At 37.3% G+C, this 72,089-nt stretch overlaps 2 protein-coding genes across 5 annotated transcripts; both read right to left on the bottom strand.

Moving 5' to 3' along the window:
- Nucleotides 1-606: 606 nt before the first annotated feature.
- LOC134648430 (actin-related protein 10) lies at nt 607-8,442 on the bottom strand. The gene is made up of 8 exons (XM_063502953.1): nt 8,220-8,442; nt 7,874-8,026; nt 6,624-6,732; nt 6,013-6,121; nt 5,458-5,601; nt 4,673-4,884; nt 1,923-2,050; nt 607-838 (listed from the first exon to the last, which is right to left on the bottom strand). Exons 1-8 carry the CDS (start codon nt 8,294-8,296, stop codon nt 613-615), a joined length of 1,158 nt encoding a protein of 385 aa, XP_063359023.1. The 5' UTR covers nt 8,297-8,442; the 3' UTR covers nt 607-612.
- A 2,589-nt stretch (nt 8,443-11,031) lies between these two features.
- Nucleotides 11,032-51,682, bottom strand: LOC134647959 (uncharacterized). Of its 4 annotated transcripts, none has more exons than XM_063502363.1 (7): nt 51,553-51,682; nt 16,756-17,024; nt 15,064-15,168; nt 14,603-14,842; nt 14,104-14,309; nt 13,689-13,770; nt 11,032-12,047 (listed from the first exon to the last, which is right to left on the bottom strand). In XM_063502363.1, the coding sequence occupies exons 2-7, from the start codon at nt 16,933-16,935 to the stop codon at nt 11,796-11,798; spliced, it is 1,065 nt and encodes a 354-aa protein (XP_063358433.1). In that variant the 5' UTR covers nt 16,936-17,024; nt 51,553-51,682; the 3' UTR covers nt 11,032-11,795. The 4 variants fall into 4 exon arrangements, with proteins under 4 accessions (XP_063358433.1, XP_063358442.1, XP_063358452.1 ...); XM_063502372.1 differs by having other exon boundaries at nt 51,507-51,644; XM_063502382.1 differs by lacking the exon at nt 51,553-51,682 and adding an exon at nt 24,887-25,007.
- Nucleotides 51,683-72,089: the final 20,407 nt, after the last annotated feature.

The following is a 72,089-nucleotide window of genomic DNA, read 5'->3' on the forward strand; positions in this document are numbered from 1 at the left end:
CTAGTTACCACCAAGTTGTTACCAGTGGTAACTACTGGGAATTTTTTTCCCACCTTTTACCACTGGTAACTACTGGGAAAAATTATTCCCAGTAGTTACCACCAACTCGGTTTAGTGGTAACTACTGGGAATTTTTATTCCCAGTAGTTACCACCAAAACTTTGTTAAAGTTAAATACTAATAAAAACAGTATAAATATCGAGTGATTTAATAAATAATTGTTAGTCGATTAGTGTTTTAGTAAACTGCCTTAAAAGTGACCAAAAATATAGTTAAACAGTTTAACCGGTACTAGTACAAAAACTATAATATATTTAAGAATAAATTTAATAATCCATTTAGATTATTTTTTAAGTGATTTTATTAGGTAATTCAAAATCACTCTGTATTTATACTCTTACTATTTATACTGTTTTTATTAGTATTTAACTCTAACAAAATTTTGGTGGTAACTACTGGGAATAAAAATTCCCAGTAGTTACCACTAAACCGAGTTGGTGGTAACTACTGGGAATAATTTTTCCCAGTAGTTACCAGTGGTAAAAGGTGGGAAAAAAATTCCCAGTAGTTACCACTGGTAACAACTTGGTGGTAACTAGTGGGAATAACCCGTTAGATCTGGTGGTGTTCCCTGGCGGGATGGTGCGGCGGCGTGTTGTCGAGCAGGCACACCCAGTCGCGCAGGCGGCGCTCGCGCAGGAACGCCTCGCGCGGCGCCGCGCGCGCCGCCTCGCCCGCGCCCGCGCCCGCCAGCAGCAGCGCGCCGCCCAGCCACGACACGCAGTTCCAGTGCGAGGGCGCGTTGTGGAACTTTACAGACGTCAGGTGAAGGCGTTCGCTGGAAAATGTTAGGGGTTAGACATTTACCCCACTCTATCGACCGATCTGCAACCGTGCGTAATCATCATAGAGAAAAAAAGCGGCCAAGTGCGAGTCGGACTCGCCCATGAAGGGTTCCGTATTTAGGCGATTTATGACGTATTAAAAAAAAACTACTAACTAGATCTCGTTCAAACCAATTTTCGGTGGAAGTTTACATGGTAATGTACATCATATATTTTTTTTAGTTTTATCATTCTGTTATTTTAGAAGTTACAGGGGGGGGGGACACACATTTTACCACTTTGGAAGTGTCTCTCGCGCAAACTATTCAGTTTAGAAAAAAATGATATTAGAAACCTCAATATTATTTTTGAAGACCTATCCATAGATACCCCACACGTATGGGTTTGATGAAAAAAAAAATTTTTGAGTTTCAGTTCGAAGTATGGGGAACCCCAAAATTTATTGTTTTTTTTCCATTTTTGTCTGAAAATCTTAATGCGGTTCACAGAATACATCTACTTACCAAGTTTCAACAGTATAGTTCTTATAGTTTCGGAGAAAAGTGGCTGTGACATACGGACGGACAGACAGACGGACAGACAGACAGACAGACATGACGAATCTATAAGGGTTCCGTTTTTTGCCATTTGGCTACGGAACCCTAAAAATACATAGAGTGCTCACTCCATACATTAGTTTTAGTACCAAAAAGACTATTAGCATAGCATCGAGTAGCGGAACTATCAGTACTGCTACTTGACAATAGATGTAGCACCGACCGGAAAGACTTATGCTGTTGAAATAAGACTTTCCGGTCGGTGCTACATCTATTGTCAAGTAGCAGTACTGATAGTTCCGCTACTCGATGCTAGATGTAGACACTGAAATTAATAGTCTGAACTGAACGTAGTTTAGCGTAAAAGATCCATCCTCAAAAATTTGTCATTTAAATGAACGACTTTTCCGTTTGACAGAAAGTTCAAATTTGACTAACAGATTTTTGTGGATTGGATCTTTTACCCTAAACTACGTCCATTACTGATGTATGGAGTGAGCACTCTATGTATTTTTTTCTCTATGGTAATCATAGACAATACCTGTAGACGGGGTCGGTGAGCGCGTGCTGCAGCTCGGCCTTGAGCCGCGCGCGCAGGCCTGGCAGCGCGGCGCCGCCGCCGCACACCAGGACGTTGTCCGCCAGGGCGCGCCGCACGTCGATGGGACACTGGAAATACGGTAGCGGATTAAATGGTTTTTTTAAATAACAACAAAAATCGGAACAATATAAATCGGAATCAGTATTGTAGGAAATATAGTTGAATTACTTTTGATTTAAAATCTATAGATACAAAACAATTGCAACCCTGTTCCGATTCAAAATAACTAGTTCCAATTCCACTGAAATAGTGAGTACTGGGTTGGGGCGAGTAAGTTTACTCTGCTGTACAATTGATCACACAGTTATTATCATCAGATCATTCTTAAACCTCATTGCAATTTCTCACAACTTGCCCACCATCTCATGTGGTGAAGGCAGCGCCGATACAACCACGCATCCAAGGCACAGAAACAAGCTCCTTCATTCGTACCTGCATAATGGCACTATAGGAACTAGTTATCTCGATGGAACAGTATGGCATCGCCTGAAGGTAGGAAGTGCACAATCTCAGTATGGGTTGAACGGACAACACGCACTGTAAAGCTGGGTTTATACTTGCACGATGCACTGCAGAGGACAGATTTGGCAGAGGACTGTACTCGCTGTCTCGAAGGAACAGTATGACATCACCGGCATATAGGTAGCGAATGTTAGCTTCGGTTAGTGGGGCACCATCTGTAAAGCTAGGCTTATACCTGCATGGGGGGGGGGGGGATCAAGCGTTTCTGATCCCCCTGCATAGAGAGGGTGCCCTGGCAATAAGCCGGGGCTGCCGGAGGGCGCCGTGGTGGAATGACATCGATCCCAGTGCGCCCTCACGAACGGCAAAGAGGGTGAAACGCCGGAGTGGGTTTAGTGGGTAGGGCCAAATTCTCCCCCCCCCCCTCTCGCCAAGAGAGGGATAAGGCGCTTCTTATCCGCCGTTGCGAGTCCCACGCACCGTGCGTAAATGCATTCCCACTCCGTCAAAAATAAGTTTTTGGCAAATATTTCATTTTTGGTACAAGCTTTTATCGCTGACTGTACTTTTCTTACGACAGACAACTAATACTCATCGAGACAATTCTAAAAACCCCTAACACAATTAGGTTGCGTTGTTTCATCACAGAGTTCCTATGGCCACCTCCTGTCTCCATCATCAGATCAGCTCGATGGTACCATAATATTGCATTGTCATCCGATTTATACATGCATGCAAAATTTCAGCTCAATCGGAAACCGGGAAGTGGATCAAATTTAACTTGCAAGATTTGATTACAGACCGACAAACAGACAACGGTCAGGTGAAAGTAAATAAAAGCTTGTAAAAAAAAAAGCGGCCAAGTGCGAGTCGGACTCGCCCATGAAGGGTTCCGTATTTAGGCGATTTATGACGTATAAAAAAAAACTACTTACTAGATCTCGTTCAAACCAATTTTCGGTGGAAGTTTACATGGTAATGTACATCATATATTTTTTTTAGTTTTATCATTCTCTTATTTTAGAAGTTACGGGGGGGGGGGGGGACACACATTTTACCACTTTGGAAGTGTCTCTCGCGCAAACTATTCAGTTTAGAAAAAAATGATATTAGAAACCTCAATATCATACAGGTCTGTACCTGCATGATGCACTGCAGCAACAGGTCGGGCAGCGAGGTGTACTCGCTGTCGCGCAGTAACAGTATGACGCCGGCATATATGTAGAGAACGTTAGCCGAAATTAGTGGGGCACCAACTGCAAAGCTGGGTCTGTACCTGCATGATGCACTGCAGCAGCAGGTCGGACAGCGAGCTGTACTCGCTGTCTCGAAGTAACAGTATGACGCCGGCATATATGTAGAGAACGTTAGCCGAAATTAGTGGGGCACCAACTGCAAAGCTGGGTCTGTACCTGCATGATGCACTGCAGCAACAGGTCGGGCAGCGAGCTGTACTCGCTGTCGCGCAGTAACAGTATGACGCCGGCATATATGTAGAGAACGTTAGCCGAAATTAGTGGGGCACCAACTGCAAAGCTGGGTCTGTACCTGCATGATGCACTGCAGCAGCAGGTCGGACAGCGAGCTGTACTCGCTGTCGCGCAGTAACAGTATGACGCCGGCATATATGTAGAGAACGTTAGCCGAAATTAGTGGGGCACCAACTGCAAAGCTGGGTCTGTACCTGCATGATGCACTGCAGCAGCAGGTCGGACAGCGAGCTGTACTCGCTGTCTCGAAGTAACAGTATGACGCCGGCATATATGTAGAGAACGTTAGCCGAAATTAGTGGGGCACCAACTGCAAAGCTGGGTCTGTACCTGCATGATGCACTGCAGCAACAGGTCGGACAGCGAGCTGTACTCGCTGTCGCGCAGTAACAGTATGACGCCGGCATATATGTAGAGAACGTTAGCCGAAATTAGTGGGGCACCAACTGCAAAGCTGGGTCTGTACCTGCATGATGCACTGCAGCAGCAGGTCGGACAGCGAGCTGTACTCGCTGTCGCGCAGTAACAGTATGACGCCGGCATATATGTAGAGAACGTTAGCCGAAATTAGTGGGGCACCAACTGCAAAGCTGGGTCTGTACCTGCATGATGCACTGCAGCAACAGGTCGGGCAGCGAGCTGTACTCGCTGTCGCGCAGTAACAGTATGACGCCGGCATATATGTAGAGAACGTTAGCCGAAATTAGTGGGGCACCAACTGCAAAGCTGGGTCTGTACCTGCATGATGCACTGCAGCAACAGGTCGGGCAGCGAGCTGTACTCGCTGTCGCGCAGGAACAGCGGCTCGGCGCTCAGCTCGCGCGCGCGCCCGGTCACGGTGACGGCGGCGCCGGACGGCAGCGGGTAGCGCACGCTCTTGGCTGGGGTTGGTGGGGAATCGGAAGCCCACTGCAGAGCCCGATCGCGCGTCGTGACTAGGCAGGTTTTCACTGAAAGCATGACAAATATTTCATCATAATCTAGTGATTATGATTTTAAATCTCTGGCCGAAGGGTGTCGTGTTTCGGAGGTTCCGGGGCAAACTGCCGAATCCGACACAGGAGCAGCCGATGCAACGGAGCCACGCCGTTTTATCGACTAAATAGCTAGTGTTTAGTTTTAAGTTTATAAAATACATATGTATGTTAGTCTGTAAGGTATTTGTAATATGGGCCTTGTTGCCTGAATTAAATTTCCAAATAAATAAAAAAAAAAAAAAAAAATTAAATATAAGGTGTAGTAGACCTTATAAAACAAAGTCCCCCGCCGCGTCTGTCTGTAGGATGTATGTATGTTCGCGATAAACTCAAAAACGACTGAACGAATTTTCGTGCGGTTTTCAGTGTTCACCTAGGTATCAATAGTGTTTCTTGAGGAAGGTTTAGGTGTATAATTTGTTAAGGTTTTGTGTAACACGTGAGAAGCCGGAGCGGGTCGCTATTCTATGGCTAAATTCGGTTTCCAGACCAGTTTGATGGTACCATAGTACATTGTCACTGAAGTTGTAGGAAACTTATGCTCACCTGCAATATCTTCGAGCACTGTCGGATCCAGGTTTAATTCTGTCTTGTTATCCTCGTCGAGGATGCGCGCGAGCTCGGCCCGCACCGCTAAAGCACCCAACGGAGCTGCTTGCAGTGCTTTTAACACCACCGACCCATGTACCACTAGAAAATCAATAATAAAATAAGCTTTTCTGGAAGAACATATAAAACCCGCGTTTTGGTATCCTTTTACTTAGGGCTGACTAAAGAGAACATGTTTATTTAAAAGATATCAATCCTGAAAATTTGACAATTAATTTATGTGTGATTATCTTTTTGCACAAAAAGTTACATTATCGCTCATATTAAGAAACTCTTGTATTTAGATTTGATTCTTTTATTTATGCACTAGGTACCTACTTCATATATCATTCATGTATCATTCCACTTTGAACTAGCTATTACGTATGCCATGTAGGTCTCCACAGACCGAGCTGCTTCGCGCAGTAATTTCCTCGCGAGGTAGCTAGTTCATGATTCGCCTTATACTCACAAATCAATGAACTGAGGAATATGTAAAATAGTACTACTAACCTGCACAGACCTCGGCCTCGCGCGCGCCGATCTCGACGACGAGCACTATGGGCGCACCCAGTGTCAACGCGCACAGGCGCGGACTATCGGCCCATGCGACGCCAGACACCTGCAGCGCAAAACAATTTACATTGGTACTTAAGTGTGTCAAGTGTGTGTAGGTAAGGTACTTTAGCTCTCTTTTAAATAACCCCTCTAATTAATAGATAACATTGACAAAAGTGAAACTTAAGGTTTGATTATTGTTAAAGATATTTTATAACAACTTCAAATGATTTTTAGGGTTCCGTACCCAAAGGGTAAAAACGGGACCCTATTACTAAGACTCCTCTGTCCATCAGTCTGTCTGTCACCAGGCTGTACCTCATGAACCTCAGACTTTTCATGAATGCCTATACTTAGAGAATGTTGGTAGAGCAGCAGGAGTGAAGCTTTAGCTTTCTGACTGCGTTTGAGCAAAATATGTATACAAGTATGAGAGTTCTTGGGCTATTGACAATCTTCCTAACCAATATTTGACCAGCCTTCACCACATTGACCTAACCTACTTACTATTAGTTCTACTACAAATTTGCTATAAATTTTGAAAAGCTATATGGTATGAAGTTTACCTCGTAGTGTGTGAAGAGCACCTTGGCAAGTGTCTCACGGAAAGCTGTGGGAGTCAGCAGTGACTCTACCACAACCACACGCCTCTCTTTAGGGTTGACCAACACATGTCTGTCGATGGATATTCATAATATACAATGTGTCCCAAAATTCAACGATAAGCTGGCACCAGAAGATGTTGGGACCTGCTCATGATTACTCGAGGAAAAATGAAAAAAAAAAAAAAGAAAAAAAAAAAATTGAAAAGTTGTAGTTGTTGTTGTGGTCGTTAAAAATACCACTAGGGGTGTCGATTTTCATTTTTTTTGTAATTCCATAATAAATTAAGATATTTTTTTTTTCTAGTCATGAGCAGGTCCATCTTCTAGTGCCAGCGCATCGTTGAATTTAGGGACACGTGGTATGTATATTATAAGTCATTTGTAGTTTTATTTTGTAAATCAATGTTCTTTCTAATTTTCATAAATTACATACAGGAATAACATTGTGCAAAATGCAAATTAAGAATAAAGACATTTTAGATTTGGAGAGGAATTGTGTGTTGTCTTTCTGTAAATCTCGGATTTTTATTTACACTCTGATCTGCAATTCACCCATGTCTCATATTTTGAAAAAAAAAAAAAAAAAAAAACAACAGTTTAGTTATTTACTCTTGCTTTAAAGACAGGGAAAACCGACCACATTAATGTTGGGAGTAGGGATAGGATATGGGTATTGTTGTATGGGATTGAAACAGGTATTTTTTCCTTCTTTGTTAATTATTAAATATCAAATTGGGTAATCTAATAATATGAAGTTGTTACCTAAAAACACAACTGAGTCCCACATATTATTTGGAGTATAAAATAAAATAATTAAAATATATAGTTATTTCGAAGTTTTTGCAAAACGCCAGTTTCTATCCCTGGTTGGAAGGAGGTAATGTCCAACACATAAGTATCTGCACTATAAAATACTAACAGTAAATAAATCTGTAACAACCCTAGGATATGTTAACCTTCTTCTGCTTTCATAGATTTGGTTACTGTTTATTGATGTTAAATATTGTAGGAACTATAAATACTTATTATAGTATGATTTATAGTATCAGATCTGCTTCCCATTTAAAAAAAAATTACTTGAGTCTGTTGACCAGTTCTGCATGGAATTTTTAATTACAAAGTGTGATTGTTATAATGACACTCCCGCACTTTGTTGTATCATAGTTGATGCCGAGTTAACTTAGACAGACTCTAAGTAAGTAATTCCTTACCTGAAGTAGAGTAGATGCAGCATGTGCACCAGGTTGTCATACAGCTCATCTTCATTGGCATAGTCATAGACTCTTTTGAACCGGCGCAGCTCAGGGCTCCAGAACTGTGAGCGTATGATGCAGCGAGGCGCTGCCTCGCCCGTGAAACCAAACCTAAGCACATGAGCATATAATGATATCAACTTTTTTATACACATATTATTATACCTATTATATTATATTGTTAAAAGTTTTTATTAGTTGCAAAGTTGAGTGTCCACGTTAGTGCTTACAGACGGTATCACTGGCAGAAAATTCTCCTTATAACAAACTGTTGGCGTATTTTTCTTGTTTAAGGGGTACTTACTTCGTATACTCGGAACTGAGATCGAGCACTACTGCTTGCTTCTCCTGGATGAGCGCGATGCCCTCATATAAAGCCATTTTATCTCTTGGCTTTAGTGCTGCTGTGGACTTATACTATAAACATGAATACATTATTTAGGCTTATTATATTGAAAATAAATTTTCGTCAAGCTTGACCAATCTCTCAACGAAACTTATTCTATTGTTATTGTCAAACATAAAACGTCAAAATGTGACATTATCATGACATTATTGATGACATCATGATATTGCAATGTTTGGTGGCTAATACTTTGAACTTCGTAATACAAAATTTCGATTATTTGTCTCTTTGTCGCTCTTGGGACCCTTAAAGCCTGGGAGCCTTAAAGAGGGAGAGATAAAACTGAAGTTTCCGATATGAGTGGTTAATATCCCTGCATTATCCCTGTGTTGCTACTTGTAATAACAATTCAAACTGTTCGGTTAACAGGATTAAACGCAGAAACATGAAACGTGAGTATTATATATCTTGGTCAACCAAATCTTGTCAGTAAAAAAAGGCGCGAAATTCAAATTTTCTATGAGACGATATTCCTTCGCACCTACATTTTTCAAATTTTCCGCCTTTTCTACTGACAAGATCTGGTTGACCAGCTATATATTCTTTGCATGAAACCGAAGGAAAATTCCGTACGTGTGTGGCCAGGGTTATACTATAGTTGGTCAAACCAAATTTGTCAGTAAATAAGAACAAAAAACACTATACTCATCCTTTTCTTTTGGGTGCTAGTACTAGAGTAAGACAGAGATAATATAATTCTCTCTGTCTATGTTTGAAATGAGATAGTCCCTAGACAAACTATAAATACGGCCATGGGGTTTTTGATGGGGTATGAGTGAGTCTTGGACTGCCCGCTCGTTATAAAAAAAAATGTAATGATGAGTGATGACATGAAACGATAAAATTTTAGATCACAACACAAATTTTATTTATTTTATTTTTCATAATACGTCTATAAAAATTTCAAGAGAATTTTGTAACTAATGTTTTTGGCAGAAGCACTAAATCTTTCAAGAGTTTTTTGGTAATTTTATTTTTGACATTTTTCTTATTTAACTTTACAAGTTTAAAAAATGCACTGGATATGGAAACAACACGAATATAAACTAATGTAAAGAGTTGAAAACATGCGAATAAATGACTATAGAACATTTTGAATAAAAAAACCTGGCTCAGCCAGCTAATGAATAGGTAATTATATAAAAATCGTAGCGCAGTAGCGCACTGTTGTTTCTCGCTGGCGGTTTTATTTAAAAACAATTCTATGCTCTTAAGTGTTTTATAAGTGCGTTATCGATGTTCTTATGCTTGGCATTGTAGAAAACGACTCAAAGTTTTGTGTTGTAGAATAAGCTAGATCAGTAGGTATAAGTATACCAATAATCATTGATTCATCAACAGTGTCCTGTCGTCGCACATGATACGAGTATCCCGGCCGCGCTTGCTGTCCGCGCGGCCGCTGCTGGTTCGGTGTCCGGCGCCGGTACCCGCACTGTGTCCGCGTGCACCGCGTCCCTCGTTGCTGGAAACACGGCCGGTGCTGCGAGCGAGTGAGGCAGCTGCGCGCCGCCGCTGCTGCATCGGCTGTGTCGCCAAACTGGTCGACTCCTTCCTTACTAATTACTCATAAGTAGGTATAAGTGATCTTGTTGTTGTTGCAAACGTTTAGAATTATTTTTATTATGTTTACTTCTACTTTGACTTTGTTTATCTAATAGCCGTCGCGTTTAAAGCGTTAGTAGGTAAATGGTCGGTATACGCCATGTGACTCCCCTGCAGCTGCAAGCGTCATCAGGCGGTCTGTATGCTTGTTTGTAAACGACTTGGTATACAAAACCAAGATTGCTAGTTGGTTGGTGTTTTTATAACATTCTAACAAATCTAACACAATAAAACATTGTGCGTAGATAACGTAGGTACACATTAATAAATTGAAAATGTACGAAAATAATCCATACATGTTGAAGATGAAAGTCATACTGCCGTATTCGAACTTCAAGATATTCACAAGAGACGACACGTACTAGATCCATTCTAGATACGTTGTAGTTTAGATTTTAACTAGTTCTCTTTTACCAATGTCACTTTTACGTTAGATAGTGTTAGATATCTATTAGATGTGAATTGGATCTCTAAGTCATATCTTGTGGAAATCTTTCAAGAGTATCTCCAGAATCGCGGAAATGTCAAATTTGACAGGTTAGATATTAAAAATATCGTTATCGCATCTTGGTGATGTCTAAAAGATATCTATTAGATGTCTATTTCAAAATCCGAATCGGGCCCATAATGTAAATACGATAAAAATCTTCTAAATGCACCTACATACCTAATAAATAGGTACTTAGTTCAGTCAGAATGACATGAATTTTAAATTGCTTATAGGCGTGTCCAGACGACAATTTTTCGCTAATCTGATTAAATTGTCTGATCAAATCAGGACCCTTTTTGAATTTTTCGACTCGCCTAGAAAATGTATTCACATTTTATGAAATTTACGATAAAGATCTGTTTTTAATGAAGAAAAACATTGATTTAGGAAGCTAATAAGTGTCTAGCCTAGTCTAGCCACACATTCTGATACAAAGCTACCTAATTGTCCTTAGAGACTACGGTTTTAAAATTATTTCATTATATTTTTTATACCTACCTAATAAAGGGACTAAAAACGAATAAAAATTTGCCTAAAGATTCCTCCATTTGTCACTCCTCGCCTAGATCTGATCTGAGGGTTTAGGAAAATTTCAATAATGTAAATAACAGAACTCGCTTTTGTAACTAACTAAATTTATTTTACACAAATTCCGCTATAATACATATTTACAAACATAAAAACGAATCGGACATTGTCACTTTAGGTAAAAAAAGCTTGAGCAGATCAGCGGCCCCGGGGGCCGGCGCACCGCGTCTATCTACTACACTTACAGTTAAGAGCCAGGAAACCAGCGCTCGCGCATACGCGGTGCAGCGTGCAGCGGAGTAATAAATATGAAGAGCGCCATCTTCCAGGACGGGTGTCCTTACGTTGGTGGCGCCAGTGGTTGCGGAAGCAATTAGGAACTTTTTCTTCAGAATTATGTACCACACTAAAAGTTTCTCTACTACTTAAGTAAATAACAATTTCATATATAATTATTATCATGAACCGTTGTCAGCTATCTCGAAAAGTGTTACCACATTTTTAATATTTTCAATCACAGCTTTTTCGAGATATGTAATAGATAAAAGAAATAAAGCATAACATTAATGTATACCTACATATTTACACTGCTATTACATGTCTCGAAAAATTAAAAGCTGCTAAAGTTATCTACATATTTATTGGGATTTGAGAAACATCGTCTCGAGGTTCGGTGGTTTCTTATTCTAGGGGGATCAAGGGTCGGGAGTGGCGCCGGCGCCGGAGTAAAGAGAGAGCGTGGCGCCGGCGCTGCACGGGCGCGGCGCTCGTTCCCTGGCGCGTCAGTCCCTGGCTCCCTGCGCGGCGTTCGCGCACTACACTAGTACACTAGCATTGTTCTACGAGTGAGGCGGTTAGATGATGGAGGTGATCAGTCGCGCCTTGAAGTTGACTATTCGCTCTGAGGTCTGTGCCAGTCTCAGGATGAGGTCCTGGATCAGGTTGGCGATGCCGCGGTTGGCGATGATGAACAACCGCGTGATGGGGCCGGGGACACCCTCGGTGAGGTTGTCACCCTTAGCGGCAGTATCGTCTCCTTCGGTGTCGGAGCCTCCCCCGACAGCTTCGCCACCGCCCGACGAGCCACCCGAGGACCCGGCTACCAGCTGTAAAATATAAACACGCAGATTAAGAATGGGCATGAACCGTATACTTGCGACACGCCGCTCGCCGTTCGCGCAATACGCCTTCGATATATTTACCAACTGCGGCATATATAATTAGCCGATGGCAGACACAATGTTATTGGCTATTCAAATTTTTAACGAGCAACGTGTTGCAAAGTTATGAAATGTTAGTCGTCCGAGCGGCGCTTCGGAAGCAGCGCGCTCGAGCGAGTAGGTATTAGCGGCCGTTGCGCAAGCGACACGTAATATCGATTGCGCTGGACTGTTAGAGAATGTGCATCGATTTCGTACAAAGTGCGTTAGGATATATTCTCTATGACACCAGAAACACGGAAAAGAAGATGTAGAACAGGAGAAAAGGAAAGGCGGAAGGTATAGAGGTATATGTAATGTGTTAATTAGTTGTTAATGAGTTATATCAACAGAACTACGTCAAGCGATCCATCCATGCGACTACACTACAGGCAACTGCGACATTCACGATAACAAGGTCAACGATGACAATCAGCGACCAGCAACTCAAACTACTCTGCTAGATAGAACTAGCCGACTACGAAGTGCTTTCTACTCTAGTATTACAGTCTGCTCACACATGAGCAAGCTATCTGAGTGCATTTTGTGTTTTTTGTATGTGTACTTGTGAAGGGTCCAGCGTGGCGGAGTGGGAGGCGGTGAGGCCGAGGTTGAGTGAATCGGTGCCAGCGAACAGGCGAAAAGCTGAGCCCGCCGCGCGCGCCATCGCCTCTGCTGGTCGCTGCAACAACCCTCAGCCCTCAACCTTCCGACTAACAGCTGTCCCGTGCCCGACTTACGCCGTCCGCGTGGATCGCCATAGCATACAATCGACTACATAGGCTATCTGATGTATTCCTTCCCTAATTTGAGTTGCGCTGAGTTTGTGACGAGAGTGTAAATGTAGAAACAGATATGGGTAGTAAGTACATGTGTAACTAGTGATTTAGAGTCAGTGGTAGTTACGGGGTTTGAAATTGTTAAGATAGAAATAGGTAGGTACTTATAGTAAAACCGTGTCCACCTTTAAACTTCACCTCCGTAAGTACATACTGGCCAAACAAAAATGCAACACTTAGGCAACCGTGCACACACACACACACACACACCAATCACATAGACATTTACATACATACACACAAACATACAGAAGACTTATAGGCTAATTTCTATTGAGTAATTTGATTTGATTGTTAATGTTTAATTTTAGTTTTACTTAAGTTTTCCCTTATTTTTGTACATTGTGTCCATTACTGAGTGCCACCTAGTCCATCCACTGGGCCTTACTGAAAATCAGCGTCGCGGAGTGTGCCATGTGGCTCATACCGTGACACCTAGCTGAGTGAGGACCATTTAGCGCAACCTCTCATTTTGTGTTCTCTGTTGTTAGTTTTTAAGTTTGTTATTGTGCTAATAAATGCTTTTTCTTTCTTTCTTTCTTTCTTTCTATAGTAATGAAAATCTTCCAAAGAATTTGGCAGTTTTACGAATTAGGTATCTGAAAGTTAAATAAGTTGAGAACGGAGTTTATGAAAGTTAGTTAAGATTTCAGATGACAGAGAAGAAATTAGAAATTATTGATTGTGATGGTGATTGTGCAGGACTCACCCTGACGATATCGAAGAGGAAGTTTCCAGAGCCGCCGGCGGCGCTGCTCGGGCCGCCCGACGAGCCACCGAAGCTCAGGAATCTAAAAAATTACACACGTAATGTCAATATCAAGTATTTATATGATAGGACATTGGTCGCGACTGCATCACCCGCCAGGTTATGCGAGAAATCGGACCGTGCGAAATGAAAATCACCGCAAAAACATAATGCTTTGCTCTCAAGTATGCTGCCTTTGTTTTGACTCCGCGTGGGAGCACAGTGCTAGTCGCCAATTTATAGTATAAAAGGCTATGATAGAAATGTTTAGTACCTATACTTTATCTTACTTTTAGATATATTGATTGCCTTTTGTCCGTCAGTTGCATTTTTTTAAAGGAGTCAACATGATTTCGTATGGTTATGAAAATGGTACCTCTTATTTCTGTTTTCTTCACTGTTGTCGGCATCATCGAGCGTGATTTCATCAATGGCAGCGTTATTGGTCTGAGCGGCAGTTTGTTGGTCTTCGTCAGAGCGCTGCTCGAGCGCCTGCTGCTGTTGTTCGCCGAATGCTACCCGGACCTCCGCTTGCTGGGACTCGGCGCCCGATAGTAAGTTCTGCTGCTGCTCCGGCACCTCCTGCAATGGATGCGATATTACATGCATGTTCGTGATGGGGGATGATGTGGGGATGCAATGGGTGACGATGACGATGACGATGAAGGCGCGCGGTCTGCGCGCGCCCGCACTGCCGTCCTGGGCAGGCTGGGGTTAGTGCGCGTGCTATGGAGATGCGTCGGGACCACGCCGCGCCCGATTAATACGACTTCATTCCCCACGCAGTCGCTTTTGAGCTATTAGTATGTTTAAGGGCGGGTAAATGTTCCGATATTAATCGGTCGCGGTTGCATGCCGTGGCCCTGCCCTCGTACCGGGCGGTAGACTAGCGCCCAGCGCCGACGTCGGCGCTCAGGCTCGTCAGGAGCAGCGGTAGTGGTTGTTGTTGTAGTCGTCGCTTCGTCGTCATCGTCGAGCTCGATGGAGCCACCGCCGCCTCCCTCCATGCCGCCGCCACCGCCGCCGTTACGATTGCCCAAGAAGGCGCGTAAAACCACAGGCCCGAACGTTTGCAGTACCACGCTAGTGATCTGCTGCACCTTCTGTTCGATAATCTAGAACACAACCCACTACGGTACTATACATAGTATCCTGAGAAGTGGGGCGCAATCTAGGTACGCCTGGAACATAAAGCCAGGAAGGTAAACATAAAAACACAGCAAAAAAAATCTTTTTATTTTTAGGGGATTCAGGGTAAATCAACGTGATTTTTTGCATATTAATTATCAGTTTGAACTGTAAGTGCCAGTTTTCTTCGGGAATATTAATAAGTTACCTGCGTTAGCGTTGGGAAGAGCTGCCGCAAGATACCGATGGTGCGCTTGTTACGTTCGCTGAGCTCTGCGGCTGGCGCGCCGAGGTTTAGCGTCGACAGCGTCTCCTGGAATACGACCATTGAAACGTTATTAGCAATAATTAAGGACTGTAGTTAAATCTTATACATTTAAATAAGCAATTCTTGTATATTTATTTATATATTTCGGGGATCTCGGAAACGACTCTAACTATTCCGATGAAATTTGCTATATGGGGGTTTTCGGGGGAGAAAAATCGATCTAGCTCATTTTTGAGTTTTTATATGCGTTCCGAGCAAAGCTCGGTTTTCCAAATATTTCTAAAAAGAAATACAACAACAAACACAATAACATTCATGTAATGTTCCAGGGACGGCGAAACAAAATGTGTTGCTTTGTCGATCAATAAAATGTGTAAAGTGCAAACACTCCTCGGAAGGAAGTGCGGTTAATTGCCGGTGTAATGAGCGCGTGAGGTGGCGTCATTAAACTCACTGTAGAAGATGAATGTGACAGCCTGACAGCTATTAAACAAACACGCGACGCGGAGCTACAAAGATAGTCTAAGATATGACTTATGAGAGATATTTAGTTGGTAATACCTAATTAGTATATAAATACTATTAAATATATAGGTACCTAGAGCTAGCTAACGATTTTGATAGCACACGCAGTGCAAAGTGTTGTTTTAAACGTGAAACTTGTATGAAATTATGACGTTTCTTGGTCTAACTCTATCTGAAGAGGCTTATGTATTCTATGTTTCCTTATAGACTACAAAGAGCAATTAATTATGAATCATATATTTAGAATTAAACTCAGGGACATCCACAGGTACCTACATATCCAGATATTTACTTATCTATCATAGATATTTACCTGTGGATGGTGCTCACTTGTCTTGTATATGATACAAATGTTATTTAATTTAGATTAACACATACAGTAGGTACATATTAACAGTATTAGAAAAAAAAAACAGCAGTTCGATGAGCTTGCACACATCATGTGGCTGTGCTGAAGAGCAAACGAGTGCGTTCAATAAATACCTTCGCTATAAGTAGTAATTAAGTACAGTCAAAACAGTTTATGATGATATCGAAGAGACCCATATTAAAGACTAATATTGAACCTAGATGGGATCTCAAAATTTCGTCATTGTATCGGGTTCAATCGTTATAAACAGTCTTACTGATATGCCAAAATGCTGAAAACTGTTTAAAAAATTAAGTTAATAAGCAGAGGGTTAATTGGATTTGATTTATGACCAAGCATGCAAGCTGCAACGCTGGCTCGATTGAATCACTATTATTATAATGGATTTTTGTAAAAAAAAAATACGCTTCTCACGGTGGTCGCTCATTACGAGTAATAATCGGCGTTCGTCGTCGCGGGCGGTTGCGCAGCGAGGACTCGGAGATCTATTCAAACTTACATTTTGATATCTAAACGCTGTAATTCTGTTATCATTCGCCCGTGCTACTCACTGAATGAACGAAATGCACACGTAAAATGATAACAACATGACATTATTTAGATGTCAAAATGTACGTTCGAATTGGCCTCGCGGTCCTAGGTCAACGTCTCCGTGTGTTTCTACCATTACATAGCGAGGATGTGGAAATGACATTTCTTTACTATTTTCAGGCAACTAGTGGCAAAATAGTACTAACCTGTGCACTGGCGGCGGGAGCAATAATCTCGATGATTTCGGGCGTATTGTCGTTGATGGCAGCTGCGGCGGCCGCTGGGTCGGGCCCTGGCGCTGGCGCTGGCGCGGGTTCGGGGGCGGGCGCGGCGCTGATGGACAGCAGCAGGGCGCAAGCACCCGCCAGGAATAGGGACGTTCTCATGGTCTTGTGTGGGTGGTGTGTGTGCTTGTGTGTTGATATCGTCACTCGTTGCGGTGCTTTGCTGATCAATTTTCCAGGTCCTTCAAAACCTGCAAATATAAACAATTTTATTAATATTGCTAAGACGTACGTTTAGTCCGTGTGTCTCTCGATAAATGTATTTTTGGGGCAACTTGTGTAATGTGACATAACATAAGCAATAAAAGTTACTTTCTCCTTGACCGACAAACACGGTTTAGTTCGAGAGAACTTGAATCTCGACGTGTAATGTGCTAATCAAGGAGTCTGAACAAAAACAATCGAAAACGATGAGAAAAAAATTTAGAAATGTTAAATTGATTTACCAGCTCGGTACCGCAAATGTGTGTGTGAGTGTGTACTGTGTGTAATGCGCCGTGTACAGGCAAGGCACGCATTAATGCTATAAAACTCTAGGTCTCAGTTTTGACATCGCACATCGCGCTCATCGTTTTAATCAGCTAACAAAACACGCACTGACCCGCATTTAGGTAATTGCTATACTAATGAAATTAGTCACTACAAACTGTCATTTCGAAACGTTGCTTACAGGTAAGTAGAAGGATTCAAACAAAATTATTTTACTAAAGTAGGTCTCAACTTAATGTGCATGAATTACCCATAAATGTCTGAAATTGCTCTGCGACCACGTTTAAGTTCGCAAGCTGCGATCATATCATATAGTTACGACACACGACAAAGATCATCCGTGGAGTGAGCCCGCACCGGCGGACCGCTTGCGCGGTTACCAGCCTGACCTTACACCGTCTACTATATTAAATGCAACTGTCGAATGGGCAAGGTGAACGGACCCGCACTACGTGTCGTATTGGCTTAAATGTGCGCCGCTCATTCTTGGTCACTGAACACGACAAATGATCGAAGGCCTTTTCAAGAACTATAATAATATACTTATAAATTTGAAACCTGCACAGTTTATATGGACTTTAACAGTGCATTGTTATTCAACAATAACACTGGCACTGATGCCGAAGGCTTATTAAGCAACTCTTTAATAAGTTATGATTATATGACTATGGAGTTAAGTTATAACACCATTTGTTAAATGCAGGTCGAGGTTCGCTTTGAGATATCACCGACTGCGTGCTAAGTGCTAGATTATGAATATTCATCACTAACAATAGTTTAGGGTGGACCGAGCACTGAAGCCAGCGACCGCGGGCGCAAAATGCACGCGATTCGTAGGATTGAATAATGCTTCTTACAATGTTCTTACATAATGCAATTCTACGTTTGTAAATGATATGCATGCCCAGTTAAATGTGCTTTTAAGTCATTATTTAGTTGCGTGTTTAAAAACAAGTAATTGTTTTAATTTTTCCTATTTAACACAAGGGCGTACATCATAGTGAGATAATCATATGGTTAAGGATTGGTGCATGACCATCTCCATAGCAGGTTTGCGTGCATATAGCAAGGTACCTTTAGGGTAGATCCGCGTTCGTATCCTTTGTAGGTATCTAGTACATCACTCTTCTAACATCCGCGTAACATGACTAGCATTTTTTAGTATTTATGAGCCCATCTTTACTCTGCAGTTTAACCTAATAGAATCTAATAGGTTAAATAATAGGTAGGGGACTCAGCTAAAACTAACCCACATACCTATTGATAACTTTAAAGCGTGATTTGGCAGTTAGAGTCTGTTCGGAAAGAGATGATTCGTGGAATGTATTGGGACCCATACTCGTACATTCCACGACTCTTCTCTTTCCGCACAGACTATTAGTATCCACTCAATGTATATAAAAAGATGAGCCTTCTACAAAATAAGTAATAGCTGCGTTCGCATAAATAATTTAAGTAGAGATACGAAATGAATTTTAAGTTGTCATTAACCAGACCAAGCATTACTAAGTATTGCTCCACGATTATGTTGCAATTGACTAAAAATTTCCCTAATGTGAATTTTAAACATTTAATTTTGCAATAGTTTTGGGTAAACGGGTGGTTTGTCCGGTTGATTAATGGAGATATTAATTTGGCCTCGTAACCCGCGCGGGTCTGGACCCGTCTAATAGCCGGTCCGGGTTATTTCGACATAATAACACGACATAACCGCTGTCGAGACATGGAAATAAGCTAGCGCGAATCTGTCGCACACATGCAGACACTCGGGTGATGAATGCACACGTTAGAGGTATTGGGAAACAAGATGAAAGCTCGCATTACCTACGCATATTCTGTATAAACATCATTGTTGGATGAGAATTATCCGTTTAGAAACAACGAGTTGCGGATCTTACGCCAGATTAGGTAACGCTTGATCTAGGAAGAGATTTGCAACGTGTTCTACTCTCGATGCTAAATTACCCTGGATATAATCTTTAAGTGGTGTTGCGTTAATTTGTCCCTGTTGAATTATTACTATTGATTGTTTATTAGGCATGGTAAATTACAGTGATATATTAATTCGTGATAGACGGTCACACTTGATAAAGTGGTCGAGATTATAGGTCATTTGTTACATCTGAGAATGCAGACTCTTAGTCGGGACTGAGATTGTATATTTACTTTTCCATCGATCGTTTATATACTATTGCAATTCTTATTATTATGGCGCAATAATGTGATCGATAAGTTCTAATTGCATGGCTGCCTTGATTCCTTTTACATATTACAAGAAGAGTTTAACGTGAGGCTTTTCGTTTTGCCTTTAGGGTTTGAAGGGCAAAGGGAGCAGCGCATGCAGGCTCGCGCGCCGGTCGGTGCTGCAGGCAAACTCGGCGCGTTACGCAAGCGACCTCTGCATGGCTCAGAACGTTATATGCTGCAACGCGGGCACATGTAAACAGGTAAATTTTAGAAGGTCAAGTATTAAAAATACGTACCTAGAATATCATTAACAGACATAGGAATCCCTGGGGCAAATTTTCTTGACAGGTAGGGATAGATGCTCGTTCTATATACTAGTGATCACTCAATGGTTTGCTTGTAAAAATATGTTTTTATTAAAAGTGTAAAAATTAATAAAACAATAACTCAATTCGCTTTGATTGATAATCAATCAATAAAGAGGTTGAGATAATATTGACTATTTCATAGTGCAATAAGTATTACGCCCTACCTTTATATAGGTAACCTAGCGATTATTTAAAATATGCTATGTGTAAATTTCATACTTGTCTTCAAAACAATAGTTACAAAAACACACAATGTTGGGGGCAATCACTAGTATTAGGGCATGCTCCCGGGAATTTTATAGTGTCAAAAGAACCGGTACTGAAGACCCGGTACCCGTACTTCCCGGTTCTCATCATATGACTATTTATTGCCATTTCAATAGTAGTAATGTTTTAGTACTTTAGCTCGAGACATTATATAACATTTAATAATGGTGCTATGAAACGGGGGACCCAAATAACCCGACAAAGTAACTTCGTGCAGGCAGGCGGTGCCGTCATAGTACTGAGTGCATCGACTACGTTACAGCCGTGTGGCTCGGCCCAGGCGGAGGCAAAGTGTGCCGGTTAATTTCGTAAAATAGATTGGAACGCCAATTAAGTGTTTGTTTATAATAAAATAAGTCATTTATTAATTCTTATGGAATTAGTTATATGAAAATAAGTCATTCATAAAGATTGTACGCTAACACAAACAATTTCTTAAAAGTAATCAAAAAAGAAGCCTTGAGAACCGGGAATCCCGGTTCCGGCCATGCCCAGAACCGGGAAATGAGATTCTTGGTCCGGGACCGGTACTGCATGCCCTAACTAGTATATAGAACGAGCATCGATAATTGAGTTTATCGATATAGGAAGTCCCTACCTGTCAAGAAAATTTGCCCCACGGATTCCTATGTCTGATCATTAAGCTAGTGCTAAAAATTATATTTTCGCATACTTATGTCAAAAAGTCTATAGATGACCTTTATTATTTTTTACATATATTTCATAAACAGTTTGCCAAAGCCGCAAAGTGAATGCTCATTGTTTTATGAACTTGTAACAAGGAATCAACTAATCATAGTTTCAAATTTATATTTACTATTTTACTTCTCATGTATTCGTGTTATGGTTATCGTACGCGACATTATATTGGCGAATCCAAAAGGTTCTTGTGCTATTACGATAGCTTTATGCTTAGTGGCAATCGACGTAAGTATACATAGTTATAATCATAACTCGGGAATTTAGTACTAGTAGGCAATTAACTTTTGCGTGCTGCTAATGAGTCGCCTTTTCTAGCCACACTAGTGCCGTACCGCGACCGCACTCGTTTCGACACCGTTAAGCACTTGGCACTTACGCTTCAACACTGTTTATGTTAAACAAAAGAGTCAACGGATGTGCCATTCGACGCACGCGCGTTGGCTAACCGTCTAAGTGTATCGCGGTGGCGTCACACCACATCAGTATCCATTATTCAACAATTTACACTCTACACAACAGTTGAATTATTATGATCCATCGGTTAATACTATTAACATCACGCATTACTTTGTATAAAACAAAGCCATTGTTTAAAATGTGTAATTACATTATTATAGAATTTACTACAACATTAAGATTTCAAAACATGATATTTCAGTTTCCGTCGAACTGCTGAAGCGTGGCAAGTTCGTTGGTAAAGATGCAGATAACATCACTGTAAATATGTTATACCAACTTAGGTAAATTTGAAACAATTCGTTTCTCTAAAAATCATTTGATACAAGCTTTTTTTGCTGTCTGTATATTTTGACAACAACAACAACAGGTATCTAAGTTAAATAAAAGATTAAAAAAATAATAATGAACTCATATGTCTAAAGTACCTACTCATTACCTACATCGTAAAAAGTAAATAAATTAAATTACAATTGAAATGCTGCCTATATTAGTAAATATTACTCATGTCAATATAGACATTATTAGTATCGTACGTATCCTCTATACTTTGAATGTGGTCGGACATAATGTCATGTATCCAGTCTAAAATTAATAAATATAATCGTATTTCTTTGTCGATCTCGTCTCATTATAAACATAATTATTAAATGATTGCCTATTAAATTGAATTACCTACATTCTTAATACTCTTTTGTTTTTGTTATTGTTGTTCGATGTCTCGTGAGTGATTAACGTATTAACCCTGCACGTGGCAATGTTCGATTATAAATAGCGTCCACAATTGCTAATCAACTATCAATAAGCCTCAATTAGCCCTAGTTAGTGGGCTGACTACTCTCCGCTAATCGTATGCCACAAAAACTAGTTTTTTCTGAAACAATTGAGATGATTGATCTATTGTGCTGTCGTTAAAACGTTAACGCAGTTATTAAGCAGATGTAACACTATTTTTTTTGTGAGGAATGAAAGTGTCTCTACTCTAAAAAAAATCCAAAAGAATAACATGATCACTTAATTCGTTCATATGACCACTTGACCAGACACGCATATTCTAATTATTATAACTTGATACCGATTGTAACATGTACTTTTTATAGTGTATAAATACTTATATGAACTAGTTAGGGTACCGATCCAGGTCAGAAGGATATGCGCAGCTGGGCGTGGGCAGGCTCATATTTTGCTTTGCCGATATAATCTTTGTGCCCGAACGTTCGTAATAGATTACTAAATTTCATTTTCTAATTTGTTGCTGGAGTATCAAGGTAAAACGAATGGAAATTACTTAAAAGTTTCCTTTATAGATAAGCAATGTCTGAAAGTTTATTGACTTGAGAATTGAGCAATACCCTTTTCAAATCGGATGAGTCAGGCGAGTAAGTGGACAACAACAACCTCTTTGGCCGTTTGCTTAAATGGAAATTATAAGTTTATTAATATACTCATTGGTCTGGGTTGGAAAGGCATCACCTTGAGCTGCGCCTGCACCGGTGGCGAAATAAGAAATTAGCTCCGATAACGTGTAGATTGTAGTACTAACTATATTTGGAAACGGAAAACCTAGCGAAATGTCAGTAGACGGTTAGAAAACGAATGTGAATGTGATTCTAAATTCTGTGGTTGGGAAATGATTACGAAACAAAACGCGAATTATTTTAAACTTGTTGTACACGCGACAACCGCATTCACCCCTATTGTTGTTCGGATTGCGATCTGTGGCACTGGGTTCTTCCTCGCGGTATCGTCCATTTCCTCTACCGCTATACACGTGTAATTAACTCGTAATTTTGACCATTATAACAAATAAGTATTATGTATTTTAACTTGCTTTAAGCATTTAGCTTAACTTAATATGCTCTCAGATGATACATACTCAGGAACAAATATCTGTGCTTAACACGTAAATAAATGCTCTTACCGGGATTAGAACCCGGAACCATCGGCTTCATAGGCCGGGTCACTACCGACTAAGCCAGATCGGTCTTCAAGGTTGTAATCAAAATTAAAAATAGCTTATGCATTTAAGATTAGTCGTGATTAAAAGATTAAGTAGCTCTCAAAATGTTAATTACGAACTCATTAAGTGTACTTTTCAAATAGTTAAGGTATTCATATCGTGTAGTGAGCGTAAACTTTGATTACTACAATCAGCTAACTACACGTTGGTAAGTGTGTAAACAAATGCCACTATTAATTTAACTGCGTATGTCGCCGTTTAATAAGTGGCAGCGGGTTGTAATGCCCGGGTACTGCACAGTTGCACACCACCCATCTATTAGGTAGACGTACGCCCACACCCAGCCGCCTCATGGACTAACAACGTATGGAGTTTATACCCAGTTAATGCCTTTTGAAGTTCTGTGTATGCACTTCCTCTAACACCTGCTGTTTCCTATGCATTAAACGTAAACAAATCTATCCACTCTATGATTTGTGGTCTATGACCATAACAACACACTATTGTCTACAATAGGCTTCCCTGTAGGGCATACCCACTGATTATATAATCATTTATAATGCCACCATCGATAAATCTTAAGGATCTATTGTTTGCAATAAACTTCCCTGTTACATTTAATGATTATATAACTCGTTAGATTTCGCCATTGCTATAAATACCGAGTTTGAGTTTTTACGGAGATAGTTACTAGTTCACTAAACTAAATATAAATATAAAACAATTGTTTATGTAAGTATACATTTCAAAAGAAAGTTAAATGTGATCTATTGTTTAGAATTTACTTTTCGTGATCTGCATTTCATTGCTCTGCCTGTTTTAGTTCCGATAATTCTTTTAATCTAGGCGTTATTTATAATTGTCTGTGAAAACTTTGTTAGCTTAATTGCTATGAAAATTCTGTCAATTTACGTTTAAATAAAAAAAATATATAAAACTGTTTTAGTTAAGAAAGGCTATAAACTAAGTATATATTAGAGAGTAATTTGTTATAAAACTTATAACGTTACCTACGGTTTACCTATACACATAATATTTGAAAACTTTCGCGTTTTGAACACTTATTAACTCATATTTATGGACGGGTCTATCGCGAAATTTATTTTATGATACTTGCCCAAACTTTTTCATACACTTTTCGTCAGGCTTCACAAATCTCCGTTTTGACATTTTGCTGGGACATCAGTTAGCCGCGACCACGACCAGTGAAACCTGTGTCGCTACGTCGGTAAAAAAAGGTAATAAAATAAATTTCGCGATAGACCCGTCTATAAATGTGAGTTACCTATCACTTATTTCAATTATTAGGCAATGAGTATTAGTCCTTGCGTAACGTCTGCTACGATCGCTTCGTCGCTACGACGTAGCCCTGCTACGATCGACGCTGGCGCAATACCAATTTGAAATGAGTAAGAATACTTGAATAGTAATTTATAATTCAATTACTCTCATTAGCAGATTGGATTGGGTTGACGCATCGTATCGCAATTATATAAATTTAAAGCATTAGAAAAGTACCTATTTATTTTATTCCATTCCTTTACGATAAAAGTACCTTTATTTGTCAGGCAGTTATTTACGTATTTTACCTTTATTAACATCAAATCAATGACTCGATACTTACATTTTCTATTAAATTGTTCAACTAGCGATCTTCTAATTTGTCTCTAGGAGTATCTACGGTAATTATATGCGCTAGAGATCCCGTCAGCGCGCGCACTGTCCGCGTGCGAATCGCGCGCTCTTATATATAACAAGTGCACTGCACGTGGTGTGACGTCGCCTGTGGTGCAAGTTTTAATGTGCAAGCACTCTTTGAAGATGCACTGGATCATGTTTGTCCATTTCACATGCGTGGTTTCTTAGATAGGATTTCAGACGAATGTGGAGGACCCGTCCGAAATCGCCTTTTAATACAAATGTAGTCCTCATTTTCCTCTCTGGATATTAACATTATTGAAATTATTTTGACAGAATCTGTTTTATATTAACAACACAACTATACCCCTACGTTTGATTATTTTTCCATTTTTTAATTATTATAAGAGTTAATAGGAGTATTTAATTTGTATGAAATCTGTTTTTATCACCAAATTTATACAATAATAAAAAATTCGAATAAACTCAAACGTTCCTACATAGCCCCTACATAGCTATGGTTAATATACATCAAATAACGTAAAAATATGTTCGATAATGTCAATATCCAGAGAGGAAAATCGGGACTATGTTTCGCGTTTGTATGGAGAAGCGGCCGTCCCTTTTCCTCTTAAAAACATATTTATGTAAGATATGTTACAGAACATTGCTTGCATATGTGTTTATGCAGTTTGCTCGATATTTAATGTAGCTATGTAATAACAAACTATTAAACGATGACATATATATAGGTACGATTATAATTTTATGACTATATTAAAGTGAGTACCGTACTTAAAAAAAACAAACAAACGATTACTGATTCTGTAAACTAGGGGAGTCCCATGCGAAAATTTATTTATGTCACCGTAAAATTGTAAACACTCGTCATATTATAATCTCGCTAGTTACATTATAAACTGACGGTAGGGAGATTATAATCTAACCTAACCTAACCTACGTTAGATTATAAACTAACGGGTTCACAATCTTACGGTGTCATTTATATGCATTGGCGTTCATAGATCGCAGGGTTACCAGCCACCGGGAAGCGTTCTGTAGTGCACGACCTAAGTTGTACATTACGTCTCATTGCATCACGAGTTCCGTGGTCTTATTAAACCCAAAGGGCTGTTTCGTAAATATTATCGAATATATCAGGTTATTTTTATTGTTTTGTAATAATAATAAAGCCCCACAGTAAGCTCAATAAGACTTGTGTTGTGGTACTTAGTATGCATTACATTTTCATTATTTTCTCTTAGAAAAGAGTTATTTTTGCACAATTCATCTCGTAACACTAATTATTGTCCTGTAGTGTTATTTATTTAATTTATTTATTTATGATTTTGACTGCATAAAATACATAGTATGAGATTTAGAGAGGCAGGTAATAAAACGATTTTAATATCACATAATCGCAGTGTAACAGTTTAGGTTACGTAAGAATAATGATTACCTCTATTTACAAACAACTGAACATAAAACGATAAATAAATAAAGAAAATAATAATGATTTCTGGTTTAGATAAAAGTCTAGTAAACTTAATTGATGAGTATTCAATCAGAATTTTTTATAATCATTATTATATAACCATTAGTCTGATGGAGTAATATGTTGTATACACATATACATATATTAGTAACTGTTACCTAATATAAGTTTAAATATGTCGTGAATTCTCGAATTTATACCGACTGTATTAAGATGCACTAAACAGAATTGCACACTTGACTTTTAAACCAATGTGCAATTGAGTGATTGATTATCGCGGTAAACTGCAGAGTTGCAGTGTTGAGCAACAGACTAGACGTACAGCAGGCAGTACAGTTCAGTGCTGCTAGCCAAAAATTTGCATTAAGTATTTATATTGCAAGTGTTTTATTACGACTAGCGGATATTCTTAACGGGATTTTTAATCATAACGGAAACAATAAAACATATTTTTTAACAAAAGAACGTCTATCTATTCAACATTGCATAAAACTAAGTAGACTCGTTTTTCGACAAGAAACGACGTTAAATAGTATGTAACATTTAGCCTTAATGAAGTTTAAACAAAACGATTCGCCGAACTTGAGACCAAAATTGCGCAAAAGGGACCTTCGACGGGTAATTAGTCACATCATAAACCATAGAGCTGTGACGAGAGAAGCCGGGAGTGGGGACAGGGCGGGACAGTGTCGCAAGGTGTCCTTTCACTGGACTGAGTCAGAGGAAAATACCCGGTAACTGAAGGCTTTAATGACCGGTTCCAATATCCGTGCACCGGTGCATTATGTAATACACAGCTCACTCTTATTCACGTTTCATAATTATAGTGATATATGCAATATCGAACGGGAGATGACAAAATTATTACAGAATCTTTAGAATCGTCCAATCATGATGATCATGCTTTTTTCGATTCGCAAGACTTACACGTTGTAAGAGGTACTTACTTTACATTTGACAAAACGACATGACTGAACATAAGATATAAAAAAAGATAAAAAAATAGTTTATTTAAGTAGGCATATTACAACTCAAATAAACAAAAGACAACTAATATGTCATCATAGTTATTTGGTCATTTTTCGTAGTTGTTTGGTCATTTTAGCGAGTCGTAACGCACCTGTCTTCACCTGCGCGGCCCATTGTCCTCGCTATAATTATCCATCAACTCTTTAAGTACGTAAACACTCTCGCAATTATATTCCGCGGAAGCCTGAGCGAATGCGTTGCGAAATACAAGTATCATATAGTCCTATTGTGATGTAAAACTGGCCTTATTTTAATCATACAATAAAATACAGAAGCATTAAATCTATACGAGCATGTTTTATGCTGTTGATGTAGGTAAAGGTTTTGACCCTTGAAGGGTATTTAGGGTAATGTAAAGTAGAACTCCTATAGCTGCCAGGAAGCGCGGTTAGAAAGGCGCATCGTACACGTAACAGTATAGTGTGGTCCCCCGGACGGGTTGCGCAATTAGCTGAGCCTTGCGAGTACAGCCTTCGGCGAGAGCGCAGGTCAGAGGTAAATGTTATAGGGACTTGTTCATGCGAAGGCCTAAAATCTTTCTTAGGGTAATGTGCTAATAATCTATTAAGCGAGTACTTAAAAAATTGTGAAGCAAGTAAATAGGGTGTGCTCTTAGTGAATATCCAGTTAAAATAGTAAAATTTACTATGTACCGATGGTCTTAGTGAATATACAGTTAAAATAGTAAAATCGACTATGTATTTACCGACGGTATTATCCACCTAAGAATAAGAGTGTCGCAAGCATATTTTCTGCGCAGTTAATAGCCAAGTATAAGATACGAGCGGCTACGAGTCTAGCGAAATATGGTTTTTAGTAATTTTATACATAATATGAATTTTAATATTATTATTAAATAATTTAAATACAAAACTACGGATACCTAAACTGACAAAACCTTCGAGCCTATCGAATTATCAACGTCACGCCAAGTCAAAAGTTTTCTTAATTTGTAATATATCTCTCTCACGTAGGTACCTATTGGGTCAAATACTCTGTATCAAAAAGTTGCCCCGGCGTAGTTTGAGTAGGTGTGCGCAAGGACGCAGCGCAGTAAAAGTAGTTTACTTTGGCTGTGAGTTTACATTACATACTTTAACGTAATTTTTAGGGTTCCGTACCCGAAGGGTAAAAACGGGACCCTATTACTAAGACTCCGCTGTCCATCCGTCCGTCCGTCCGTCTGTCACCAGGCTGTATCTCACGAACCGTGATAGCTAGACAGTTGAAATTTTCACAGATGATGTATTTCTGTTGCCGCTATAACAACAAATACTAAAAACAGAATAAAATAAAGATTTAAGTTGGGCTCTCATATAACAAACGTGATTTTTGACCGAAGTTAAGGGCCTACTGCAGCCGCGTCTGGCGCTTCGTAAACCACGCCCGCTAGTTCTTCCCTCCCCGCTAACACGCACACATGGAAACGATTCGCGCCGCACGTGAAGTTTGTGTGACCTTTTAGCACCATCTAACGTTACAGAAGTTAACTACCATTATACGTGGTCGCTGCGGTCGGCCAGAAAATTAAATTCGGAAAAAATTGAAACAGATGGCGTTGTTACTTGTTCATAATAGCAAACAATAAAATAATTAATTCATAAACCTGCATATTTATTGTTGTTTTGGAAGATGTTAACATCATAGAAGCAGCAGCGTATATAGCATAATAAGTTAAGAGTATTGATAATAAGAAAATAGCACAAGAACAGAAAAGAGATTATTTTTGATAAAATATGATGAAAACAGATTTACTTGATTACGCTCACCTGACTTTGCGGTCACTAAATGCAAATTTCAACCTTATTGTTATGGGGTTACAATAACCCTGGGGTTGCAGGCGTCCATGGTCGTTATTATTATAAATGCTTTGGTTGAAATGCTTTTTAACCCTCGAATTTTTCATAGGTACAGTCACCTGCAATAATATGTTACTCTTCGACGGCCGCAAAAATATGTGACAAGCTCTTATGGCTCTACAAATAAGATCTAACATGATCTACCGCAAAACGGCCTTCGGTGTGTAACATATTATTGCAGCTGACTGTACTCGTATTCATTGTTGTAGTTGTGTTTAGGTATTAATATCTTTTATCCGATCGATTTGCATTTATTTGAAATAAATCACAGTGTTTAGTAATTATATGTTTTATTGAATAAGAGATTATTTAGGTATGTAAGGAATACAGGGTGCCTTTTTGAAACACTAATTTTTAGGGTTCCGTAGCCAAATGGCAAAAAACGGAACCCTTATAGATTCGTCATGTCTGTCTGTCTGTCTGTCCGTCTGTCCGTCCGTATGTCACAGTCACTTTTTTCCGAAACTATAAGAACTATACTGTTGAAACTTGGTAAGTAGATGTATTCTGTGAACCGCATTATATTTTCACACAAAAATAGAAAAAAAAAATTTTTTTTGGGGGTTTCCCATACTTAGAACAACTGAAACTCAAAAAATTTTTTTTCATCAAACCCATACGTGTGGGGTATCTATGGATAGGTCTTCAAAAATGATATTGAGGTTTCTAACATCATTTTTTTCTAAACTGAATAGTTTGCGCGAGAGACACTTCCAAAGTGGTAAAATGTGTGTGTCCCCCCCCCCCCTGTAACTTCTAAAATAAGAGAATGATAAAACTAAAAAAAATATATGATGTACATTACCATGCAAACTTCCACCGAAAATTGGTTTGAACAAGATCTAGTAAGTAGTTTTTTTTTAATACGTCATAAATCCCCTAAATACGGAACCCTTCATGGGCGAGTCCGACTCGCACTTGGCCGCTTTTTCTGGATAATTTTGAATTTCAATTGTCAGGGGTGCCTACATTATTTTTTAATACATTTTACAACGACAACAAACAAAAGTTCAAATTCGCCGTATTTTTATTACCCGGGTCGATCGCAACAAAATAGAAAATCATGTTTTTCAAATCTAAGCGTTATTGTAATTTATCTCAAATAACCAAAAAGTCAATCTGACTAGAACTTAAAAACGAACTGAATTATTTTAATATGTCGATTTTTCTTGGTGACCCAGGAGAATTTTTTTTTATCCCATACAAAAAGAGCGTATCCCAATCGCGTATCGGTTTTGGTTTTTACTTATAAGTGTGAAAAATATATTCTACCATATACGAAGGATGTGTGTTTTTTCATGTTTTATATGTCTTTTTGTACAATAAAGTGTTTTACTGCTACTAATATATCATATTAACGATTAACTAAAAAGGTATTTACATCTAATTTAACTGGTAAATTATTAAAGTCCGCTAAAATTAATATATATTCAAAAAAATATTTGTTAATATGTCCCAAAATCATGGCTCATTTTTTAAGTCTCCTGACTTACCAAACATATCGCAACGAAGGCAAGGGTACAACGCGGCATCGTGAACCTAATAACGTAACGTTTCAGTTACTTTTTTAGTCGCCGACCATTTTATCCGGGGTACGAAAAGAGGTATTAGATCTATCCTGGGTCTAATATGTTATAAAAACATAGTTTTTTGAAAAATGTTCGTAGGTAGTACACAAAATTTACATTTTCTTTTAAATGTGATTTGGGTCATCGTTCTCCCTGGTGACTTTTCTGGTGACCCAAGAGACATCAATTTTATTATGACTCAGGAGACTTTTTTTCTATGCACTTTGATTTTTATGATGCGCTAATTTTGTAATCTAAAATAACTTTTAACTGCTGATATACTTATATCACTTTGCTGATGAGTGGAAGTGGAATTTAAACTTAATTTATTGTTCTCTCCCTTGACATTTTGGCATACATTTGACATGCTGCAGTGCACTCCTAACGTTAATAAAGACATAATTTTTAGAAAAAGCTTTAGGAAAACTCACTCTTGAGCTTAAAACGATTAAGTCCTTATCATATTATGTTAGATTTTTAGTACAGACCCCAAATCAGTGAAAATGTGTCTTAGCCAACTAAATTTGTCTCTGGGAAAAGTACGATATCCCTAAAAATTGTACGTACATTTCGCATTTTTCTGAAGGAACGGAATTCATAAATTGGGTTATTATTATTTTTTCAGATTATTTGATTGCATTGACATATCACCAAGATAGATAGAACATTTAAGTTACCAGAAGAAAAGCATTTGTGTTCTTTTATACAGTGTGGAAAAAGTAGGTTCGATTCCCGGGCGCGACTAAGCGAATTTAAAAAAAAACAACGTGTTGCATTCCGGGAGTGCCGACAGAAGTGAAAACTCAATGACTAGTCCAAAATGTCTGCAGCACTATGTATAATTGACCCATCCTCCTTTCTATTGAAAACTTTTGGTTCCGAAATTGCTGGTCAGTGAGCTTGTTTAAAATTCGAAATTCAAATTTATAGCGTTAATTGTTTAAAATTCGAATAGAAATTGTAAAGTTACCTTGCAGACCTCGCGTCTAAATATATTTGGTCATGATATTTTGAGTTTTATTCACCAGTACTAGAGTTCACTTTTATTAGCGATTTCATCAAGATGTAGCTTTATTGAATTATATTTGAGTGATATAAAGTTATAATACTGTGAGATCCTCGTATTTCAGCCCGTACAAGATTATAACCTTTTTCATGTAATGTCATTGAGTTTTTCTTTATTGATTTAAATGCCATCTAAACCTTACGGTCACATGATCGCCTTACGCTGTCTCGAGTTTATCATTTTTTCCCCACCTCAAAGTGCCTAGCGCCGCTAAAGAAGTTTTCACTTCAAAAATCATTGAATGCAGTTGTTTCTTTAAAAAACAATAATGTTTCATTTAAGTAAAATGAGCAAACTTAAGGTTTTAAGGCACTTTCCCTCCAGGGCCCATAATTTTTTTCCACCCGGTAGTAGACAACTATTTTTTTCGACTAAATGAAGTTTTATTAGATAAATCGTTGATCACATGGTTCGTTTCACACATCACATCAAATCGTTTGTCATCACAATCAAAATTTGTCAAAAGTAATGAAATTTATGCCATAAAAACATAAATAAAACATATAAATTCAACACATTTTATTAATAAAAATCTTTCTCGATGATATAAAAAAGAACATCGACAAATTATGTTCAAAGAATTAATATCAAAACAGATGTCATAATTAGGATTGGCTACTTTAAGAAAAGGACAGAGAGATTTAATCCTCTCGCTCTGCACGTTTTTCTCATTCCTCCTTGTCAAGCCAAAATAAACTATAAAATGATAGTAACACAGTACATTGTAATATTCACTTTTTCCACAGTATCATGTCATTGTAAATTACTTATGTGAAATTGTAGTGGCGTGCGACTTTCAAACCGGAGGTCACGGGTTCGAACCCCGGCCCGTGCAAGTGAGTTTTTGTAAGTAGAGACCTTTTTTAGTGGTACTTAAATATAATAACTTTTCGTATTATTGAAATAAAATATTTTATTCAAACAAACTTAATAATATAATAATTAAAACAAATAATATCAATTAGTTTTTAATATTTATTCAATTATTTTAAATTATTTGAGCATGAAACATACTAGTTTTATTTTTATCATTACAATAGAAAAAAAGCAAAAAATATATTCTTATAGATATTTTATTTTCAAACAAAAATAAAGCAAAAAGTTACGGTTAGATTCTGATGGCTAAATACCAAACAGCTACCGATACATTTCAATATCTGTCGAAATTTCCTAACCCGTTGTAACTGACAAAGAGTATAGATTTCGACGTAGCATGACGTAGCTAAGCAAAAACGCACACATGCGTAACGTATAGGCCTGTAAGAAGGCACCATCATAGGTTTACCTCCGATTCCGTTACTACTCAATGGAGTTACGACTCAACGTTTATTGGATATTAAAATTTTACGTAATTCGGAGCGCTGCGCGAAGTGACATAGGTCTTACCTCTTTGAGGCACGACGGCCATCTAACATTACTGGCATAAAGGATGCATTTATGACTTTGACGCATGACAGAAAGAGAAACCGAACTGCGTAAAATGGGCGTTTGCTGTTGAATTCATAAAATCAAAAATCGATAATAAATCCATCGGTAAAGGACAATAAGTTAATATTTAGTTCTTTGAAAGTTAAGACGAGATGAAAACCTTTGCTGTAAGGTGGATTGTGCTGGATATGGATGTGTTTTCTAGTTGCACGAAGCTAAAACCGAAAAATGAACACGTAAGTTTGGATTTATTTTCTATCGAGAAAATTTTAAGCATTCGTGTTTCGACTACTACGAAATGTCTTATCATATAGTCAAGAAACATATATCCGAAAATCACTACTGTTTGTTTCCGGGGCTAGCCACTGCCACCTTTCTAAGATCCTGTTATTTTTCGATGCACGGCCTTAAGCAACGTCGGGCGGGGTTAGTACTTGGATGGGTGACCGTTTTTTTGCTTGTTTTGCTCTATTTTTTGTTGATGGTGCAGAACCCTCCGTGCGCGAGTCCGACTCGCACTTGGCCGGTTTTAAAAAAATATTTCAAAATCAACTATGTGCCGACAAAAATCGTGGGTGTAATAAATAATACGGGCACATTTCCGTGATAAGTCTTGAAATTACTTAAAGTAGAATTAATGTGTCAAATTAATATCAAGAATTTAACTTCCGTGGTTTTGTTGTAGTGTACAAAATGTACGAGGTCAGTCATATTGGTGAAATGTCGATAAAATATTCATTGATGCTAATGTATAAAACTAGCTTAAAAGTAACTGCGTACATACTTATTAGGCTATTGCAAGATCATCATGACCACCTCTTTGAACTATGACATAACTGTAAACTTGTCAAGTCACTGATATTTTACTGTACTTGATCTCAAACTGGCCTCAATCAGCCAGATGTAAGAAATTTTGCTAGACTATGCAAAACCAAATACATAAGTTCAAGTTTAAGTTAGGTAGGTCATTCGAAATCGCAGTGCATTAGTCTGAGGTCGCGTTGCTCTAGTGCGCTAATTGCTGCGATTACGCGCTCCATTTCACTCTCACGACGAAGGCCGACGGCAGGAGCCCGAAATTTTTTAATAACGTTCTTTAATGTACTATTTATGGTTAATTACACTCCCATAATGGTAGTCAAGGTCGTGCACGACCAATGAAAATTGCGAGTGACTGCCGTATTCAAATTTCAAGATATTCACAAGAGACGACACGTACTAGATCCATTCTAGATACGTTATAGTTTAGATTTCAACTAGTTCTCTTTTGCAGCGCAATTCAGGCAACCAATGTCACTTTTACGATAGATTGTGTTAGATATCTATTAGATGTGAATTAGATCTCTATGTAATATCTTGTGGAAATCGTTCAAGAGTATCTCCAGTACGGATATGATGGTCGTTCTTGTCTACGTGACAGCGTGATAAAACGGTGTCCGTCACTTTCTTTCCCACGGTGTTAAACAGTGACAGTTATTTTATCACGTGGATAAAGATGGATAAAGCTATCCATAATAGGCTGGCAGAATCGCGGAAATGTCAAATTTGACAGGTTAGATCTTAAACATAGCGTTATCGTATCTTGGTGATGTCTAAAAGATATCTAATAGATGTCTATTACAAAATCCGAATCGCGCCCTTTGTAACTTTTAAAAGACTGCATTCTTAAAATAAAAATATGAAGCATTATATTTTGGCAAACTATAAAGTCTTGTACTTCATAAAGTTGTCAGTATGATGAAGAGCGGAAAATCGAAAATGTAAAATTATAAAAAAACAGAAATGAGCAACAACCAAAGGTACCTAATTTGGGTTACATCAATACATTCAATACTCGTATTGTTAATTAAGTAAACTCGTTAGTTTTAGTTAAACATCCCATTAATAGACACATGAAAATGAACGTGATCACAGGAAAAAAAGTGTAACATGTCAATACAATAGAGATAGTGGAAAATTACTCATAAAATTTGCTAAACCACGCTGTGCTCACACGCGCAATCGTTGTGGCAATCGCATTGTTGGCGGAAAAGGCAAAAACTGCACCAATTCCGACCATTCTAATTATTGCCTGTGATTTAATTTTTAAGCGCAGTGATACACTAAACTAAGTGCATAAGTGAATTCCAAGTCAAGTGTTAACCTTGCCATTTTTGCATGTATGTACTTAATGAAAACAAAGTATAGCAGGTATTTTATGATTTTGACATCTATTAGATATCTTTTAGACATCGCCAAGATACGATAACGATATGTTTAAGATCTAACCTGTCAAATTTGACATTTCCGCGATTCTGGAGATACTCTTGAACGATTTCCACAAGATATTACTTAGAGATCTAATTCACATCTAATAGATATCTAACACGATCTATAGTAAAAGTGACATTGGTTGCCCGAATTGCGCTGCAAAAGAGAACTAGTTGAAATCTAAACTATAACGTATCTAGAATGGATCTAGTACGTGTCGTCTCTTGTGAATATCTTGACGTTCGAAAACGGCAGTTTTTTTCTTAAGTTCTACAAAGATTTAACATGAATAGGATATTATGAAAAATATGAAGGTTGAAAAACGCGTTGATGTTACTTGTATCGATTAGAAAAAACGCGTAGCGATCTCGTAGCGCGTGCGTAGCTTGCGGCTACGAAATCTAATAAGTCTAATAAATCTTCCCGTCTTATAAATATTCTAGCACTTAAATATACATACATATTTTAATTTTAATTTTCAGCAATTTTAATTTTAACCCATCGCCGCAACTACGTCGATGCAGTTTGCAGAATGGCTCGAGCACGATTCTAGGATAAAATAAGTTGCGTTAAGTTCGTATGCAACATCCATATTTCAACGTTTTACATTTAACTACGTATGTATTAGTAAAATTACATGTTACATTACAAACTACAAAATACTGTTTGATGCAAGGTTAGAGACTGAAGGTGTAAAGGGCATTCAATAATATGATATTGATTTGATAATGATCTGAGTGCATCTCGTTCGTACTTATACGAGTGCATATATAAAAAATGTTAACACTCCGTCTGGTTACTGCATAAAAACAGCTAAACCAATGCAGGTCAATGTCAGTTACTTATTAAAATCACATTACGTACAATATAACGAATGAGGTCGATTACTTTAGTACAATATTCTATGAAAATTGATTTTAAATTTATAGAAACACTCTGCTAATTAAACCGTAAATAATTTTCTAATTGTGATTATATGTTGTAGCTAATTTAATAAATTAAGAATTAGAAAACAGTCACGGATGTTCAACTAAAGGTGTTTTTATTCTGTTAGTTATAGTAAACAATTGCAGCAAGGGTCACTATTAACCTTTTGGACGCCAATGACCGATATATACGCACCGCAGGTCCAACGCCAAAGACGTATTAATCGGTCATAGACCACAGAGCAACATAGACCTACGTAGGTGCATATGCATAAAGTTCAATTTCAGTTTTGACACTTCGATGACGTGGCGTCTGAGAGACAGCTTTTGTGTTTGACACGGCGTCGAAAAGGTTAAATCCATGTAATTTAGTGACTAAGTACATTCAGAGTCATATGGGCCCTGGCAGGGCATTGCAATGTCATACATATTTTAATTTACAATAATCCCAAAATTTTTATAACCCATATCTAATAGTCCTAATTTTATACATTATATCACATTTATTATTTTTGTATGTATTCGGCTCTTAGATATGACTGACTGACATTTAACAAGCTGAACCAACCACGTCGTTAAACTTCTCAATGAGGCGGTATTTTATGACTGGAACTTATCTACAAAAGTTATTACCTAATAATAATGTACCAAAGTAATTTTTAACCCATTGTTTAATATTTATATATACCCCAATAGCCACAAGTTTTATTGCTCTTGTGCATAATTGAGTGCCACTCGCGTGACTGGCTTGTTGTAAGTTAGTTAGTTTACTTACATTATATAAGAACATGACAGAAGCTTTTTTCTGATTATAGCAATATTTTATTATCAAACAGTGTTCGGAAGTTTTGCATGTCGAATATAGGCAATTTTGGTGATTCAATATTTACGAGAAATGATTATAATATATGGTACATACAAACATACAGTGCCGATGTAAATTGTACCAAATAGATAGATAGAATACTGTTTATCGGCACACCTCAGTAAAAAATAACAAAAGAAAAGAACAATTGATTAAATGTAGAGGCTATGTGGAATTGGTTATGTATATAAATAAAAAAAAAAACTTAATAATTATGTGCTTTTCACTTTGTAGTTTATACTTCTAAACATGTGATTTTTTACATATATGTATTCCAGATTGTTCTGATTTCTGTTTCACCAAAAAAAATATATACCTATCGTCACTACTTTTAAAAAACTCATATCTATCAATCAAGAGAAAAATAAAATAACTATGTAACTACATATAAGCATGAGTTTCTGCGATTTTTGAGTATATAGCAGTGTGAGATACGAGATTTTTTCAAGGTAGTGACGATATGTAGGTTAATTATTCAATCTTCAAGAAGCCTTAGTTTAATTTCAAATGAATCTCATTGAACCTATTTAGAGGCTTTTACATATATAAGTAATTAAGTAACGATTGAATTTGAGCGGCGAAGGCTGTGCACGATCCGATCCATTTACGACATGTTTTTGAAAGTAGCTTGTCTAAGCCGGTAATAACCTCTTACTAATTGAGACTGGTCGGTTATGAGCTGTAAACACGAGCGGTTATTTACGAGTGTATTCAAACTTGCATTAACTGCGCAACGCATGAATATAATTTTCCGAAGCTCTTAGGGCCTTATTTTCGAATGTACGCTTGACGTGTTAAAATTATATCGACAACCTGCCGTATTCGAACTTCAAGCTATTTACAAGAGACGACAGTACTAGATACGTTATAGTTTAGATTTCAACTAGTTCTCTTTTGTAGCTCAGTTCGGGCAACCAATGTCACTTTGACGTTAGATAGAGTTAGATATCTATTAGATGTGAATTGGATCTCGAAGTCATATCTTGTGGAAATCGTTCAAGAGTATCTCCAGAATCGCGGAAATGTCAAATTTGACAGGTTAGATCCTAAAAATATCGTTATCGTATCTTGGTGATGTCTAAAAGATATCTTATAGATATCTATTTCAAAATCCGAATCGGGCCCAACGTATTGATTGCTCTGTGCGTAGTGTCAGTAGTGTGCGTACGCTCGCGCTCGCTGAAGAAATTAAAAATAATTAGCTGTAGCTACAGTCGACGATGAGTAGTAAACTAAGAATATTCGGAATGTATTGCGATATACGACCTTCTTACGTTGGTTCTTTTATAATTTACGTTCGTTTCATTTTTTAAATTGGAAATATAATAGTTATCAACGGTATATTTGGCGTAAACCGCAATTTAATAATTCAATAACTTCCGATAAATAATTGCAGCAGTAAATTATTAAATGAGGAAGTCTAATTAGGTATATTAAATAAAGTCCGTCAACCAAATCTTGTCAGTAGTAAAAGGCGGCAAATTTGAAAAATCGCGGGTTAGCAACACTGTGTTCGAATAATTCCAAAATGCGTGTCATCTGTGTTTTATCTGTGGAATGTGGATCGTGATGGGATCGTGAATGACAGCCGTCACCTTATTTGTTTTCATTTGGTTTTCATTCTGAATCGTTTCTGTTTCAAGAGATATTTCTGCTGTCACCATTAAATACCAATACATTAAATAAGAATAAGCAAAGCTAAGGGGCCTACAATGTACAATCATGCTCGTTGATGGTAAACATTACTAAAAATTGAGGTTATGACAAGTACATACTGGAAGAACTCTTTCGAACTTTTAAGATAATGTTCAGTTTTTTGTTTTAGGGTTAAAAGGCATAAATAAAATTAAAACGTATGCCTAAATCTATCCAACAAGACCATAAATTGTGTCCTGGAAACCGTCCATAGGCCCACATGTCTAATATTTTCAGCAATCAGTTGTGACTATTTACAAAGATGCAATAGAATACTACAGAGTATTATGCTTGGTGGAAGTGACCCGGTAACATTGGTAACTTCATTATATTTTTTCAATTAATGACCTGAATTATAGTGTAAGCTAAAGTGACCCTTATCTTATTTACCTTTAAATTAAATAAACACCCAAATATCAGTTGTTTTATTTTTAATATGTAATCCTATTGTACAATATATACCAATCAAAAAAATTACACAGGTATGTCATATTCATCCAGAAGAGTACACTAATTTACATTAACAAGTGGCATATTATATTGTAAATAACAAATATATGCACTATCTAATTATCTGCATTTTGATATGATTTTATTTTAGTAAACTTAGAAGACATAGATAGGGAACAAAGAGAATATAAGCACTACGATAGGGAGTTGTTTTTGATATCTTCAAATTTGTTCATCATTTTGATTAACATTGTTTTAACATCGCTTTTAAATTGTCCGTCCATGTTTCAAATTTTTTCAATAAACCGCGAGTGACAATTTGAATTGACCATGAGCGGATTCTAGGTCTGTGGAATTGACGTACGCAGGGCGCGCTCAGCGGAAAAAAAATCTTTTGGTTCGATGTACATTGCTGCTTTTCTTAGCGCAATACTGCTCTTTGAGTGTTGCCCTACTTTAGTTTGCTTTACATTGCTACTGACAAGATTTGGTTGACGGACTATATTTAGCCTCGAAGTCAATTTGGCTCCAAACAGCGACAAATGATTTAATTCAATCAAATTATTGAGAACTGCATTGTGTTGTATTCTGACATATATTGTTTAACATTATCTAATTTCAATCCAATACGTCAAACTTTGTATGTAACATGTTTAAGTTTATAAGTATTAATAACTTTATGTTAGGAAACTTAATTTTATATTTATTATGATTATAAAACGTTTGTGAGTGACATTTAAAGGCTAAGCTTGTAAAGTTCCCATAACTGACCACTGCGCTGACCCACAAACACGGGTGCAAACAAATCAAAAACAAAGATTACGTGACGCTATGTATGCCGTGTTGCGTCATTGACGCGTCCTGCTCTCGCGCACCGCATTAGGCATAGCGGCGTTTCGCTCCAGCGCGGCGAAAGTGCGCAGCTGATCGCGCGGCAAGTGATAACGTTATCTCACCGCTAGCAAATCAATGCCTCTAGATCTACTGGCTTTACGAACTGTCTAATGCTTGTCTGGGGGACTCTGTTTTAACCCTTAAATGCATAGTGATGCATTTATACACACAACATAAACATCAAATGTTATGCATTATTAAACAAATTCTATTTGTTCTTGTATATTATTTCAATAGTAAAACTAATAAATTTTCCGAATTATTACATAAATTTGCGCAGTATTTTAATTTATAAAAGTTACATTTGTTTATAGACGAAATGTCGGAAATCTTGGAAAAACCTGGAAGTTGATGATTTTTAGTATGTGATTTTGGGCAGATTTTTTGGGGTTTGTAATTATTTTATATTTACAAATTTTATCATAGGAACATCACAAATAGTGTACCTTTCTGTTGGCAGTTAAGATTTTTCCTATACCCCTTACTAATAGCTATATATTTCCAAAAATATGATTTAGACTATGCAAGTTTTAACACTGATTTCCCAGTGAAAATCGATGATATAATTTTTTTTACTATTTTTCCTAGAAACGGCAAACAATTATGTGATATATATATTAATTTCGGGCAAAACGAAAAAATCATGTATTTAAGGGTTAAATGTACATTTGGCGTGGCGTATCGATTGACTTTATGATACGTTTGATGATGTCGAAAACGGTTTATTTGTGCGCGTTGCATTATTTTTTAACGTGATATCTGATTGAGTTTTCAACAATGTACTAACTTAACATATGAAATAAATAACTAGTCATTAAAATTATAATGTTTACATTTATCGAGATTTCTTGAGATTCTTGATATATGTAGTTAGTATCTTTCTAACCCTCACAAATGTCAAAATGGCAGACCAGGAGAAATGAAAAATAGTATTGATGATTAATTATGAGTAAAGACAATCAGGTCAATTAACGTCGTTGAATTGTCGTCCCCCGACTGCCGCCGCGGTGCCCTTGACTCTGCTCTTGCGCCACCGTGGGTCGCCATTCGACACAGATTTGCATTTATTGCGCTTTTTGTATCGAAATATAATTAATGCGTGTCATGATATTTGGAGGCAAAGTTCGTAGTTTGCGATATTTCTTGAATCTGTCGTGTTTTAAAGAGCAGGTTGCGGCGAAACTGGCCATGGAACTATAGGTCGGTACGAACAGTATTTTGATGGTCCCTTAACTTTATTACATGGCATATAAATTGTATCCTGGTAACTTACTGTACATGGCAAGTTATTTTTTTTTTCTACTCCCGTACTTTTATTTGTCATTTAAAAGGTCGTACGCACACCTTTAAACCGCTATGTTATAGTTGTCAAGACAAGTCTTTAGTCTATTCCCCATAAAAGTATTTGCGCATACACGCAGTATCTTTTTGGTACTTTTACGATACTTCGTGTAATCACCACTTAAAAAATATTGTATGAAATACATTGTTGCCAACCTAATTTTAATTGTCATCTCTGACAGATTAGTACTAACTAGTAGAAACAATAAAATTGCTTCAGAAGTCAGAAACGCGCATGTGACACCCGTAATATAGCAAGATCCATAGACTACGAACACCGCTTAGCATTGCTTGTTAGTCTCCATAGGCTACTGTGGCCAAAATCGAGAAAAAAAACTGTCCAAAATTGTAATTTAACTAAGAGCAAGTACCAGGGCCTCATGAGTTACAAGAAGGTGTCGCTGACCAACCGGCCGGGGGCGCGGGGCGCGGTGGCCGGGTCGCGTATCTTAGCTGTATACTTTTGGTTTGTTTACCTACATATATGTCCTATATGATTCCACTTGTTTAAAGTATTATTTTTGTTGAATGGAAAATATTTATTAAATTTAAAAAAAGTTTCAAAGTAAGTGCTTGGTCGTAGAAAAAGTATTGTATGCAACGTTGTTTAACTGAGTCAAAAAATACTCGTGGCGTCTTTATTAACAATTTTCGGCTTCGCCTCAAATTGTTACTCACGCCACTCGCCTTTTTTGACCCCTCTTAAACAACGGTTGCATAAAATACTATTAAATGTACCTATACCTATAGTTTTTATAAAGAACAGCCACGCAGATGATTTAGTGTTCTTAAAAAAATGAGTTAAACATTTTAACCACAATTGCCCTCATTATATGATTTATGTGTGCATTAATCGCGTTACTGCAAGAAGTGCATTTTCATAATGACAGTGATAGACCCTGTTACTCTTCAATGACGTTTTGCAAGATGTAATTATGGAGAATAAAACCGCATGCGGAGATATGACGCCACGGAGGCGGAGCGAGGGCGACGACCGCTGACATATAGCTTGTATTTTATGTACCGAATGCAGAATATAATTGACAAGAAAATCGGTACAACACATCAGGAAGCGTAAAGAGCAAGGCAGGGTTGAGGGCCTTTTGGCGCGACGTGAGATTTCTTTAAGCCTTACTTAAACCATATAATAAGGTCAATTACTTACCTTTATTGTACGACAGGACGATATCGATCTCAACTTTCTTAACCAGTCTAGATCCCATGAAAGTTTCATTCGAAACTACTTATTCATTATGTGAACTTTTAGTTTTGAAATAGAGGTTAGATAACAAAAGGTGTCTGTATTCTATTACATATGTATTCTCAGATAATTCTTTGCGATTGACGGCAGTGTATAAATTAATGCGTGCTAGTGAAGCAATGACATCGTGGAAAGCGATGAGTACGTGACGCAATGCATGGGAGTGACGCAATGTGACCGCGGAGGGTCCAGGGTTCAGCCTGCCCTGCCGTCAGGGCCCCCATATTAGGCCGCGTTTCCTGCCGCTAAACCTTCGCAGAACAACACGGCCGGCAACCTTCACGGAAACCTTTTACAACAGTCGCGATCGTGATCAATTTGTGCAACCGTTTTTACAATTTAATTTGACTTCCGTGAATGTTTTAAATATCAATACTTTGAGTGTAAATGTTTAATCATAAGGGGCGTTTTTTTTTTTAAGTTGAGGAGTGTCTTTTCAAAATGGTTTATTTTTTCTGGGAATCTATTTCTAAATTGGACCTTAAGTTTTCTTAAGCAAGGTTCTCTCTAGAAGTACCGCTAAGAAAAAAATAAACCCTTTTGAAAAGACACTCCTCAGTTGTCCCCTACAGTTTTTTTTTTAAATTTGGGATTTTTTATGTTATTTCTACTCAGAATCACGAGCTTTTTCTATCCTAATAGGAGAAAAAAAGTGTCCCAAAATTTCCATACATTTTTCGGTCTTTCCATTCCGCGACCGCCATACAAAGTCTATGAAAAATGGTGACGGAATGGAAATAAAAACCTTTTTCTACTCCAGCACTTAAATGTGTCAATTAAATGACTGACAGTGATATCTAAAGCAATGTCATTTGAATGCTTTGTCTATAGGCTCATAAGATGACTGCTAGCAGTCATCTTATGAGTATAATACAACTGCTTTATTTTTTTTAAAGATACAAGTTCCGATCATCTTGATTGAAAGAGGTATGTTTTCATTTACAATAATAACTCTTTTTTTTTTTAATAATAACTCAATTTTTTTTAAATAATAACTCTTTTTTTTTTAATAATAACTCTTTTTTTTAATAATAACTTTTTTTTTTTTTTTTTTTTTTTTTGCTGCAGCTGTCATAGAAAAAGTAATGTATGCAACAGCTCATAATTGGTTCTTAAAATTCTCGGGTCTTTTTTTACAAAACTCGACTACGTCTCGTTTTGTAACTTCGACCCTTGAATTTTAAGAACCCTTATTATATCACTGTTGCATAAACTACTATAGGACACTTTTTTTCTCCTATTAGGACAGAAAGAGCTCGTGATTCTGAGTAGAAATAACATAAAAAATCCCAAATTTGAAAAAAAAGTGTATGGGACAAGTTTAAAACGCCCTAAGACGTATTAATTTCAATGTTTATTTATACAGTTATGGTCAAAATAAATAAAGATGATATTTTTAGAACAATTAAGAACGTTTTTTCTTGTTTTTGACTGAGCCAGAGAAACGTGAGTGAGTGTCATGTACCTATCTCGGAACAGTCTGCACAGGGTTACGTAAACTGCTTCACAACATCAACCATGCACACTTGGATTGAGCGGTTTGATTTTATAGTCGCGACACTCGCTACACAAGCTATCCGCATGGCAGTGATTGCAAAATGTTAGAGTATGTACAGTGTGGCTGATTTTAATTTGTTTATGCAGTTTTAATTACCTAACTACTGCAATAGTTAATTCGACTAAACATTCTAGATTCTTTTTTTTATTGATATGATGATCCAAGTAATAGGTGAGCGATGTCAGGGTCAAAACGATAACTTTTTTATATCTCATAGGTATAAAAAAACCGGCCAAGTGCGAGTCGGACTCGCGCACGGAGGGTTCCGCACCATCAACAAAAAATAGAGCAAAACAAGCAAAAAAACGGTCACCCATCCAAGTACAGACCCCGCCCGACGTTGCTTAACTTTGGTCAATAATCACGTTTGTTGTATGGGAGTCCCACTTAAATCTTTATTTTATTCTGTTTTTAGTATTTGTTGTTATAGCGGCAACAGAAATACATCATCTGTGAAAATTTCAAATATCACGGTTCGTGAGATACAGCCTGGTGACAGACGGACGGACGGACGGACGGACGGACGGACAGCGGAGTCTTACTAATAGGGTCCCGTTTTTACCCTTTGGGTACGGAACCCTAAAAAGAGCGCCACCGCACAATTTTATAGATGACGAGCTCCGCTCGCTTTATGACTTATAGTATGAGAATCAGTGTATGCGCTCCACTATCACTGAAGAAATCATACAGTTTCAGAATGAAAATTGGGTTGTGAGACTCGTGAGGAATAAACTACACGAAGTACACTAAAGTACACGAAGGTTGCAGAATTAACGTTATTTGTAAGCTTCCGCTGTACGTGTCTATAAATCTATCTGTCTGCTAGCAGGTTGCATTTCATGATCCTGAACTAAAATAGACACACAGTATTAGACACATACTAGAAACGTGATTTTTGCAGTTCCTTTGGCAAAGGATTTTTTACTTTTTAGGAATCAAATTTCGGTTGTTTTTAGGTTTTTTTTTTATTGTCGTGTGAAGTCAGTGTAAATCAAAAGAGAACCGGAAAGTTTGTTTAAAAAATATATGACATATGAATATATGACTTCGTCTAAAAATCGTATAAAATCATGCTTTCAGTCATTGCTCCTTGGTCTAGGACAACCATGGAATTAGTAAAAAGAAAAAGTTGATTGACCTAATTGAGTAAATATCTGTCTCATAAAAAATGACGTTTCATTCCGACTTGCGCGGTGGAACGCAACGGTGTGTGAGATGCGCCGATACAAGATCAAGGCCACGACGTTCGTGCGCGTGTGTGTTATGGCCACACGGGCTCGGACCCACACTCGTGCACTCCACGTGGCGATGCTGGTAAAGATTGTATGGTATCTTGCTCGAGGCACTTGTCATATCTCATTATCATTAGATTCCCTAATCTAATGATAATGAGATATGACAAGTGGACGATGACGCCCTGTCATCGTCACCACTTTTATTTATCATCACAAGGTAGAAGGCTGTCTGCTTCATAAATAATTTGATGACGTTTCTTCAAACAAAAACGTCACTTTTGACACTGACATATCCGATCTATAGTGGAGTCCAGAGACGAGAGAATTTTTCGCCAATCTGATGAAATTGTCCGATCGAATCAGGCCGTGCGGACGCAAACGCCAATTTGATTGGCCGATCAAATCAGCACGTGCGGACGACACAAAAATGCCAATTTTCGAAGTTAGTATCTAATCTATGGAATGCAAATTGGTACTTAAATTGTGTACGTGTGGACGCCAGATGAGATTGGCGCCAATTATTTTCCTGATCAAATCGGTCGATTTGTCTAGCTCGTCTGGATACGGCTTATATCGTTTCAATATCCAATATTTGACGTATCTTATTGTTCGAATACGGCCGTCATTCTCATACACCTATATTTGCTCAGTCTTTTGCAATAAAACTTCTAATTTTTATTACGTGTTTATACTTAATTATGTAATTGTGGTCATTAGGTGCGTATGACCCTTCACACATTAGGCTCCATGGCGGTAATGAGTCTTCTCAGTTGCTCAGCGCAGGTGGTGGTTAGTTTATTATGCTGTAAATTACGCGTCGACAAATTACTGGCTTTACAATGTATATGGAAGATGAGTATCACGTAATTGTTGGTGACCCGGGGTCTTGGCCGCAAACACAATTGACAATTCTGACATACTGACAGGTGACATCGCCTCGCGGTTAGCTCACGCTTTTGCTATACGAAGCTTATTTGGCAATAGTGGTACTTTGATTAATTTAATTACCTATAAATTATGTAGTGTTCTTTCCTAAAAGCAAATTTACTTATGTTTCCTCTTAAAAGTACATTGACATGGTGAATTAAGAGTCAGAAATAGATAGAATCAAAGATTTATGGCAATTTTATTGACATTAGAATTCAGTCACTGTGGTAAGTTTAAGTATTAGCATAATCCGCGACTTTATATTCGGCATACCAGTAATACCAGGATCACACCGCCCGTTGTCCAAGGATTCATCAGTTCGTGCAATACGTTGTAAGGAAATGTGAATATTTAAAGCAAATATTAATCCACACGATATTAACATTTGCTATTATCATAGTTATCATAATAGGTAGAGAAAAACAAAACAATACTCTCACGAACAACGAACGAACTTAACGCTATTAAACGTTACTGGGACACATAAAAAGCTCGTTTCGAAATTCTTTATCGATTGAGGTATCTATTAAAAACTGTTGTCAGTAAATCAAAATTATTATTAGTTTGTTCAAATCAATACAATGACTGGTGCTCACACCTCGTGCAATAAGTTACGTAACATTCGAGTCCGATTCAGCCGGGCGAGTCAGCTGGTTTTAACCAGTTTATTGGGTATTGTGTGGAATTGGTGTTAATATTGGCGATAAATTTGCGTTGTGTTGTGTTGTGTCGGTCTCGTTAGTGTGTGGAATTGGAGCGCGGAACTAGCAAACCGCTGCGCGCGTGTCGGCCGTCTGTCGGAGCGCCGGTACCGTAAAATGGGGTGAGTAGGCGCAAAACTGAAATTCAAACCTCGATAACATTTTATTTTTACACATGCAATCTGAATGGTGTATATAATAAGTGTTACGGACGTTTGTATTTTAGTTTTTATTTTATTTTGGGTAGTTCCATTTCATAACTTTGACGATAAACAGGAAATCCCACCTCACCCCGTAGTCCCTCGTAATTGGTTTTCATACAAAGGTGATTTTGGAAGATTGTTGGATCGATTTTTTTTATTATCAGTATTACTATAGCTCCATTTTAAATTGCAATACATTATTTTTGTAGCAGTAGCCTTAAAATTCCATCTCACCCCCCTTTCAACCCTTCTCTCCCCATTCATAACCCAACTCTCCCCGCGAACCCTACTCACTCCATTTTACGGTAACGACTGTGTCGGATTTGTTTGTTTGTTTATGATCGTCGGCAGCTTCACATTCACAGCCTAATCTGATTTTTTTAAACACGTATTCCAGTAATCCTCAACACATACTCATAGTTTAACCTTTACATACCCTAAATGTTATACATATTAATTTTCACCTACATTATGGAAATAAGTAAAGCGTAAAAAAGCAAACCCAGAAAAGGTAGGCACTAGATACGAGTAGATATGCTGAGACGTCCTTGCATTTGACCCCACACGTGCCTGCGCAATTGATCAAGTATTTACTATCCTCTAGTTTACTTTAATAGGCTAAGTGTTAGTGACGAGGCTGCTTGACCTTTTTGCACTTTGTTGATACTGTTTTGAAATACGTTAATGCTAACTTTTATGTGACACTTCTAGTGAGTACAAAACCGTAGCTTATGTATCACGAAAGTCACTCCGAGATTGTGCATAAACCCCCAAGCGACCGGACACCCTACACGCATAATACGCCTCTACCTAGCAAATTGTTAGGACAATATCATAGTGACGATATAGGTCATAGCTTCCGAGATATGCGTAAATTTAGCTTTACTATTAAATAATCTAGTTAAACAGACGAAGATGTGCTAATGACGCAAGCAGGTGCTGAATGTATACATATCCTATGCTAATGGCAGAGTAAACAGACAATGACAAATCATATTTATCAACAGACGACAATCGAAAAGTAGAAATGTAAGTATCGGGATGTTTCGAAAAGTCACGTCATCGTTTCCATACTTCAGCCATATTCGAACTTTAAGATACGTCAAATATAAGATATTGAAACGATATGGATCGGATATACATATCAGTGTCAAACAACGAATTGAACTGAAAACGTGTTCGAATACGGCTGCTTACCAGAGATGTGAAAAATACTTTATAAAAAGTATTTAAATACAAAATACAAATACTTCCTTGATATACTATTTCAAATGCAAAGTACAAAATAGTTTTTGAATTTGTATTTAAAATACAAAATACGAAATAGGTATTTTCAAAATACTTTTTAAAAATACAAATACTTTGCGATAAAAGGTACTCTGAATAGTGAATACCTAGTCTGAATTAAAAAGTATTACTCAGAATATCCGAATTGAAAAGACTCTCTTTATTCTTTGAAAACAGTGTGTCAATCAGTCCTCTATCTAAAGTGCAAATTTCTAGTTGTTTTCTCATATTAACCGGAAGGATGGATGGATGATGGTTTATAACGGACAATTTTTAAAATTTTCATCAGGGCAGAAAAGTTTATTCTCCTCTCGTACCTTGAAACCCTCGTAACACTCAAGATTCCACTTTTTTAACCACTCGCTACGCTTGTGATCATGTGCCACCTTACTAAACAGATTCAACAGTTCCATGTTAAAAGAATGAGAGAGTTGCCAGGATTGTAAGATCAGAAGAGATTGTAACTCCTACCAACATTACCTACTATAAAGTATTTTGTATTTTGAAAATAGAAAATAGGTCCCAAAAACTATTTCAAATAAAATACAAAATAGTTTTCTTCAAAAGGTATTTAAATACAAAATACAAAATAGGTATTTTCCATTTTGTATTTGCATTTTAAATACAAGTATTTCAAATAAGTCACATCTCTGCTGCTTACCGCTTGGCTTTTTGAACGAGTTTGTACTCTAAACTCATAAGTTGATTTTTTACAGGCATTTCCAATGAAAGTATTTACAATCAGTATAGTGAATTAGTAGTGTATCGACATGTCAGTATCTAATAGCAAAATAAAGAAAATAAAATAAAATAAACGAAGATATAGCACAACAAGTGTTTATAGCCAATTAGTCTATGGTGTCACCATGGTGTCACTGTATTTCACTAAAATATTTTTACATGACTTTGTGTCTTATCATTTCTTCGCAATAAAACGTCAGGTCACAGGGCATACGTATGGTGCAATTCATTAGTATTCATGGAGTCGACGCTTGGGAAATAGCTTTTTTAAATTCACAAACGACGCCCCAACTCTTTTACAGAAATGTCATAAGCCACTCTACGGATACTTGATACCTACTCAAGTTATTTAAGAAGTGTCAAATGGCAGTACTATGCTTTACAAGAGGTTTTTTATCGCAGCTGACGTTATTGTTAAAGCTTATTCAATTGTAACTTGTAGGTTTTATTAGTAACACTGGGTGTGAGTTAATAGGACAGAAATTAAACAAGTGCCTCTTGTCTGCCGTCTGGCAGTGTTAATGAAGGAACGGAAATGAGTCGGAAGGAGGGCGCTTGCGCCATGAGCGGCGCGGAATGCGCGCGCGCCGGGTCATCGGGACTCGCGTTGTGCAAGGCATCAGCTGTTAACCGCTATTGTTTACTTTGACTTTTGACATGTGCTTTCTACAACAGTACGATTGAAAGGACCAAAATGAGACATTGTTTCAAAAGGGAAACATATGTATACAGACAATTTTACGGATACTACAGATTAGATGATATGGGAGGAGATGAAGTGGGCCCGCCTGCGGTGTGTAATTGTCGGGGACAGCACACGCGTTGCGCGGTATGAATGAATAGGGCAGGAGTCGATGTTAGGTAACTAGCCACGCGGGCGCACGTCGATCCCAACTAGCTTTCTAATTCATTGAGTGTCACTCAGATTTGGTGCGAAATAATTAAAATTTTCCGGTCGCAAGCCAATTGTAATGAACCGTGTCACCACTGTGAGGTCAAGGGCCGGGGGTGGGTCACTGAGGTAGGAAGAGGTCACGGCCGTAACGTAACCCGGTGCAAAGTCACGTGGACCTCTCAGAGAAACAAATGCATGTTATAAATGTCGTGTACTTTTCCTTGGTGTTCCAGCTATGGGCTATAAGTCAATGATGATAAAGATTGCTAATTGTTTGGGTTCTTAATTGGGTATAATTTGTTTTGGTTGATAGAAGGGTTGCGTAAGCGCAACCCCACGTGCTCGAGGTTCACAGGGCGCGGAGTGCCGGCATCGGACTCATAGAGATCGTTTTCACTAAAGACTATTGAGTCAACTCAGTTTTTCAATTTTGTTTGGAATATTATTAACAATGGTAAAATAACACTGGAAGAAAATACATAAATAAATGTCAAGTTCGTTATAATTATTATCTTGCCGGGTAAATCCTTGATTTTACAGATTTTATGGTTATACATTGGAAATGTCGGCCTTGACAGATATCTCACTAAGTACGAAATTTGTGGAAACGTTCCAAGTAGAGTCCAAGTGGGGGAAATTTCTGGGGGTTCAAGCTCAGGGGTGCTACGATACTTGATTGGGGCAGTGCGGCAGCTTCAATGCTGTCGAAAGTGATTTCTAGCGCGAGTGTCGAAACTGGCTCGGTGTCCGAGGTTGCGCGGTGAGGCAACGTCACAATTGCATTCCATTTATTTCGCTTAATTATAAGTGGCGGGCGGGTCCGCGCGGTGGCGCTAGCTTCACTTTCGATCTCGTTTCATAACGGGCGGCGACGCGGAAGCGTCCTTATGCAACCGCGCGGCTGTGTGGTGAGTGTGTGTGCGGTACGTTACCGAGCGGCGGCGGGAGCGGGAGCGGAGGCGGAGCGGGGACACTCACGTGGGGTTGCGGCTTAAGTGCTGGGGCCGACGGAGCGCGGACACGTGCGTGCTGGGCGAGAGCGCGCGAACGAGTGAGCTACCACGGCGCCGGCGCACCGAGTAGCTGCGGCGCCTCCCCCCGCGCGCGCTGCTGCGCGGCAGCCTGCGCTTTCAGTACCTGAAGCCGTGTCCTGCTGACTCTGATGACTCTTCTTGCCGCCGCGACCCTGCACCGCTTTGTCTAAAGCTAATAGATACTCGTAACATCTGCACCTGACTCTGTAGCACATATCAAATTGTAATTAAATTAAATATTATTTATTATCAGGCAGCTAAGGCCCATAGATACATACCTTAGAAACTAACATACATACAATAATAAAATTACAAGCTAAAAATTATTAACATTGGATGATTGGTTCTTGTATGTCAATGGTTACTCACCAACCGACCGTAGTTAAAATAATTAAAGTGACAGCGAGTTAATTATAACGTTCCATTAGCTATCTACTTAAAACTTAGTGCCAAAACATTTAATAAACTCGGAATCGAAAGTTGCGGTAAATGGTTTAACAGAAATATTTTCCATATAAAATTTACATAGTAACTGTATTTACTTATTAATACAAAAAGTAGTTATATTCACAGGTTGTTCTAGCCAATAGTCTATGATTAAGAGCAATACAAAATTACCTATATGTTGAAAAATTTACATTTTAATTGCGCTTGTATTTAAGTAACTACTACTAAACTTTCTTCTTAATAACCAACAGTTAGTAAGTGTTAGTACATTAGTTGCGACTAGGATTATGATTTTAACTATAAAACTCACAAAAAATCCAAGCGAATTTCTTAATGAAGATGCTGTAATCATTTAGTGCTTAAAATAGGCAATACATTTTAATATCCTATTAAAACGCAAGGACCGCATCGTGTTGCAGTTAAATATAGGTACTTATTTACTACCTACTTATGGTCTCTAAATTGACGTGCTCACACTAAAAGAATAATTTGATAAGTAATTATCGTACATCGAGCCTTAATAACAGCTTAGGTATAAGCAAATAAATAACTTCGTCCTAGTTATAACAAGAATCATATATTTTTTTATTGCATTGGTGAATACAAAACGAACGATATAGGTGGTCAACTTGAGAGTTGAGACTTGTATTGTATGTTAAAGTATGTTTCATATTGTTTCGCAAGTAAATGCACAATGAAATATTGTTCGCCTGTTGATTAAATTTTTGTTGTTGTTGCATTTATAAATAAATTGTTAATTAGCAGTGAATTTAGTTTTAGATGGTTATATGAGCTTGGTATGTGAGCTTTTTTAGATGTTCTACGCATAGGATACACATTTACAGAAATAGAACATAAATATAAGGCAAATATTTTTAGCGATTAGTAATGATAAAAGATAAAATAATTTGAATAACATCTTTTTTCTTTTGTGTAAATGCAAGTATTTGTAAATCCCTTTTAGGTTTAAGGTTCCTGTTTTATGATATAGGAGGCAAACGAGCAGACGGATCACCTGATGGTAAGCGATATGGTATGGTGCTATATTTAGTAGGTACATATGTATAAGTATGTATCTATAATCTTGTGATATTCTTGTTTGACTAAAAAGGGATTATGTCGCTTTTTCTTAAATTTTAGTGTTGTTTATTCTCCGGGGTTATTATCCTATAACCTTATCAACTTTCGATACGTATTATTTATTTACTCAAAACCGAAGCACTTTTATACGTAAGAGTTTGCAACTCGGCACCTTAGGTAATAGGTACCTATAGATTTGCTGTTTATAAAAAAGTTCTATACTTTTATAAATTGTGATTTTTTGTGTAATATTTTAACACTTTTATTTCGGTGAAGGAAAACATCGTGAGGAAACCGGACTAATCCCAATACGGGCCTAGTTTACCCTCTGGGTTGGAAGGTCAGATGGCAGTCGCTTTCGTAAAAACTAGTGCCCACGCCAATTACTGGGATTAGTTGCCAAGCGGACCCCAGGCTCCCATGAGCCGTGGCAACATGCCGGGACAACGCGAGGATGATGATGATTTTAACACTTTTAATAGAGCAATCCTCAAAGGTTCAAGTTATTTTATGGATGATTGGTAAATTAATAGTACATTATTGTCGAGGTTCGGAAGTAGCTACTTGCTGGCTGAGGATTCGTTATAAACGGACGACCTTGGGAGTCCGTTTAATTGAATCCGAAGCCAGCAAGTAGCCTTCCAGCCAAAAATGGTGCAAGAAATAGAAATTATTTACCTGAGCAACGGTCTAATTATCACAGAAAAAAGTAAAATCAATGAAAATATTTGCATTTCCGCCTTTAAAAAAAAGAAATGTATTTTTCTGCTGAAAATACGCCAACCTATTTGAGACACCTAAATAGTCGCAGTACCAACATAATAATAAGTGCTGATCATCTGTTTGGCTGTTTAATTGGACCTATGCCTTCATTTGATATGGCCATTTCAACTTTTAAAAAGTTTGGAACTCGTTAAATAATGGAATTTGTATGCAACATTGCAGTACCGAAATCGAGACTGCAATATTTTTAACTTTTTAATTTTTTGACTGACTAACTACGCACTTCGCGACCAATTTTTTTAACCGGCAACGTCGACTTTGCCGACCATTTTTGAGAAAAATACGATTACTAACACCAGTTAGTGACTTTCGCTCGTTGATGTCTTTTGTACTAGCAAGTAAAAAGCTTCTTCTGCCTCAGTTCGATCGGTGTTTATTTAACTTGTGTACTAACTATATGAATAATAAAATTGACATAATATTTTACTACGTGAAAAATGGTGTTTAGAAATGCTCATTTATAGTTACTAGCCCCCTTTTTAAATTTTACCTACTGAAAATGTATTTTCAAAAAGTTCCTCAGTCTGCTATCCTCTTAAGCACAGCCTATGGGCCCGATTCGGATTTTGTAATAGACATCTATTAGACATCGCCAAGTTACGATAACGATATCTTTAAGATCTAACCTGTCAAATTTGACATTTCCGCGATTCTGCAGATACTCTTGAACGATTTCCACAAGATATTACTTAGAGATCTAATTCACATCTAATAGATATCTAACACGATCTATCGTAAAAGTGACATTGGTTGCCCGAATTGCGCTGCAAAAGAGAACTAGTTGAAATCTAAACTATATCTAGAATGGATCTAGTACGTGTCGTCTCTTGTGAATATCTTGAAGTTCGAACACGGCAGTATGTGCATTGTGAAGTAGGTATCAGTTAATTTGTGTTTTTTTTTGCTCTTAAAGTGAATAGGAAAGGCATACCTATTCTGATTGTAATAAGAGGTTTTGAATTTGATCTGAATTGTTATGGATATTATCTGTTAGTGTCAATAGTGACGTTTCTGGTTAAAGAAATGTCACGAACTTTAACCAGAAACGTCACTTGTAGATCATATCCTTGACGAATCCAGACCAAATTTAAAACCTGTTATTACAATCAGAATACGCCTCTAGGTTTTAGTTTTAGGTCGGGGTGACGTGTGTTGCGCCATTTCCGCCGGTTTTGGCGGTAAATGGTACTTCTGGCGCCGCGCCCTCTAGATAATATACTCAAACACACTAGGCTAATAAATAAATATGGTTTACCCATATATCGACATTCGACACTCGGCGGACATGTATGAGATATATATTGTATGTTACCAAAATTTATATTTTATACTGGCTTCTATTTAATTATCAATGATAGGTAATGTAAAAGTCAAATTGTACATATCTTTAAATTTAACATTTTGTAATAAATATTGTATATTTTTCTCTCAGTGACGTTTAAATTTAGCTACAGATATGAAAGCAATCAAACTAGGTAATATTTTATGGAAGCTTACTTACAAAGAGACCCGATTTCATATTTTATTTTCACGTTACTTATTAGGGTTCCGTAGCCAAATGGCAAAAAACGGAACCCTTATAGATTCGTCATGTCTGTCTGTCTGTCTGTCCGTCTGTCTGTCCGTCCGTATGTCACAGCCACTTTTCTCCGAAACTATAAGAACTATACTGTTGAAACTTGGTAAGTAGATGTATTCTGTGAACCGCATTAAGATTTTCACACAAAAATAGAAAAAAAACAATAATTTTTTGGGGTTCCCCATACTTCGAACTGAAACTCAAAAATTTTTTTTTCATCAAACCCATACGTGTGGGGTATCTATGGATAGGTCTACAAAAATGATATTGAGGTTTCTAATATCATTTTTTTCTAAACTGAATAGTTTGCGCGAGAGACACTTCCAAAGTGGTAAAACGTGTGTCCCCCCCCCTGTAACTTCTAAAATAAGAGAATGATAAAACTAAAAAAAATATATGATGTACACTACCATGTAAACTTCCACCGAAAATTGGTTTGAACGAGATCTAGTAAGTAGTTTTTTTTTTATACGTCATAAATCGCCTAAATACGGAACCCTTCATGGGCGAGTCCGACTCGCACTTGGCCGCTTTTTTTATTTTTGCAAACATTCTCGGAATTATTATAAACTGAAATTTTCTGTTTTTTATCTTCATTAAATTTTATTACAAAAATCCAAACCTCATATTTTCGAATTTTGGATTAAAATATTCGAATTAACTCATAATAAGAAATATGTTCAGCTAGCCGATCACAGAAACACATAATAGTACGCCGATTGCCGATTCTTGACGATTGCATTATTTCTGGTAATAGTATCAAATAGAGGAACTGTTTTTGTAATGCTTACGAGTAAAAATATGAAAGTAAATTACGTATTCTGAGATGTCCTCATTTATCTAGGGCAGTGGTTCCTAACCTGGGGGTAATTACCACTGTGGGGGTAAAACTGGTATTTTACGGGGGTAATAAGCTAACCTAATATAACAATACAACAAACGTACACGTTTTATTTTTTATAACCATTGGGAGGAGGGGTAAAATCAGGTTCCCTAGTTAGTCATAGGGGTATACGAGCATTGGGTGGCGTTAAATTTGATGACACGTGCAGACCTCTTTTCCAAAAGTTTCACATTCTCCCCCTAGCCTGTATGTATATTTTAAAGGTACCTATGTCTTTTTACAATAAAGCACCCGGAGTACTTTATAAAGCACGAGAAAATGTTTGCAAGAGAACTCCGGGCTCAGTACCAACATCTACTATACCAGCCAGCATGTACGTCTGATATTTGTAGGAGAAATGCATTTAATATGTGTGTTGTAATATTCAACGACCTCCCTAAAGAGCTCAGAATGTTGAATGGGAAAGTATTTAAAGTAAAATTGACTGAATGGCTACATGAACATTGTTTTTATAGTGTTAAGGATTATTTAAAATGTAAATTATAATGTTTAAAATGACAATTGCCGATTTGTATTTGATATATGTAATTAACTTTTACTTTTGACTAATTTTACTTTTGACTAATTCTACCATAATACTTTTATACTTTAATTTTATTTTCATTGACATTGTTTTATTATTATTTTGTTTTAATGAATTGCATGTCATAAATTAGGAATTAGTACCTTAATGTACAATTTTGTAAATATTTTGCATGTTGATGTTGTGTCGACTGAATACTGTGTCCAACTAGTTGAGTATAAGATCTGATTGTTACGTATTCAAGCAAATAAATATATTCTATTCTATTCTATTCTGACCGGACTGAAAAGGTTAGGAACCACTGAATTCTAGGGTGTGGTGGTTTTAGACAGGTGGCCCGGGTCAGTGACCGCGGCTGAAGATCACGCACGCACACAGGCGCACGGTTACGTCAGCGCGCGGTTACGTGAGCACGCACACACGCACACGTATGGTAACTGTGTAAGTAGAACTCGGACGCTCGGATGTGTGCCGCGGCCAACGCATCTGGAGCAGTCTGTCTGCACAATCTGCCTTTTGACAGCGGTCACTGACTACTTACATCGTACCTTCATAAAATTATGATCTAGATGTAAAAAAACCCGGTCGAATGCGAATCGGACTCGCGCCATTAGGGTTCCGTAGATCACCCATAATTTTTTTTTCATAGATTGACTCACGCTTGACTTTCACTAGTATATGTATAGGTAAAAAAATATTTTCTGTTTTTTTTTTCTATTGACTTACATAGGTCTAGTGCATTCGGAGCTAATTGACTGTGACAGATGGACGGACGCCCATCCCTTATACGGAACCCTTATAACTCTTATCTATCTATATATATAAATGCAAGTGTCCTGACTGACTGACTGATTCATCAACGCAGAGCCGAAACTACAAAAGATAGAAAGTTGAAATTTGCATACCAGGTTACATTTAAAAAGTGTACAAGAGATAAGAAGCGATTTTGAGAAATTCAACCCCTAAGGGGGATAAAAAGGGGATGAAAATTTGTATGGGATTCAAGTTTTATTTTAAGCTTGAAATTTGAAACTTCGTAAAAATATATATTATTAAAATACTAGAAAATTAATTTCAGCGTTTTTGAAAATTCATCCCCTAAAGGGGTGAAAAAGGGGTTGAAAGTTTGTATAGATATCAAACAATTTTTCGAACGCGGGACTTGAATCTTTGTATTTGGGAATATTTTTAAAAGAGAAGGAAAAGTAATTTCAGCGTTTTGTAAAATGCATCCCCTATCAGGGTTAAAAAGGGGTTGAAAGTTTGAATCTATTACAAATGCTTTGAAACTTCTTAGAAAGGCATAATAGCCGATTACAAAAAATAGTAATTGCAACGTTTTTGGAAATTCAACCCCTAAGGGGTAAAAAGGGGATGAAAGTTCGTCTTGGGGTGCAAATTTTATTTTAAGCTAGGAACTTGAAACTTTGCAAGAAGATATTAAATTAAAATACAAGAAAACTTATTTCAGCGTTTTTGAAAATTCATCCCCTAAGGTGGTGAAAAAGGCATTGAAAGTTTGTATGGATATCAAACATTTTTCGAGCGCGGGACTTGAATCTTTGGGCCCGATTCGGATTTTGTAATAGACATCTATTAGATATCTTTTAGACATCGCCAAGATACGATAACGATATGTTTAAGATCTAACCTGTCAAATTTGACATTTCCGCGATTCTGGACATACTCTTGAACGATTTCCACAAGATATTACTTAGAGATCTAATTCACATTTAATAGATATCTAACACGATCTTTCGTAAAAGTGACTTTGGTTGCCCGAATTGCGCTGCAAAAGAGAACTAGTTGAAATCTAAACTATAACGTATCTAGAATGGATCTAGTACGTATCGTATCTTGTGAATATCTTAAAGTTCGAATACGGCAGTTTATATTTGGGGATATTATTAAAAGACAGGAAAAGTAATTTCAGCGTTTTGTAAAATTCATCCCCTAAGGTGGTGAAAAAGGCATTGAAAGTTTGTATGGATATCAAACATCTTTCGAGCGCGGGACTTGAATCTTTGTATTTGGGGATATTATTAGAAGACAGGAAAACTAATTTCAGCGTTTTGTAAAATTCATCCCCTAACAGAGTTAAAAAGGGGTTGAAAATGTGTATGGGGTTCAAATTTTATTTTAAGCTAGGAACTTGAAACTTCGTAAAAAGGTATTCTTTTAAAGCGGCAAGAAACTAATTTCAGCGTTTTTGAAAATTCATATCTCAAGGTGGTGAAAAAGGGGTTGAAAGTTTGTATGGAGATCAAACATTTTTGTGAGTGCGGGGCTTTGAATCTTTGTAAAATAGCATATTATTAAAATACGAGAAAAGTAAATTCAGTGTTTTTAAAATTCATCTCTTAAAGCGTCGAAAGGGGGTTGAAAGTTTGTAAAGGGTTCAAATTTTATTTAAAGCTACAAACTTGAAATTTCGTAAAAAGGTATTTTATCAAAAGAGAAGAAAACTAGTTTTTGATAATTCATCCCTATGGTGGTGAAAAAGGGGTTGAAAATATGTATGGAGGTCAAACATTTATTTGAGTGCGGGACTTGAATTGTTGTATTAAGTAATATTAGAATACAAGAAAAGTAATTTCAGCGTTTTTAAAATTCATCCCCTAAAATGGTTAAAAAGGGGTTGAAAGATTGTACAGGGTTCAAATTTTATTCAAAGCTAGGAACTTCAAACTTCGTAAATAGGTAATTAGGTAGTAAGTTTTATTATTTAAATAGAGGACATGGAAATCTTCTAAGGGGGTTGCAGGGATTATATCGAGAACAATTTTATTCAGTTAGGGGCTCAAGCGAGCAATTTATTCAAGGGGCGAAGTTTCAAAACTTCGTAGGTTGTGAAAGACAAGTCTCATGCGTTGTATAATATTAATAATTAACAAATGATTAACCGTCCTACTGCGATCTTTTGCTGCATAATGTTCTGCTGTGTGCTGCATGGAACCGTTGTTGCTTTTTAGGGTTACGTACCCAAAGGGTAAAAACGGGACCCTATTACTAAGACTCCGCTGTCCGTCCGTCCGTTCGTCCGTCCGTCCGTCTGTCACCAGGCTGTATCTCACGAACCGTGATAGATTGAAATTTTCACAGATGATGTATTTCTGTTGCCGCTATAGCAACGAATACTAAAAACAGAATGAAATAAAGATTTATGTGGGGCTCCCATACAACAAACGTGATTTTTGACCGAAGTTAAGCAACGTCGGGCGGGGTCAGTACTTGGATGGGTGACCGTTTTTTTGCTTGTTTTGCTCTATTTTTAGGGTTCCGTACCCAAAGGGTAAAAACGGGACCCTATTACTAAGACTCCGCTGTCCGTCCGTCCGTCTGTCACCAGGCTGTATCTCACGAACCGTGATAGCTAGACAGTTGAAATTTTCACAGATGATGTATTTCTATTGCCGCTATAACAACAAACACTAAAAACAGAATAAAATAAAGATTTAAGTGGGGCTCCCATACAACAAACGTGATTTTTGACCGAAGTTAGGCAACGCCGGGTGGGGTCAGTACTTGGATGGGTGACCGTTTTTTTGCTGGTTTTGCTCTATTTTTTGTTGATGGTGCGGAACCCTCCGTGCGCGAGTCCGACTCGCACTTAGCCGGTTTTCTTTAATCTGTTTTGCCTTACATTTACATCTGGGTATAGATAATTTTATTGCCTGGTTGCTGGAGGCAGTTGACTCACCAGAAGTATACACAAAACGGGGTGTCGCCGGCACCCTGTATAATCTTAGGGTCAAGTTACCATGCGAGGTCAATGAGGCAAGTGTGGCTATAAAATTAGGAAATGTGCATTTCATTAGTGTTGTAAGGGGTCCTTGGGCTTAGATGTGATAAATTTGCATATTTCGTTGGAATAATCAAACTCATTAGCGCCGACGCTATAATCAATCCGCGAGAGTGTCGCGCCCTCGCGCTGGTGTCGCGTGTTGCGTAGACGCATACTAATGTGCAGCGCAGACAATGGGGCGGTTTCGGGCGGGTCAACTGTCAACAGTTAAAGGGTTCCCGTGACAGTAAGGTCGCTGTGACAGCTGTCAATTCTCAGCGATGTGTCAAAGTGCAAGGGTTCAGAGTTTAACCCTTTCAAAGGCATGTTGTAAATTGTTTGTGATAGCAACATTACTTAATCTCAGCTAAATAACCCATCATGAATATTCATTTGTGACGTTCCATGGTCAAAGGTACCTTATGGCGGGTATGGAGTTATGCATACCCCAGTAATCTACAATAAATAAGCTATCGATAACACAAAAGATCAACCTCCTAAGTTGTGTAGTTACAGAGATATTAATTTTTGAAAATAATGTTGTAAAATGAGCAACTTTACGATAGGAAGAAGTTTAGCCACCTAAAAAACTATGTTCCTGAAGTAAGTTACATAGTTGACTACAAGTAATAATACCTTAGACTCCTGAGATTAAAAAAATGTTGAGACTTGTTCTGTAATATAAATATAAACCTTTGATATCGACCGATTTATGTGTATACTAACCAATCTCTTGAAAATAAAGTTTTGATTCATTTTCACGATTGATTGCAATGAGCTTTCAAGATTTAAATTTATCTATTAGAAAACGACTCTGAGAGACAGTTTAAGCAAAAAAAAAATTAATTTAGACGTGAAAATGTAATTTCTGACTTTTTTATGTAAAATCACAAAATTGAATATTTTTTACTTTTAATGTGACCCACAATCAATTTTTCTGAGCACATATGAAAGAAATTCTGTCATTCAAATGAAATAAGTCCTAAAACCGCAACTAAATACTGTATTTAACCTCTTATGCCACTTTAAACTTACATAACATAACGGTCTTTGCCCCATACATTTAAGAAAAGGTACCTTATGGTTATACATTTAATAATACATCACTACAAAACATCAATTACATTGAAGTTTAAGTTTAAGTTTAAAATGAGCAACTTTACGATAGAGAAGAAGTTTAGCCACCTTGTATCGACGTTAATATAAAATGCTAAGATAAATTGATTGCCTGAATTCAAGTCACTTAAAGATTCTAAGACCTTATTAAATGAAACATGAGTTTACTATCAACTTGACATGTATACTTGTATCTTAAAGTACTCTGATCTGCTTCGCTTATATTATTAGGAGAGAGGTCGGTTGTTCTATGGATAATGCAGTTCATACCTTATTATGGTGATGTGATTGCAGTGTTTCTCTCTGTTCATGAGCTCAAAGTGTAGCTGCCAGCTCTAACTTGATCTTATGCCACCACCTGTGTAAAAAATAGATTTATGACCATCGGTCACTAAATTATCCCTAACTTGTATCATATTATATAGGGATAGACAACAAGACATTTATATTCATAGTAAGATTCCACATTGTCCCACAGGACTCAAATATACATATATAGGTATGATGCATGTCTGTCTGTCATTATAGTCACAATTCTCTATGTCTTAGAAAGTAAACCTTTTGCACCAGATAAGGGGTGCGGTGACCTGATCGCAACCAGTCACATCTATATCACAGAAAATAAGCCTTGCACCAGATAAGGGGTGCGGTGACCTGATCGCAACCAGTCACATCTATATATTGATCAGTTGGCACACCAGATGAGGGGTGTTCAGGGCTCAGTCCAAAACTAGCCGCAAACCATAACCTGATCCACAGTCATAAGTACATGTAACCTGATCGCAACCAGATACATCTATATATTGATCAGTTGGCACACCAGATGAGGGGTGTTCAGGGCTCAGTCTAAAACTAGCCGCTAACCATAACCTGATCCACAGTCATAAGTACATGTAACCTGATCGCAACCAGATACATCTATATATTGATCAGTTGGCACACCAGATGAGGGGTGTTCAGGGCTCAGTCTAAAACTAGCCGCTAACCATAACCTGATCCACAGTCATAAGTACATGTAACCTGATCGCAACCAGATACATCTATATATTGGCATTAAGTTAGGAGTGTGCTTGTTATGTCCATTATCCCTCATGAAGGGTACGTGCTCTAGTCGCAACTAAGCACCTCAAGCCTATGTGTAAGTATACCATCATTACCATTCGCAAATGGATTATTGGACGCTGGGCGTACCACGATTTATATAAGAAGGCAAGGCTCAAGTCGGCAGACGCATCTCCGACTTGACCTGACACATTCAAGCACACCTCCGCCCATAATTATATTATGCAAAATCTCGACATATACTGAACACTGATAAATTAATAAATATATGGAAACATGGGCATGGGACTACACGTCCTCTTTTAAATACATATACTTAGCTTTGAAACGACGATGCTCTGGCTGTGCGAAGTTGGCATCCAGCATTCGTTAGAACCACTTTATTATCAAACACTTTCTATAGCAAATAAGTTCACAAACAAAATTGAAACTTCATGCGAGCGAAAAATGGAAGTGTGCTTTGCTTACCATAGACAAGTAAAGTTTGTTAGATGTGTTGCTACGTGTAATACATATATGCATCGCGGAAGTCCGCGACACACCTAAAAAACTATGTTCCTGAAGTAAGTTACATAGTTGACTACAAATAATAATACCTTAGACTCCTGAGATTAAAAAAATGTTGCGACTTGTTCTGTAATATAAATAGAAACCTTTGATATCGACCGATTTATGTGTATATTAACCAATCTCTTGAAAATAATGTTTTGTTTCATTTTCACGATTGATTGCAATGAGCTCTCAAGATTTAAATTTATCTATTAGAAAACGACTCTGAGAGACAGTTTAAGCAAAAAAAAATAATTTAGACGTGAAAATGTAATTTCTGATTTTTTTATGTAAAATCACAAAATTGAATATTTTTTACTTTTAATGTGACCCACAATCAATTTTTCTGAGCACATATGAAAGAAATTCTGTCATTCAAATGAAATAAGTCCTAAAACCGCAACTAAATACTGTATTTAACCTCTTATGCCACTTTAAACTTACATAACAATAACGGTCTTTGCCCCATACATTTAAGAAAAGGTACCTTATGGTTATAAATTTAATAATACATTACTACAAAACATCAATTACATTGAAGTTTAAGTTTAAGTTTAAAATGAGCAACTTTACGATAGAGAAGAAGTTTAGCCACCTAAAAAACTATGTTCCTGAAGTAAGTTACATAGTCGACTACAAATAATAATACCTTAGACTCCTGAGATTAAAAAAATGTTGCGACTTGTTCTGTAATATAAATAGAAACCTTTGATATCGACCGATTTATGTGTATATTAACCAATCTCTTGAAAATAATGTTTTGTTTCATTTTCACGATTGATTGCAATGAGCTCTCAAGATTTAAATTTATCTATTAGAAAACGACTCTGACAGACAGTTTAAGCAAAAAAAAAATTGATTTAGACGTGAAAATGTAATTTCTGACTTTTTATGTAAAATCACGAAATTGAATATTTTTTACTTTTAATGTGACCCACAATCAATTTTCCTGAGCATATATGAAAGAAATTCTGTCATTCAAATGAAATAAGTCCTAAAGCCGCAACTAAATACTGTATTTAACCTCTTATGCCACTTTAAACTTACATAACAATAACGGTCTTTGCTCCATACATTTAAGGTACCTTATGGTTATAAATTTAATAATACATCACTACAAAACATCACTTACATTAAAGTTTAAGTTTAAGTTTAAAATGAGCAACTTTACGATAGAGAAGAAGTTTAGCCACCTAAAAAACTATGTTCCTGAAGTAAGTTACATAGTTGACTACAAATAATAATACCTTAGACTCCTGAGATTAAAAAAATGTTGCCACTTGTTCTGTAATATAAATAGTAACCTTTGATATCGACCGATTTATGTGTATACTAACCAATCTCTGGAAAATAAAGTTTTGTTTCATTTTCACGATTGATTGCAATGAGCTCTCAAGATTTAAATTTATCTATTAGAAAACGACTCTGAGAGACAGTTTAAGCAAAAAAAAAATCCGTGACGTAGCGGATAAGCTGCAGGAAAGTCGCCTCCGATGGTATGGCCATATACGCCGCAGACCGGTAGACTACGTCGGAAATAGATGCCTGAATCTCACTGTCCAAGGCCCTAGATCACGCGGCCGCGGTAGGCCTAAGAAGCGCTGGCTGGACGTCGTGACAGCGGACATGCAAGAGAACAATCTCACACATGAGGATGCCGAAGACCGGGCAAAGTGGAGAAGACTAAGCAGGAAAGCGGACCCTGGCGCTAGGCCGGGAAAACGCTAGGTTGAAGAAGAAGAAGAACGTGACCCACAATCAATTTTTCTGAGCACATATGAAAGAAATTCTGTCATTCAAATGAAATGAGTCCTAAAACCGCAACTAAATACTGTATTTAACCTCTTATGCCACTTTAAACTTACATAACAATAACGGTCTTTGCTCCATACATTTAAGAAAAGGTACCTTATGGTTATAAATTTAATAATACATCACTACAAAACATCAATTACATTGAAGTTTATCTCTTATGAATTGAAAATCTTAATCTACATTAAACTGCCACAAATTTAATTAGTTCCTCGTCATAATAATCTTAAAAAATACCAATAATTTGTATGTAAAGAAAAGGTACCTTGTGGTTAAGTTACATGATGAGGCATTGATGATGATGGAACAGTTAGGATAAACTAATAATATTTTGGGGTTAAGATGGTATAAATCGTCTATTTCTTATCAATAATATATTTTGGTTGCCATTGTAGACAAGCGGCTTTGAGGTTCGATGACCTCAGATATTACCTATAGGAATGCGTCGGGTATTGGGATTTTTCAGCAAACCAATGGCAGATTTATTGCATACGACTGAACCAAATGAAGATTATTCTAGTTAAGAAAGACTTGACGAGAGTAACTTTGGTACAATAGCAGGCTACTCGGATTTGTAATGTCGGTCGATGTACGTTTATAAATTAATTATAATATTGGCTAGGCCCCCCGACCAGAACTGAAAATATCAAATTAGTTTTTCTGAATGCAAATACAGTTCTCTACCAAACTTCTTTTCTCGTATTGACTAGTTCTTTTTGGGAATTTTCAATCACTTTTCCATAAGGTACCTTTTCTACTAAACTTTGAAACGACATTACTAGGCTTATAAGTCACTTATAACCAAAATAGAAACAGGTAAACAAACGTTAAGCATTAAGGTTTCAGATCACACAATAAAAAGAAATTGAGCATTTTTTCACCTTTTTACAAAACATTGAATATCTCCGAAACTAGAAACGCCCATAAGGTATCTTTTCCCGTGGGACGTCACATTTTGTCTCTCTTAATTAATGTCTGTCGACCATGTATCTTGATTTGCCTTGTTCGATGTAACAAAAAAAAAGCTATTGATTTTGCATGATTAATAACTGCTGGCCTCACTCCGTGCCTTGGCTTAGTTTTTTCTGGCTCTGAAAACTAGATTCAGATTAACACAGCATTATATGCGCTTGCGTAATCAGACCCGTGCCAGTCTGGAGGCAAATTCCGATTTGTGAAATATGATACCAATTAGGTTTCAATCTTGGTCCCTCTCACCAACATATAAGTGTGAGCAGAATAAATCGAAAAGGGAATTAAATTAGTATCATATTGCTCAAATAATGATCATGCCGAACATGCCCTGCCGTCCCGCCTACGGCTATCAATGTGCACACTCTGGTAAACTTCCACTGCGGACAATCCTTCGTGTATTTCACTTACAATGTAATAATACGCAGTCAGGCTTAAGAGTTGAATTGCGATATTTGTAATAAAATTATGTAAGTTCTTGATTCCCGGATCCGTATTTGTTGCGCCAGCTAAGCTGTCTTCGTCCGCGTAAAATAAGCTTTTACGTGAAATGAGGAAAATCGATCCGGATCTACTCGTAGCTTTGTTGCTACACCTCCACATTTTATAAATGTTTCATAAACTACAGTAAGGTTTAACGTTTATTAAAAAAAACTCCTTTCTGTAAAATAAATAATGTTAAAACTATTTATTGCGTTAATTTAGTGATAATACCCGAAATACTTATACTCAGCCAGTTACTTAGGGCATACTGAAAATTCCTGGACTGGCCACTTAGAAAGAATAAGTTGTCTCATATATCACAATCCAGAATCTTTCAGTATGGCCTACCACTATCGGTGGGAAACGCATGTCCCGCTGCTGTATCCAGCCGCTGTTATCTTTAAATCAAACACTGAACCGTATTTTAAGCACGTTTTTTTAACCTTATTACACGAAAGGAAAACATGACGAAAGCCTAATTCCAATAAGGCCTAGTTTCTCCTTTGGGTTGTAAGATCAGATGGCAACTGATTTTGTAAAAAATAGTGTCTACTAGGAATTCCTATGTGAGGGTTGGCGCTATTCTAAAGCCGGCCACCACACGGCACACCGGCACACGGGCAGGGTGTCGTACGAGGCGACTAAGTCCACAAACGAAGCAAGAAGGTATTTCGTTACAGGGGAGATGGTCGTCCTCTTAGCATTGGTTTGCAATCCATCTAGGAGAAGGATACTCCAAAATAAAACCCGGAATGGAGTTTCCGTAAGGCGCGAGTAGGGTCCAACCTGAAATAAACGGCAGATTCCTGCAGCTGACCTGTCTCCACACGTATTGGCTCGCCTTTCCTGTGGGATAAGACAGTGAAGCCGAGAGGGTAATGCAGGTGCTGGGCATCCCTGCGTTTCCTTAATTTCGTCCCAGGCGGTGTAATAGGATATTTCTCCGGTTTTACACCATAAATCGTCTGCATTAGACGCTAAGGCCAATGTATGTACTAGGAATTAGTTGTCAAGCGTTTTCCAGCCCTCCTTAGCTGTAGCAAAAAGCTATATACAGTAGGTATCATTAACTGATTCAATATTAGTATCACTCTGATTTCGACATGTAACAATCAAACACAGTCATTGATGTTGCAATTGGTTGCCATTGGTGCAAGCATCAACTAAATCTTCTCGTGCCATACCAGTTCGACTTTCACAATAGTTGCATGGATTTTTATACATAATATATAAATTATTCACAATCAAATTTGCATGAGATGTGCTAAGCGTTAGATTGTTAAATAGTACAACGAGTTTTGGATGTCTTTGTCCTTCGTTCTTGCAGAAAAATCTATCGTCATCCAAACTTCGGGCTGTTCTTTTCTTAAACTTTCTGTTCTTCCTCATCATATCTGTGGTTAAATACTTGCAATAAATTATGTCAACAATCAGAGAGAAAAATGGGGACTATGCTTTTATGGAGAAGCGGTCGTCCGCTAGAAGAAAAAATAAAATATAGGTAAATAAAATGTTCTTACATAATCTTTGTGTATAAAATTATAATGCATGTGTAGTGTTTACTATTTTTTCTACTCCCGTACTTTTATTTGTCATTTAAAGGGTCGTGTACACACCTTTAAAGCCCTACCTTATAGTTGTCAAGACAAGTCTTTAGTCTATTCCCCAAAAAATAATTTGTGCATACACGCAGTATCTTTTTGGCGATTTTCGATACTTCGTGTAATGACCACCCAAAAATATTGAATGAAATACAGTGTTGCCAACCTTATTTTAAATGTCATCTCTGACAAATAAGTGAACCATAGACATGTTTTTTTTTTAATTTCATTCATTCATTCATTCTTTTCCCGCCCGTACCCTCCATTTTTGCTACTTCTTGAATTAAAAATATTTGTTAAATTTACAATTTTATTTTGGTCGTAGGAAAAGTATTAGGTATAAGTCCGTCAACCAAATCTTGTCAGTAGCAATGTAAAGCAAACTAAAGTAGGGCAACACTCAAAGAGCAGTATTGCGCTAAGAAAAGCAGCAATGTACATCGAACCAAAAGATTTTTTTTTCCGCTGAGCGCGCCCTGCGTACGTCAATTCAAATTGTCACTCGCGGTTTATTGAAAAAATTTGAAACGGACGGACAATTTAAAAGCGATGTTAAAACAATGTTAATCAAAATGATGAACAAATTTGAAGATATCAAAAACAACTCCCTATCGTAGTGCTTATATTCTCTTTGTTCCCTATCTATGTCTTCTAAGTTTACTAAAATAAAATCATATCAAAATGCAGATAATTAGTGCATATATTTGTTATTTACAATATAATATGCCACTTGTTAATGTAAATTAGTGTACTCTTCTGGATGAATATGACATACCTGTGTAATTTTTTTGATTGGTATATATTGTAAAATAGGATTACATATTTAAATAAAACAACTGATATTTGGGTGTTTATTTAATTTAAAGGTAAATAAGATAAGGGTCACTTTAGCTTACACTATAATTCAGGTCATTAATTGAAAAAATATAATGAAGTTACCAATGTTACCGGGTCACTTCAACCAAGCATAATACTCTGTAGTATTCTATTGCATCTTTGTAAATAGTCACAACTGATTGCTGAAAATATTAGACATGTGGGCCTATGGACGGTTTCCAGGACACAATTTATGGTCTTGTTGGATAGATTTAGGCATACGTTTTAATTTTATTTATGCCTTTTAACCCTAAAACAAAAAAACTGAACATAATCTTAAAAGTTCGAAAGAGTTCTTCCAGTATGTACTTGTCATAACCTCAATTTTTAGTAATGTTTACCATCAACGAGCATGATTGTATATTGTAGGCCCCTTAGCTTTGCTTATTCTTATTTAATGTATTGGTATTTAATGGTGACAGCAGAAATATCTCTTGAAACAGAAACGATTCAGAATGAAAACCAAATGAAAACAAATAAGGTGACGGCTGTCGTTCACGATCCACATTCCACAGATAAAACACAGATGACACGTATTTTGGAATTATTCGAACACAGTGTTGCTAACCCGCGATTTTTCAAATTTGCCGCCTTTTACTACTGACAAGATTTGGTTGACGGACTTTACATTGTATGCAACGTTGTTTAACTGAGTCAAAAAATACTTCGCCTCAAATTGTTACTCACGCCACTCGCCTTTTTTGACCTCTCTTAAACAACGGTTGCATAAAATACTATAATGTAACAGGCGTTATTTTTTACAAGCTATTATTTAACTTGCCCTGTTAGTATGTAGGTATGTATGTATAGTGTGGGTCAAATCTTGAAAGCTAAATTTGGCTCAGTTTCCGATTTCTGATGAGCTGAATTTTGCATTTATGTAAATCGGATGACAATGCAATTATGATGACATAGAGCTGATCTGATGAGATAGGAGGTCGCCATGGGAACTCTGTGATATAACAACGCAAACTAATTGTATTTGAGGTTGTTAGAAGTTAGAATTGTCTCGATGAGTATTAGTCGCCTATGGAAAGAAAAGTACAGTCAGCGATAAAAGCTTGTACCACAAATTAATTCTTCGCCAAAAGCTTATACCTTATTGCGTGTACCCTTTACAAGATCTATTTGTTGTTACACTACATTAGTAATACAAGCACACCGGATGATTTTCCAAATGTCCGCCGACACAAATATCATTATCTTTAGCTACGTGTCAATACATCAATATTGTGACACGCTTACTTAACTGGCTGTAATTTCATAGCGGGAAAAGGATTTATATAACATTGTTTATTCTAAGTTAAATGGCCTTGGGTTATCCGTTTATATCACATAATAATTAAACGTTGGCCAAAACCTTTTTATAAAAAAAAATCTACATATACAATGTGACCCGTGGCTGTAAGTAAATTTTCACATCATTTAATGTAATCAAGGTATTTACTTAAATTAAATACCGTGATCGTGGATTCCCCTGATTACGCCGGGTTTCTGTCGAGGCCTACTGACACGCTGATATATTGCAATTTATATAATTGTTTCGGCGAAATAACCCGATCTAAAGTATGCTAATGCTAGACGGGTTTTATAGCAATGTGCGGTTTTCATCACGCTTACGACCTAAGCATATTGTATTACAAATTCGGCATAGTTATAAAACTTAATTCAATTTCAATTAAATAATTATAAACTTTTATTTGTTAAAATCATATCAATCATCAATTTCTAGACAAGTCATGCCATTAAAGTCACTTTGTAACCTCTGAGTTAATAAGTAGGTACATACATACATGACATACATGCTAGCGTTCATGTTCTTTCATGTTGACCCCGGAGGCAATTTCATGGATAAGTGATAAGGACGAATTGTATTTTTTAATGAATAAAAAGTAGTTTCATTTGATAATAAGATGTATAAATATGATAAGATAATTAACTAAAGTTCAAATTTAGTATTTAGTATTAAGCACTGTATCTACGAATATATAAACAGTTGTCAATCGCTCGCGCAGACGTCCAAGATACGGGCTCACCCTAGTTTGGAGTCTGATGGATACATCTCTATCTCTGCACATGTATAAAACCGTTATGATAATAAATTATTGGTATAGTATGAATTATCTCAGATGATTTTTTCGGGCTCGGGCCCTAGTCTATTAAACAAAAGGTATTGTTTCCTTTATGCAGTGCCTACACCTGTTTACTGCTAATAGACCCTACATAAGTAACGGGAAGAAACCCGTTTTAAAAGCAAATTTACCATTCTATTTATATGGTTCAAATTCATGAAACAACCCATTTGGAGATAACACGTTTTGTTATTTCCAAAGAAAAGACCACCCTGATTGTTCTCAGAATGAGCTGTCACATAAATTTGAACCTTAATACTATCACGATAGTTGCTTTTTAAACGACATGGTTACTTTGGCATGTGCTGAAGACCGCTCTTAAAAGAAACAAAGGCTTTTATTTAACAGATTAGTGCTCGAGCCCGAAAAAATCATCTGAGATAATTCATACTATATTTATTTGTAAATAGGGCTCCAGAACTATACCTATATACAGGGTGTAATCTAAAACGTGATACAAGATAATCAAACCTGAATCTTTTCATGATTTTGAACAACTTTTACTATGGGGTAATATATTAAAAAAAATTGAGCTGTTCCATAGAAATGGTCAAGGAGAGGTAGACAAAAATGTATGGCAAAGATTTTTTTTATTGTTAATTTACAAAGTTGACCCCATAGTAAAAGTTGTTCAAAATCATGAAAAGATTCAGGTTTGATTATCTTGTATCACGTTTTAGATTACACCCTGTATATGTAATTTAACTCCTTATTTATAAACGCCATATTGTTTTAGCAGATACAAGCATTTCTAGAGTGTAATCTTGTTATTTGTCGG

Source organism: Cydia amplana, chromosome 1 (genome assembly GCF_948474715.1).
Source record: "Cydia amplana chromosome 1, ilCydAmpl1.1, whole genome shotgun sequence".
In the NCBI taxonomy this organism is placed as follows: Eukaryota; Metazoa; Arthropoda; class Insecta; order Lepidoptera; family Tortricidae; genus Cydia; species Cydia amplana.

Coding starts and splice junctions, on each gene's coding strand:
- LOC134647959 (XM_063502363.1), bottom strand. CDS start 16,935: ATGAGAACGTCCCTATTCCTGGCGGGTGCTTGCGCCCTGCTGCTGTCC. Junction 15,169..16,755: donor CTCCCGCCGCCAGTGCACAG/GTTAGTACTATT, acceptor GTCGTATTCCAG/GAGACGCTGTCGACGCTAAA. Junction 14,843..15,063: donor TCTTCCCAACGCTAACGCAG/GTAACTTATTAA, acceptor GTTGTGTTCTAG/ATTATCGAACAGAAGGTGCA.
- LOC134648430 (XM_063502953.1), bottom strand. CDS start 8,296: ATGGCTTTATATGAGGGCATCGCGCTCATCCAGGAGAAGCAAGCAGTA. Junction 5,602..6,012: donor CGAGGCCGAGGTCTGTGCAG/GTTAGTAGTACT, acceptor TTGATTTTCTAG/TGGTACATGGGTCGGTGGTG. Junction 2,051..4,672: donor TGCTGCAGTGCATCATGCAG/GTACAGACCCAG, acceptor CCGTATTTCCAG/TGTCCCATCGACGTGCGGCG.